The sequence below is a fragment of the Tasmannia lanceolata genome, unplaced genomic scaffold (genome assembly GCF_043159265.1).
Source record: "Tasmannia lanceolata isolate RefF3 unplaced genomic scaffold, GAP_Taslan_0.1 ptg000006l, whole genome shotgun sequence".
Lineage (NCBI taxonomy): Eukaryota > Viridiplantae > Streptophyta > Magnoliopsida > Canellales > Winteraceae > Tasmannia > Tasmannia lanceolata.
The window spans coordinates 42,188,998-42,261,086 of record NW_027518683.1 but is presented as its reverse complement, the minus strand read 5'-3'; the positions used below and the strand labels follow the sequence as shown (position 1 = coordinate 42,261,086).

Sequence of the window (72,089 nt, the reverse complement as noted above, 5' to 3'; positions counted from 1 at the left end):
TGGTGGTCTTTATGCTTAATGGATTCAAGTTGGACATGGGCCTTGTGTTGGGCTTGCATGCGAGCTGACCTTCTCACTTGCTTAGGATGGTTCATCTGGGCTTCAAACTTGTCAACCTCATGGGTTTGGGCTGCATCAAGAGAAGTATAAAATAAGCTTATTCCTCCCACTTTCAAAATATGGGCCTTAGGATATCAGTCCTCTGTGTATATAGACACTTACATACATTTATGTACTATCCTACATATGGGGTTCGAGCTTGATCGAGTTGACGATTCCGATGGGACCATCCTAACCATCTGATCAAGATGTTGGAAATAGATGGTCTAAAAATAAGTATTCTCAGTGAGGGTTGAGCTTCCGGCTCGATTGGGCGAGCATTTGTTATTCAACCTTGAGGTCGGAGGTTAAATCGTAGTTGACCTATAAGAAAAGGTATTTACAATAGTTGACCTTGATTAAGTATCTCAAACAGGGGGAGAAACTCATAACATGGAGGAAACTCTTGAAAATTTGGATATAAATGGCACCGAAGGAGACTCTTGGAAAAAATTCCAAAAGAAAAAAGTGAAAACTTCCTTCCTCTTCTCATAGAAGAGACGAAACATGAAGCTGGTGGCAAATAAAGAAACAGAAAAATATTGTCAAGGAATTTCATCAAAGGAGAAGAAATCGAATCCCATGGCAGTCTCATGTAGAAAATTTAAAGAGACAACAATCTAAGAGTCAGGACAACAGATTCTCAACACTAGTAGACCTTGATGAAGTATCTCAAACTGGAGGAGAAACCCATAACATGGAGGAGACTCTTAAAAAAATGGATATAAACGGTACCAAAGGAGACTCTTGGCAAGATGTCCAAAGGAAAAAAGGAAAACTCAAAACTTCCTTCACCCTTCCCATAGAAGAGACTGGATCACAGTACACATGGCTTCACCTGAGTATGGGGACTAGCTCTAGGGATCACGTGTCTCCCAAGACTCAACAATTGCACAATTCCAGCTCATATTTTTTCCTTTTCCCTTGCCTATTTTGAGTTCGTCTTCAACGGTATCATAACCCTGGTTGTTCCACCCTCTTCCTTAGACATTGCTATAAGGATTGGGTAGTGGTCTTGTTCCTGATACTGTATCATCTTTATTTATTTAATATACTGGTAGGGGCAGCCAAACCCCAGCTTACCCATAAAAAAGAGGTATTTATAGTGTTGCAATCGCCAAAACAATATGGGTGCAACTTGGGTCGGGCTCAACCCGACTTTGGCCCGGGTTGGGTTGGCATTTTCCCAGGTTAGGTTGGGTTAGGGTTGGAGAAAGCCAACACGATTTAATTTCAGGTTGGGTTAGGGTTGAGGCCTTGGCAACCCGACCCGAACCGAACCCGACCTCCATCCCATAATTTTATCATGATTTTCTTATGATTTATATATATATATATAGTCAGGTTAGGGTTGAGGGAATGCTATCTCGGGTTGGCTTAGGGTTGGCCTCAACCCGTCCCAACCCGACCCGAGTTGCACCCCTACAAAACATTGTTGTTTGTATCTTTCGATCAAAGGATTTTTTTTTCTTTTGTATCTACTATATATGGTAAAGGTCCTGATCAATGGTTGTATTTTCAGCTTCAATGATATGGGTATTACATAATATGTTGCACACATATTGCATTGGATATGAGTAGTACAAAATTTTGAGTCCAATAATTGGTTTTGGACTGACAGTCAGTTCTCAAAATCCAAAACAACCAAGGCTTAAGTATCAATGGATCTATCTTACTAAACATCTTAAATTCATATTATTATGTAATTCTATCTTAATAATGGGAATTAGGAGAAACAACGAATTAAAAGGTTAGCAAGGTATTAAAAAGAAAAAATCGAAGTGCTCTGGTTGGAATGTCACTTATCATAAAATTTCAAGATCATACCCTGGAAACAAGTAAATTATAAGGCCATGTTTGGCAGTTAGGAATTTTTTTATGATAAAATCGGTGTCTCCAAGTGGTGTGAGAGGTAGGGTTGTAAATGAGCCGAGCCGAGCCGAGCTTGGCCCAGCTCGGCTCGGCTCGTTAAGCTCAACACCTGAGCTTGGGCGCGGCTCGGTCAGGCTCGCGAGCCTTACCGAGCTCGTTAATGGGCCAATTTGGCCCTAAAATCCTACATATTTTGAGCTTTTTTGGACCTGTCCTGTACAATCAAATGATTCAAATTAAATAATTACATAACCTGTAAGGGATTTAGGTTATATATATATATATATATATATATATATATATATATATATATATATATATATATATATACTAGTGGGGTACCCCGCGCGATGCGCGGTCGAGAAAAAGAACTTAAAAATAAAGATACAATTGTTGTTTTAAAAAAGAAATACATAGAACGATCGAAATTTGGAGGAAATGAGGAATGTAATAGTAAAATAAGGGTAGATAAGTTTTGAAAAAAAAATGAGAATAACATCGAACTCTGTCTTCATCCATATCCGCTGGGGAGAGAGGGAAGAAAGGACAAAAACTATTTACAATTTACGTTTAGGCCCATTAAATGGACGGTCTGGATCATCCTAAGGTGTGGCCAGTATGGTTCTTTTGGGAAAAGAAGGGGATAAAACACGTCATTTTCAATCTGACGGAGCTGGTAAAGTCATGTATTTACAAATCTATCTAATACGGGTCCTCTCTCTCTATCTATCGTCAGAGAAGAGATATTTTATATAGCATACTCTATCTATTTCTTCTGTTTCGTCGTAGTAAACCCTAGCGAATGAACCTAGAGTTCTTTTCACATCACCAATAACTGGCCATTTTTAATGGTTATGTTTTTACGAATTTTGGCCTCGCTTGAACAGGAAGATGGTTTGGTGTGTGATGCTGAGCCTATTGATCTTGGAGACAAATACTTGGGCCATCTTCCTCTTTGCTTTTGAAAAGGTATGCCATTAGTGAAGGGTTTTTGAGTCAGAGAGAAAAAAAATTTAATAACTCTGTTAGGAAAGTTTTTGACGGGAAAATCAAAAAATTAAGAAGGCAGAAACAACAACAAAAATGTAGAGAGCATGGATTAAAAAAATGCATGAAGGTAAGAGTAAAATTAGGGAGCCAGGAACAACGAAAATAACAGAGTCAGACACCAAAAAATTTAATAACTCTGTTAGGAAAGTTTTTGAGGGGAAAATCAAGAAATTAAGAAGGCAGAAATAACAACAAAAATGTAGAGAGCATGGATTAAAAAGAAGTATAAAATTAGAAAGCAAGAAGCAAACAGACCCTTTTTCTCTCTTTCTTTTGATGTTGGGAAAAAGGAGAAGATTAGAAATCAAACATGGAAGTGTACATCTCATAGCATTTTGGAAAAATTCAAAATAATATTTCCTTTTCTATCTGTAGTAGGTGAAAGTGAAAACCGTCATAAGATTTTACCGTCAAATCTAAAGAGGGATAAATTCAAACCTTTTCTCTTCTGCTGATATCTGTAGTAGGTGGGAAAAAGGAGAGGAGAAGATTAGAAATCAAACATGGACGTGTATCTGTAGTAGAATTCCTGAATTGGATAATATCTGTAGTAGGTGGGACGTGTATCTGTAGTAGAATTGGATAATATCTATTCCTGAATTGGATAATATCTGTAGTAGGTGGGAGGTGGGAAAAAGGAGAAGATAAATATCTGTAGTAGGTGAAAACCAATTCAGGAATAGACCATTTTACCCTTGACTGTAGAGATATATAGATGAGATGAACTATAATATTAAAGGGCTAGATGGTAAATAAATCAAACATGGACGTGTAAATCTCACAGCATTTTGGAAATATTCAAAAAATTCTCTAATTTCTCTTCTGCTATATATATACTAGTAAAAAACCCGTGCGATGCACGGCCGACAAAGAACTGTACGGACCATGTCATAGGTTGATCCAAACCGTTCATGTGATGGAACACAACATAAATAGGTTGTGCCCCAAAAATCATTTCCATAGGCCGATCCTAGCCCTCCAATCTATAGATGTTTCCATAATTCCTCTTATCTTAAATCGGATGGTCAAGATCACCCTATAGTTTTTTAATTAAAAAACCATAAATGAGGGGGGTAAGATCTAAATTATATGGCTTTAATGGGTGCCTTTGTTAAAAGCATAAAGGAGGGGGTAGGATTGAAATTATATGATTTAATGGGTGCCTTTGTTAAAAGCATAAAGGGGGGGTAGGATTGAAATTATATGAGTTGAATAGGGGCATTTGTTCAAAAAAGTAAAAAAATGTGACGTGTAATTCTCATGTGATTTTGAAAAAAATTGAATAAACTCACCTCTTTTCATCCCAGCTTATTGTGTGTGTATATATATATATATATATATATCTGTGTGTGTATAATAGATATATTTAAATATATTAAATTCTTAACGAGCCTTAAACGAGCTGAGCCGAGCTGAGCCTGGCCTAGCTCGGGCTCGGCTCATTAAGGATTCGAGCCAAGCTCGAGCCGAGCCCTTACCGAGCCGAGCTTCCAAGCCTGAGCCAAAACTAACACCCTTAGTGAGAGGGGTAGGGCAGGTGATGCAAGCCTCTTCTAGGCTTCTTGGACTAAGGATCGGGAGAGTGACAGACACACACTCAAATGCTCAAGAATTTGGATTCAAGAAAAACAAATTTGTGCAAGTTCGGTAAAATGAGCGTATCTCCCTCGATATAGGTCGGAATGACTTGATTCAAAAGCCAAAATTTTAAGGACTCAAAGATCTACAACTTTACTGACAAAAGTTTGCTCAGAAAAATACTGGAAATGGCTTGAAATGGTGATGGAAGTGGATGAATGCGAATGGACAGGTTTCTGAAAAATAGAGCAGGGCAAAATAGAGAAAGATAACTTCAATGGCTACTCTTCTAGGTTGCCAAGGAAGATAGGTAACATCAATTCTTCTAGATTGATGGTTGCAACTCTTCAAGGATGCAAACAATAGGGGAAAGCTCCTACTCTTCAAGGAAGGAGTGAAACTCTTCTAGGTTTCAAGGAAGAACTCTTCAAGGTTCAAGGGAAAATGCACTAAGCAAATTTTCATTCAAATATTCAACTATCCTCATTACATATGTTTGATACTCTTTAAATAGATAAATACATGAGAAAATTCGTTCAAACTAGTCCACTAACTAGTTTAGGGACTCACTGTAGACACCCCATTTTGACCGGACCCAAGTTCGTGTTGCTGGTGCGAAAACTCGCCAAACCAGTGAGTTAGGGTCTCAAATTACACCCTAAGCTAGGTTAGGGTCCCCCATAGGTCCCTGTAAAATTTCGTCGAAATCCGAGTTGGTTTGCCCTTGAACGGACTGAGTTAGTGTCGTAGTATAAATGCAGAAGGGGGGCAAATTATCCTAGACGGGGGGTGTCTTCTTGAAAAATAGCCGAATATTGTCTTTTGCCTAATGAGACAAAGCGGGAAGGGTGCGATTATTAATTCGCGCGCCTTATCAAGTGGGAGTGCGATTATCAGCGTTTTTTTTTTATATAAAAAAAAAATCAAGCAGAAATGAGGGCACTGTTCATTCTTGTAGAAAAGAGAGAAAAGAGAGAGCGAGAGCAGAGAAGGAAATTTGGGTTTTTCTGTTTATCTTCTTCCTTCGCCGATCGTTTTCTCCGACAGTTCGTCGGAGATCCAACCTCCGATCCGAAGTTGAGAGAGAGAGAGAGAGAGAGAGAGAGAGAGAGAGAGAGAGACAGAGAAATTCTCTCGTCGAGCATCTTCTCAGGCCAAACATATCGGATTCCGGCAATCTTTTCCGATCTCCTCTTCCGATCAGCGCTTGTTAGATTTCGGTCATATTCCGGCTAATCCTGGGTCGGATCTTTCTCCTTGTTCTTGTTATCTTTGTCATTTTTCCTCTATTCCTAATTCTAGCTTTTGAAAGTACTAGATTTGTCTGTAAAGCCTAATATTCTTTCCTACAAACCCTAGTTCAAGATCTAAAAATCCTTTCTCAAATTTCGGCATTAATTCTATAGATTTATCCTATAAATTTTAGCAAGAATCATAAATCTATGCTCTGATCATCCCCATCTTCTCCACCGCTTGGCCATCTCAGATCTGTGTCGTTCCATTTCAAAGCCCTAATTCTAATTGCTGTAGATCTGAATTCGAAAATCTCAGATCTGAGATCCAAATCTCAGATCCGAAGTCCAAATCTCATATCTATGGTTTGAAATTAGAGGAGATTGCAAAAGGAGGGGTTCGATTGAAGGAAGATCTCTGCAAGTTTGAGATAAGTAGCAGATTTTTTTTTCTCAGGTAAGCATCTCATTATTTCAGAATATTTTAGAATTTCTCAATTTCGTGTATTTTCTTCATTTCATAACTAAGATTTTCCATTTCATATTAGAATTATCTCATAAATTCAGTCCAGAGGAGTTTATAATAATTTCCGAAATTAGTTTGGATTGAAAGTGGATTTGTATGAAAATTACTTCATTTCTGTCAACACATGCATGGACTTTCTTCTTGTTCTTCATCTAGGATGTATCAGATGCTTGGTTTGATTTGTTTAGTATTAAAACAAAAAAAAAGTTAATTTCATTAAGATATGTTTGCGCAGTTTTATACATTAATTGTTATTAGAATTTGTAGACCAATTTCCTTATCATATATCTACTCTGTATATGTTGAGAAACCTGTGAAGGGTATGGATATTGTAAATTTCATATCAATGTACTTCACACATTGAGCTGGAATTTACCTTAGCATGAATGAATGGATGTTTTCAAACATGTGTTTATCAAATTGTTATGAGTGGGTGGGATAGATCTTAACTGTCAAAAGTATAAGGGCTGTTGAAGGAGGTCTAGTGATTAGAGAGTAGAAAAGCTACTGTGTGCACGTATGAATATATATATGTGAAAATATTATGTGTTGGTATACGTGTGTTGCAGTGCATCTGTGTGTGTGAACTGAAACGAGCACAGATTTTGTGTATGTGGGGCTGTGTGAGCGCATCTATATATATATATATATATGTGTGTGTGTGTGTGTGTGTGTGTGTGTGTGTGTGTGTGTGTGTGTGTGTACATCTATGGGTATGTATATGCAAATGGTGTGTGGATACATGGATTACTTTGATGTATGATTTCACCTCTGATTTCAGTGTCGTTTGGGTGTCTGGACTTACATATTTTAATTGAATAATGAGGAGTCTGTACCACCACTTTTGTGAGTAACTGAGGGCTGTTATATTTTAGTCTGAGAAAGTATACATTAGTCTTGTCATTTTCAGCTCATTGGTTTGTATTGGTTGCTATTCTAGTATATTTTTCTTTCATATATGTTTCATGGCCCTAAAATGTGAATCTTATAATGGTACTCTTTAGTCATACCTTTGACTTTGACATTACTTGAATTTGATTTTGTCCATCTGGGCAAAATTAACAAGCTAATAGTCAAAGTAGGCCGAATCAAGCTTTATATGGTTGCGCATGAGCTAGAAAATAGATGAATCTATTTGATCACTTGATTAGTTGAGTAGCTATGATATTATTTTCGTATTCTCTTATCAAAGTACTCAGATTTTATGTTCGAGTTAATCAGAGCATTACATTTTCTTATCACATATCGTATTGCAATGATCTTATTTGGAAATTTTAATTGTACTGTGATGAAGTCAGTTTTAAAAGAAACTAGGGTGTCTTAGGAATCACATTCATAACTTCATTATTGTTGCAAAATCTGAAGCAAGGTAGTTTTGAGTTAGGGTTTGAAGGCGGTAATAAATGGTGTTCAGGTGAGATTATCTCAAAGCTTATCATACTCATTAATTTTTATTTTAAATAAATTGTTTAATTGAAGAAGGAAATCAGATGATTTGCACTATTCGATGTCCTTGACACGAATATCGTCTGATTTCAAGGCGGTTTGTAGAAATATTATATGTGTAGGAAATTAGATGATTACTTTGGCATCATTTGATTTCATTGGAGTCCCCGTATTGGGGTTTGTGGTTGGTTTTGAAGTGTTTGATATTGTTTTTACTTCATTAGGCTACCCAGCGGCTGGTCTGGGCTAATTAATTTTTATTTTAAATAAATTGTTTAATTGAAGAAGGAAATCAGATGATTTGCACTATTCGATGTCCTTGACACGAATATCGTCTGATTTCAAGGCGGTTTGTAGAAATATTATATGTGTAGGAAATCAGATGATTACTTTGGCATCATCTGATTTCATTGGAGTCCCCGTATTGGGGTTTGTGGTTGGTTTTGAAGTGTTTGATATTGTTTTTACTTCATTAGGCTGCCTAGCGGCTGGTCTGGGTTAATTAATGTTGTTTATCATGCTATTTGAATTTGAATTTGAGTTTGAGATTGCCTAGTAATTCTTTTCTACTCTCTTGGTGGACTAGCACAGTCTTCTAGATTTCTTTAGATAATAGAACCTGTACTGGGAGACATACTCTGTCTCGTTAGGAAATCCTCCTTTGGAGGCAAGCCTCATTTGTAGAATCCTCTCTGAGATTGCACCTCAGTTTGTTCCTTTGTTAATTAGAGACCAATTTGGTCAATTAGTTGTCTTAGCCCTGCTTCCTCCTTTGAGGGCAATGATAAGGTTACTTGGAGCCCATCTTTGTGTGTGTTTGGGAGACCCACCCGGTCTCATTCTCTCGTTAGTCCTCTTTGTGTGCTTTTTGATTTTGGGAGAACACCCTACTCGGCTTGGCTTCATACCCTTACCCTTATGGGTATTGGGTTGCACATTTGTTGCACCCTAGGGCTAGGTAGCTGTCCGGCCCGGTTGGGTGTTTTACCTTTGCCAAATATGCACAAGGTCTCTTATTCCTTTTTAGACCCGCCCGGTCTCATTCTCTTGCTAAACCTCCTCTTTGTGCGCTGTTTGGTTTTGGAAGAACACCCTACTCGGCTTGGCTTCATACCCTTACCCTTATGGGTATTGGGTTGCACATTTGTTGCACCCTAGGGCTAGGTAGCTGTCCGGCCCGGTTGGGTGTTTTACCTTTGCCAAATATGCATAAGGTCTCTTATTCCTTTTGCTTGTAAGCTTCTCCTTAGTCGTTAGTCCATTCGCATAGGAGTCAGCCTTGATTAGAGAGTCTTTGACTCATTCATCCTTTAGATAGTGTTATTAGAGAGTCTTTGACTCATTTGCCTTTTCGGTGATGTTATAGGAGAGTCTTTGACTCATTTGTCTTTCAGGTGGTGTTATTAAAGAGTTCTGACTCAGTCTTTCTCTTATCGGTTTTTCTAGAGAGTCTTTGACTCATCTATCCTTTAGTTGGTGTTAGTGGAGTCTTTGACTCGTGTTTCCTTCTCTTTTAGAGAGTCTTTGACTCATCTATCTTTTAGTTGGTGTTAGTGGAGTCTTTGATTCGTGTTTCATTCTCTTTTAGAGAGTTTTTGACTCATTTATCCTTTAGTTGGTATTATTGGAGTCTTTGACTCATATTTCCATTTCTTTTAGAGAGTCTTTGACTCACTTCGTTTTCTTAGTTGGTATTATTAGAGAGTCTTTGACTCATTCGTTATTTTGTGGTATTACTAAGGAGTCTTTGACTCGTCGGTTCTTCCGTTGGTGTTATTTGGGAGTCTTTGACTCATTTCTCCTTTAAGTTGTAGTATTAGAGAGCCTATGGCTCATTTGTCTTCTTTGGTACTGTTAGTAAGGAGTTTCTCCTTAGTCTTGTTGTCTTTCCTTCTTCTTTGGAGACTAGCCCAGTCTCATTATAGCTTTGCCTTTTGAGATCGTAGATCTTTTTGTTGTCATCGATAGCTTAGTTTGCCTTGTTTAGGGGTTTCCCCTATTTGCCCTAGGGTTTGGCCCTAAGGTTTTGCTTTGTATTTTCCCTTAGGTCTTTGACCAAAAAGGGTGAAAACTCTTTACTTCAAAAACTTTTGAAAATTTTAAAAATACGAAAAAACATCTGAAAAACCTTAAAAAGCCTAAAGTGTTGAGTGTTTTAGAATTAGTAGTTAGAGAGTTCGTTTCGAACTACGTTGGCTTGATCCTCTTCCACGAGGTACGTAGTGCAGCTTGAGATTCTTATCTCAGGTCCAGCCAAACTTTGTAAATAAATGTTTTAACCATTTTTCTTCAAAACCTTGTTTTCAACAAGATCTTCCCCTAGAGTTAGGAGTTTGTCCTAGATAGAGAGTTTTAGAGTTAGGAGTTTGTCTTTGATTTGTTGTGTGCTTGTTTGTGTTTGTTTTAGAGTTAGGGGTTTGTCCTAGAGTTATAGGAGCGCCTTCGTCCGGTCAGTTGGCGATTCACATCGCCGACTGATGACTAGGTCTTGGATACGTTAGCGAACCTATTGTTTTCCTTAGGTAATACAGCCTAGTTACACATAGGTTGTAGGAACCACCTGCATTAGCTTAGGGCTAACCTGCATTTAGTTAGGACATATAGGGTGTTCTAAAAATCCACAATTCACTGGAATTTAAATAATCGTACAAGAAATTTTAATAACTAGTCCGGTCTTTTAGATCGAGTCTAGGATAGAGGGCTAGGTGTCTTAGGCATCATAGCTTAGAATAGGCGCGAAGAACTACGTTGCCTTGATTCTCGTGGAGGCGGGGATACGTAGGCTTCTTTGGATGAATACCAGACCATCCGAGGACTCGGGCTAATAATTTAGAGTCTTAGGATTTGTTGTGTAGTCATTTTATGTTTTGATGTGTTTTCTTACTTTCTTGTACTGATCATGTACCTTTAGCTATAGCTTGCATGTGTTTGCACATCAGAACTTAGACACCCATTAGGCATGTCACTCATAACCTAGCTATGCTTAGGTGACACATCTTTCATCTCATTTTATGTGTGCTTATTATTTTATCCTCAGGAAATGCATGCTTAGGTAGACGATTCTTGAGGATTGTTCCCATTTCATATGATTTTTACCCAAACTTCTTTGGAGTTAATAATAAATGGCATAAGAGACCAAGTGCTTGCACTCGGACGAATCGGGGGTGCTCTCAGACCTTCCCCATTCGTAACCAGGCACGAACCCATATATATTTCTGGTTATCCATTGCACAGAGGATTTGATTTTAGGGTTCCATGGCATATCCATGGATGGCGACTCTGAGTTTATTTCAGGTATGTCTCGGTTTCGAACATCGGTTCCGGATCGAGACATATCTCTTTCTTTTTATATCGCCACTCGTGCTATGCTATGAGGGTGGCATCCGTTTTGAGAGTTCCTTGGTAGAGCTCTCCTTCACACGTGGATGATCCAGAGGGTGGTAGGGACTCGTTCCCTCACGCTCGCCTATCTCGGATCGGGGTCCACACTCACATACATCATTAATAGTTTTAGGAACTCGAAACCCATTAACTAGTCAAAGCTAGCAAACACAGTCTACCAAAATAGCCATAACGCTTCAACCATTGAGCCAAATTAGGACCATGAATATTTGTTGGAAAGATAATTCAAAGACCTACAACTTCCTAGTTAAACATTTGCTCTGATTCGTCCATCGAGAGGTCCAAAAACGGACTCCAAAAAGTGGTCAGACTCATTAATGCGAGACTCGAGCTCGATAAGCGTGTCCATGGTGGTCTTTATGCTTAATGGATTCAAGTTGGACATGGGCCTTGTGTTGGGCTTGGATGCGAGTTGACCTTCTCACTTGCTTAGGATGGTTCATCTGGGCTTCAAACTTGTCAACCTCATGGGTTTGGGCTGCATCAGCCGGTGGGAGGAGAGATTTGAGAGGGCGTGAATGAGTTGAGGTTGAATAAGTGGCTAAAAAATAAAGAAAAAATCACATTTGGAGTGTATTTTTTTTATTCTTGATTTTTCAGACTTTTGTTGCCCTCTCTTCACTCATTACCTCTCTTATTCCGAAAAACAAATCCCTCCCCCAGCCTCCCTCACCGCATGAAAACGCTAATTTATCATGAAAATAAATTCATGGTATCCGGAAAACAAATCCCTCTCCCAGCCTCTCACCGCATGAAAAAGCTAATTTATCATGAAAATAAATTCATGGTAGCCAAACATACGCTAAAGGAAAATAATATTTCCACCACCTTTTGCATACCATTTCCTAAAAATGGTTGAACTGAACTGAGGATTTAAAAAGGGAAATGTTATCCGCACTACTGTATTTTGATGAGGGCACTCCTTACTTTATTAAAAGTAGTATGGCCCTCACTATAGATCGGAGGGTTAGGATCAACCTATGGAAATCACTTTTGGGGCACAAACTATTTAGGCAGTGGCCCATCTAATGGACAGTTTGGATCATCTTATTGTGCGGGCCATACTGTACTTTTAATAAAGTGAGGAGTGCCCTCATCAAAATACAGCAGTGCTGATAACTTTTATAAATTCCCAAAAATTGTACATTAACTAATGGTTCAAAAAAATATATTAAAGCCTCAATTATAGAAAACTGCATTTATGTAATGAACTAAGTACTGAAAGTTGAATGGGAGACAGCAAGCACTAGAAGCCAAGGATACTATTAGTGAAAGTGGCAAGTTGGGAGACAGCAAGTACTAGAAGCCAAGGATAACATTAGTAAAAGTGGCAAGTTGGGAGACACCAAGTACTAGAAGCCAAGGATAACATTAGTGAAGGAAACATTCGTTGTATGGTCTTTCTTTCTTTCTTTTCACATGTTTGTTTTTTTAGTGAAGGAAACACCGAAAAACATGCACAACCCACTTTCTATCTCCTTGTCCTTATTTTCTTGTACGTAAGCTTCACCCGACAAAGGCAACCCTAATTGGATGTCTTCTGGGTCCCATCTATTGATCGGCCCAGCAAACATGGTGCATGGTGACTCAAGCTTTGTTACGTGGGACCTTACAGTGCATTACACGTATCTCCTTAAAATGGCAATTTGGAATTTTAAATAGGAAAATACCATTCGTTAATGAGGATTGAGGACAGCCCAGAGCTTAATAAAGGGACCCACAATAATTTCCCTTTAACCGGATCTGGGCAGTTGATTTTCAAGCCAAGTTAGGGACTCGAATGCCAAGAGATGTCGAATATTTCGGTCCTGTCCAGTTATTGGTTTGGACTCAATTGATTCTTATAATCCAAATAATTTTGAGTCCAATAATCAGTTTCGGGCTCACATCGGTTCTCAAAGGCCAGAATAAAGAGGGTCTTTGTGGTTTAGTGGTTTATAGGATCTATATGATGCATGGGGGAAATATTAGGTAGAAGCTATGATTTGTGGACATGACATGGAGTGTCGGACACGGCAAACCCCCATAGTTTAGAAACAAGGATGGCTAAAATAGATCGCATATACAATCATAATTGGTCGATATGGATACATATATGTGTTGAGTTTCAACACGAATCTGAATAGTTTGACATGGTAACATCTAAAAATCTTGAAAAGGTGACACGTACACACACAAAATTATTGATTGTTACACAAATATGTGTCCACACGCCCACGTTAATTCTAACACTCCTAGCAATATATGTAAAAGTGTCCAAAGAACTGTCGACACAGTTGGACACGCTTGCCATGTTGGACACGACAGGATACGTGAATTCAAAGTATTGGCTAAATCATAGGGTAGAAGTACAAAAATGGCAGCTACTTGTTCAATTTAAACCATTTAGGTTATGTCCTTCAACATTTTTCACCACACCACTTCTTTGTGATTTTTTGTTGTAGAGAACAAAAAAATATCAAGAAATATGTTCTTCAACATCAACCCATTCCGCCCGTTTCTTTGGACAAAATTTTGTGCGAATTTGCGACAAATTCTTAGACCAACGGGGAGTTGCTCTACCATATTCTCTTCTGCTCATTTCGGCCTCGCTGGAAAAATATGCCTTTAGCTGTTAGACCTTAGCCTCTAGTGTGTAGGAGCTTTTTTTGTTAAAAAATTAGTAGAAATACAAGTGTGGCCTATTTATTCATGATCCGAATCACTTATTTTTTTGGTCTCGCTACGTATAGTGGGGCATCAAAATTTACTCTCAATGGATGATCGTAAGCCTCCAATAGTTGAGCTGTTCTTGATAAATACAGACCGTTACATTTTTATTTTATGTGTCGGGCCACAAATTAGATGGTTGGAATCATCCCATGAGGGTAGATTTTGCTTCATGGGCATCGATAACAATACCAAAGGCCAGGTTTGTTGTAGATTGTGACAACCGATTATGGGCTTGAATAATCGGTTTGTTGGGGCCCGCAACCGGTTGTCACAATCTAAAATGAATAGCGCAGATTGAGTACGACGATGGCAACGAGGGCTCCTACCACTTGATTGAGTATGATGATCATCAACCACTCGATTGAGTATGACGATCCTCAAGGCCCAACCCATCAGGAGGATTGAGTAGATGGCAACTTGACCTATTGAGCTATGAGATGTGATACAGAGATGCATTTTGTTTGTTTGTTTTTTGTATTTTTATTTTTTTGCTATTAACTACAGTAAATTTAATTTTTCAAGTACTAAAGATGTCTTTTTTACATATTTAGCTCATTTAATTGTTTCTTATATTTTTGTACTACTAAAAAAAATTCCCTTGTTGTAGTAGAATGAAAAGTTTCGAAAGAAACACCAAACGAAACACCGAAACATTCCGTTCTAGTCCCCAAATCGAATCGGCTAACGAAACGGAATTGATAACCCGGATATGGATTCAATTTTGTGGTAGTTGATCAATTTTCAAAGTTGGCGCATTTTCCAACTTTTCGTAAGACAATGGACGCATCACATATTCCTTCTTTATATTTCCCATTAGATTGTTCGCTTGCATGGAGTGACAAGTGTTGGGTATATAATATAACCCATGTATGTTCTAATATAAGCCCAATAAGATAATGGACCGGTGTAGTGGGCCTATTTGGACTAGAGCCCACTAACCTATTAAACCCTAGTGTATCTAATATATATAGGGGCTGGAGGCAACAAACTTGGTATTCCAAACTAGATACCTTGGGTGTAATGTTTCAAGCAACCTCTTGCTTGACCTAATTACTCTAACAATCTTGAAGCATCATATGACAAAAACCCTAATTTTTGATCGTCGGCTTCACTCTAACGATTTTGTTCTCCTCCAAATCATATTCAACAGAGGGCGTCTGCCTCAATCTCTCGATTGAATTCTTGTTTTTAGGTGTGAGGGGATCCCTCGATTGTGGCAATCTCACGGCAGTAGTATTCCGGAAAAAAGATTTGAGCGAGCGTTTCTTTGCCTCCCTCCAAGTTGATATCTCTCGTGTGCAAAAGAAAAAGGATGCCGGCCTCTTCTCTCGTGTAAAAAAAAGGGGGGGGGGACGTCAATCTCATCTCTTTTTCATCTTGTTTTTCTTTCTTTTCTAATTTATTGGGGTTTCTTCTACCATGGGTTCTAGAAAGAGGCTCTGAGAAAGAATTTCATTCGGCGGAGGTTTTCCATCAACGTGAGATATAATCTTGGTTTGACCGAGGTTTTGGTGGCTGAAGCATTCATCTGGTGGTGAACAAACAGAGATTGAATCATACCCTCTTGGTTCTCCTTGGAGATTGCTCTCTCACTCACACAGACTTTATTTTGGCAAGGAGGTCTCCACTTGCAATTCTTGCCGAGAATTCCATCTTGATCGGTCTGCAATTAACCTCCGGTGAAGAGGGTGGAGAGAGAAGAAGTGCGTGGAGTGAGGAGCAGAAGGTGCAAAGTCAAAGGACTTGCAAGGCTTTAAATTCTTGGGCTAAATTTTTGTTAGTCAAGTTTTCTGAATTTGCCTTGTTGAATCCAAGCTACTGTTGATACACTCTTTTGGAGGTTGTGTTGTTGGTGGGATCATTGTGTCATAGTCCCTTGTGGCCGCATCCCATGGGGCTGAATATTCAACGGAATAATTTGGTGGAGGAATCGTTGGTCCCGAATTTCTCTTGGATTTGCGGGTGGTTCACACGATTCAGTTCTTGATTCGACTTGGATTGGGTTTTCGCAATTCGCCAATCAGGTGCACTCTTTCCAATTTTTATTTCCTTTTAAATATACAATGGAAAAGAACACTATGCCGTTTGAGATGGTCCAACTTCAATCCTTTGGTGGATCTGAGTTTAATTCCTGGACGAAAGACTCAATTCGGTCTGACATACGTGAATTGTTTTTACACCATTTTGAGTACCTTTGCTGAGACAGATGAAGAAGTTGATGAACCTCAATGGCTTAAAGATGAGGATTTCTGCAAAGACTACTTGTTGAATTGTCTTTCAGACCGTCTTGCAGAAACCGATAGTAAATATAACAGTGCTAAAGACATATGTGACAACTTAGATGCTCAATTCAAGAAAGAGGAGGAATTGTCCAAGACCCATCTTGTGGACAAATTCATGGATTTCAAGTTTCAAGAGGACAAGGAAATCACTCCTCAAGTGACTGATCTAGAGAATTTGAGATCTAAGTTGCATAATGAAAATAGTAGTATGTGACTCATTTCTTGTGGGTGCAATCATATATACGTTACCATCTGCATGGCACCTTTTTTAAAACTGAAATGTATCGAAAAAGGTGCAAGTGGGACTGGATGATCTCAAACGATTCATTTGAATCGAAGATGAGAATCGGGCCAGGAATAACTTGGAGATGGTTAGACAGCAACAGTCTGCTGCTAACGCGGTAACAAATCCCAAGAAATTTCTTTGAAAATCCAAGTCACCTAAAAGTGACAATCCCAAGTTGGAGGTCAAAAAGCCTATCTTCCAGAAAAGAAGGGCACGTGCCACAACTGTGGGAAATGTGATCACTTTGCGGTAGATTGTAGGCTACCTAACAAGTCTAAATCTGACACACCACAGAAGCTAGCTCATATGATGGTGGGTAAGACTAAGCCTAAGAGTTTTGTTGCTATGTTGGGTAACGGTAAGGCCAGTACTTTTTCAGATTGGTGGTTAGATACAGGAGCCACTTGTCATGTTTGCAACTCCAAGAAACTACTAGTTGATGTTGTTGCCGCGAAAGAGACCGTTACAGTGGCCAGTGGAGCAGAGGTAGAGGTGCCTCCCGCTGTACTGCGAACTTGGTCCTTGCTTCAGGACAAATACTAACTTTAAAAATTGTTAAAGTAGTTCTTACTCTTCAAAAGAATTTAATTTCTATTAGTCTTTTAGACTATGCTGGCATATGTACTTCATTTATGTGTGGTAGAGTAACTTTGATTGTTAACTCATACTATTTTGATTGTGCATATTTGATAGATGGTATGTTTGATTTGAGTTTAGATAATGAGACTGTTAGTTAGGCTAGTTCACCGTTTATTGCTCCTAAGTTGTTACACAACCGATTGGGACATGTGCACTATCAAAAAATGGTCTAACTTACTAATACTCATAAGATACCATTATCTATGTCAATTACATTTGACAAGTGTGAGAGTTAGGGGTGATAGAGAAGGAGAAGATACACATTGACAGGGTTCAAGGAATTCTGTGCCTCTCAGGGCGTAATCCTTGAAACTACTGTTTCTCTCTCGCCTCAATCAATTGGCATAGATGAGTGTAAGAATAGGACGTTAACTTCAGTGTTAAACTCCATGTTAATGTTAGCTGGCATGCCTAGTTGCATTTGGGGAGAGGCAGCTTTGACTGTAAATCGCATCCTAAATCTCTATATGCTCCTCAATGTAATAGAGTACCTAAGAATTTGGTGAGGACTTTATGACCTACCAATTGGAGAATGATCCATCATCCTATCAGGACGTGATGAGATCTAGGGACTCTATATTGTGGGCAGAAGCCATTTATGAGGAAATGAGCTCTCTGTTAGAAACTCTAACTTGGCAGCTAGTCGATTTGCCAAAATGGGCTAAGACTATAAGCTGTAAGTAGATATTTGTATGCGATTATACAAAGTTTATTATGGTCTTAATCAAGCACCTAAATTGTGACATCAGAAATTTGGCAAAGTAGTAAAGAGCTTTGGGTTTCTGACATATAACTCGGATAAATGCCTTTACTATCGTTTTGTGTCGAAAAAGTCATGATTATTTGTTTGTATGTAGATGTTGATTCTTCTTTCCAATCTCTTTCTGTGATGAGAAATGTGAAACTACCCTTGGAAAAAGACTTCGACATGAAAAGACCTGGGTGTTGTTAACACCACTCTTGGTATGAAAGTAAGTTTTTGAAAGGCAAGGAATCACCCTTGGCCTAGCCCATTATACGAAACACTTCTTTCCTTTTGAGGATGTAGTGAGTGCAAACCGATTGAGACACTATTTTAATTATACCAAGAAGTTGATCTCTAAGGAAGAGACAGTGTGAGTCAGTTAAATTATTCTAAACTAATTGGTAGCCTCATGTTTGTGTTGCACTAGGCCAGACATAGCCTTTATAGTTGGCATGCTGAGTCGTTTTTACTAGCAATCCTGGCCATGACCATACCTTATGAGGTTGATGAGATACCTTTCGTGTACTCAAGAGTATGCTCAAAACTATGGTGGCCATCCACTTCTCGTGGAAGAATATTCTGATGAATCATGGGGATCAGAATCAGGGGACAACAAATCTACTGCTGTCGTGTGGAAGTCGAATTGGAACTTTATGCTCTAGCTTCAGTTGCAAATGAAAGCAGAGGAGATAAAGATTTTGATTATGGTTATGGACATTCCACTGACCCAGTTAAGGATCAGTTCCTTAAGTGTGTTCTGTGATAATCAAGCTACAATTACGATTGTGAAGAACTTACTCTTTAATGGTAAGAGGAGACATCTTAGGCTGAAACATGCCATGCTGAATTATCTCAAGAACACGAGATTATCACTTTGATTGATACGAAATCGAAGGATAATATAGCCGATGCTCTCATATAGGGGTTGACCAATGATCGAATATTCAAAACTGTGGGGGAGATGGAGATAAAGTCTATATAGACTGGACTTAACCTACATCCATGTTATTTTGAATCTTCGAATCTCCCTTTTGGCCAAGATAAGCACTTGATATGTTTCGACGATGTTTACAGTTGTTGTGTGTCATTCCACATTTGATGACATGTCCTTTTTGGGAAAGGTTGTACATTCCAAACTTGATGATACAACTTAACTCAAATATGGATAAGATGACTGTAACATTCCAAAAAGAAACATGAAATGGTTCTTTGCAAAAGAAACTATTTGGTCTTGTTCTTTAATAAAACTTGACAATTAGGAATGGTTATTTGCAAAAGAAGCTGTTTAGGTCTTGTTCTTTATTGAAACTTGACAATGATGCTTATGGTGAGAGTGATACTGATACTTTTTCAGCCATTTTGAATGGTACTAAGTTCTTCTTCAGGTAGAATTAGATACTTTCGTGAATTATGGAATTGTACTAAGTTCTTCTTCAGGTAGAAATAGATACTTTAGTGTTTTACACAAATGATTGGATTCATTTTCATGAAATCCATATTTGGTAATTCACAGGGATTGGCGAAAAGGAGGAGCTTGTCTTGATTTAGACTTTGATGAAGATGACTTACTTGATGAGTAAATCTTCTAAAGTCATAAAGACTATGCTTACATTTCAGTATGCATAGAGTTCATTTTTTTGTGGAACTTTATTTTGGATCTTGATGAGAATCATACCTCATGAATGAATTCATCTAAGATCAGTGGGGTTCACTTATATGTAAAACTACCTTTTGGTTGAGTTTAGCTTGTTGTATATCTAAAACTCTTGGTTTCTCATAAAAGGATTCATGTTTTCATTTGGATTACAGATCTTTTATGATATAGACCATATGGTGATGTGGATGATTCAATATTTTGTTTTGAACATTACACTATCTATCTATTGGATTGTGCTATATGTAGAACATAGGAAGAGATTGTTTGGTATATAATATAACCCATGTATGTTCTAATATGAGCCCAATAAGATAATGGACTGGTGTAGTGGGCCTATTTGGACTAGAGCCCACTAACCTATTAAACCCTAGTGTATCTAATATATATAGGGGCTGGAGGCAACAAACTTGGTATTCCAAACTAGATACCTTGGGTGTAATGCTTCAAGCAACCTCTTGCTTGACCTAATTACTCTAACAACAAGTTCCAATACTTCAGATCATGATCGAAAGTTTATCAATCACTTCTGCCTAATTCTTTGGACACTTAAAAGTACAAGGATAACTATCCATTAGTAACAAGCAAACTGATGGGCAAATGAAGCAGTGAATCGAAGTCTTGGAAAATTGCTTTGTTATCTTGTTGGAAGCAATCCTATGTGGAATCAAGCATTATATTAAGTTGAATTCAATAGGTCCACAAAAAATCTATGAGAATAACAGACCACTTGAGGTAGTGTTCGCGTCTAATCCTAAAACTGCCATTGATCTTGCTTAATTACCAAACATGAAACATAAGACCATTTGAGGTAGTGTTTGGGTCTAATCCTAAAACTGCCATTGATCTTGCTCAATTACAAAACATGAAAAGTATGCATCGCAATGTGAAAAAGCATGCTACTAATCTTCATGAGCTTCATGTTGGAAGGGTTGTAACCCGCGGGCAAAATTGCTACGCACAGCTGAACTAGAAATCGCATAGAAAAAAAAAATTCTCGTCGATTTCGCCCTTAAACCCAGGATCCTAGGGTCTAGATGATTTGATGGTGATTCAAATAAAATATAAGACATAAAAATACCTTTGTGACTAACTGTAATATCAGCCTCTGATTGATCTACTCCTCGAACGGCCACGAACGATCCGATCGCCGCAGACCCGCAAGTTGAACCAATGGATTCTTTCAAATTGCACGAAGGGAATTAGAATAACTTTTATTCTAATGTCAGTACTAATCACATCAGTACCTTAGGATGTGAAATCGAATTTCGTTTCATGGAGCTTTTGGTGTTTTTTTTTTCTTAAACTAGAACTAGGAATAAAACAAGAGAGGAGAAGAGAGTGAAGCTTTGGCTGTTTTTAGAAGAATAGTTTTTGGGCATGAATTCCAGCCTTCCTAGCTGTAGAAAACGTCTCCTAAAGAGTTAAATAGAGTTTGCTTTCTATTTTAAAAATTTCCTTCAATTTATCCACAAAACTAGTTCAAATAGAAAACTAGTTTTTACACTTTTGAATATAATAGAAACAAACCAATAATAAACACTCATAAAACATGGTTGCACGTTTTATTCTTCTCAAGTTGGGCGTGTTGCTTTGTTTAAAAAGTTTGGTTGCTAATTTTTCTCTAAGAAAATCTTTTCTAAAATCTCCTGTACATTCTCTCTCTTTAAATATTTACTTTTCCTATTTTCTCTCCAAATAAATAGGAAAATAAGACTTGAAATGATAATTAAATATGTAAATACAAGTGGAATATGTGATCTCCTAAAGGGATTCATGTGTTTGAATGTGGGACCCACCCTGATAAGGTGCATTCCCGCTACAAAGTTGCTGACCAATTTCTGACCCCATTATTTGGACTATTAAAAAGTTGTAGCCCTTTAGAATTCTTTGAAACGAGTACTTACGTACTCAATTTGGCCAAGAGATGGGAGAGATATGACTGTTTTAGTAAAACGAGTTTATAAGGTTGTTATTTAATTTTTCAAATTAAATAAACTTATTTCCTCCCATCCAATGGGATAAAAGCTCCATCCATAATATTCTATAATACCCCTAAGTTAACAATTAACTCTTTGGGTATTCCAAATGCGTCCTACGGTGTGTATACACCAAATGAACTACATAAATCTTTCCCTCGTATCAAATGCGACGCATCTAGTCCATCCGTGCAATCGAGTAAACGTGGGACCCTTATCCAAAAAATATAAATGGGTCATTTGAGTTGTAAGTGGGATCATTGCAGGGATCCGACGGTCGATCCTGCAGAACCCAATAATGGGCCCCACTATGATCTTGCTCTGTAGTTAACAACTACAGTCGCATTGGATCAATGGCCTCCATCGAGACGTAACCCTGAAGATGACCGTCAAATCATCATACCCTTAATCACATATGTTCAAGTCCTTTCTTCATTCTTCATCTACTGAGTTGGGTCCTACGGGGGGTGGGCAACTACTACCCCCTGGGCCCACTCGTAGTATACCTTCCAGTCAAGCAGTTAGGGCTCGCAAATGTAATTGCAAAATCATTTCAAAAACATGTTATAATAAAACATTTGATAAACCATTTATCAAATCCGCTTGGCCAAGCTATTTAATAGGCCTACTGCTCTGACCGAAACTACAGATGATATCCCCATAGTTGAGGCGGAGATTTCCATGTCGGGTATCACTATTAGCCTTGTGGGTTTGTCCAAGACTCCAATTCTACCCTCTGGTGATCTCAAGAAGCACCACAGTTAGATAGACCAAGAGTCAAGGCCGGGTCCACTGACCAATATGACCCCTCAGGTCTAAGGACATGTAAAGGGTCATGTCTGGTAGAATAGTCTTAAAAACTCCTGTCCACAGGCTATTCTATTGTGATCATATTCAGTGCGCGATCCTATCGTCTCACCCACTCTTCTTGCTTAGGGTCCACTACCCAAGTGACTGAGATAAGCCACTCCACGACACGTGCATGTAGGCAAGACTGGTGCTAGTTCTATACAGGAGGAGATGTCCAATCTCGACCCCGACCAAGAACCTTTAAGGTCTGCAAAGAACTGGGATACCATATCTCACTGCTCCCTAGGATTTGTGAATCCTTGAGCCTGGTATTCCTACTTTGCTACTGAAGGACGAATATGTGACTAATAACAAGCACATCACACATATTCAATCATATATTACCCATTAGATGTCATGAAATTAAACCTTTATTAATATTAATGTGACAGGATATACGAAATATACTGGCTTTTAGGGCACTAACTCTATCAATTCATTCATTTCTTCGCGATTAGTTAGGGTGTGCCACTGTGAAGTACAAAACTCATGTGGACAAGCATCGCCGGAAGGTAGTTTTTTATGTTGGAGACTTTGATTTGTTCTCACCTAAGTTCATTTCCCAAGTGAATATAACGAGTTAAGTCCTCGAAGGATTGGTCCTTCTAAAAAGCTTGCAATGACAAAAGACAATGCCTACTGACTGAAGCTTCTAACCCATATCCTTACTCACGATATCTAAAATGTCAAGCACCAAAGGATTTAAATGTCGTTTTCGGCTAGCCACAGCCGAAACCGAAAATTTTCAATTTCTGATGAAATTTCGGGCGAAATCATGTAAAAAATTCTATAAACTTCGGTTTTTAATTATTTTTCCACCGAAATTTTAGAATTTCGTTAATTTCTATGGAAATCTACAAAATTTTCATTGAAATTTCATTGATTTTGGTGGAAATCATAAAATTTCAGTGGAATTTTGTAAAAATTAGGTGGACATTTTGTAAAATAGGATAAAAATGAAATTTCGGCGATGAAATTCCAAAATTTCAGCAACGAAATTCCAAAATTTCGATGAAATTTTGCACTTCTCTAGTTCCATATTTTGGCAGAAATTTCAGATTTCGGCCACAATTTTAAAAACTATGCAAGCACCTAGCTTCATACCATGGTAATTGGTCGAAAGAGGAAGACTTGGAACTCGAGCGAGAATCCTCTCTAACCCGAGGAAAATGATATAGATTAGGTAGCATAAGATTGATTATAAGGACTTTTTGGATCATGCCAAAAAACAAACCCATCAAGGGTTTACGGGGAAGCCCATGCTTTACAACTACTGAAGACGAAGCAGATCAATCAATATCCCAATTCATCGATCTAGGGATTTGACATCGTTGATTGAAAGATCTAGCTATCGACCGAGAGATAATGTGGAAAACAGTAATGGAAGCTATTTTTAGCATGTTTTCTTTTCATTTGATTTTTTGGTATAGGGTTATTTGCATGTAAGTGCAGCTATTATGAAAGCACGCACGAATAAGAGTTTTGAGTTTATGATGTTTATGATTGTTGAGTTTAGACTGTACTTTTGAACAAATGTTGATAAAGAAAGACTATCTTCTCTTCTTGAATTATTCCTAGATGCAAGTTCATGTATTTTGTCAGCATAGCATCAAGAGGCGATAAGGGCAACAACACAAACATCAAGATGGACAAGCTGAAAACTTTAAATTTTATTGATAGGGGAATTGCTAGCGTCATAGAAGTAAATGAAAATTGGGGTTGGACCTATAGCTCAATTGGTTGAGGCTTTGAATCTCAAACTTGGGGTCGTAGGTTCAATCCCAGCTTACCCACCAAAATAAATGAAAATTCATGGTGTTCCTCAAGCGAGTAACTATTACATAATCTATTATCTAGAGCTCTATTACAAGTAGCAAGAGTAATTAACTATGAAATCAAGTGAAACCAAACACAATCATTCGTATCAGTGACACAATAGTGTCCGACTGAAAGTCAGAGTGGAAAAAACTTCAACACTGGATCTCTGTTATGAACGTCATAAATCAGGTGCAAATAAAAGATTTTTTATTTTTTATATTTTTTGAAGATAGAGATGAAGAGTTCAAAAGATTTCTCTATTCTTAGTTAAACTTTATTAACAACCATCTGTGCTTATATAAGCACTTACAGATAAGCATGACTAGATAAAGATAAGAAGATAATCCTAAACTATCTCAACAACCCACTCTAATCTAAACTTCTATCTTACCAGATCTGATCCCATATATCCTAACATGCCCCTTCGAACATATGTGGATTGAAAAATCTGCATACGTTTGATTACAATAAAAAATATCCCCAAATAATTACAATAGAATATCCCCAAACAATTAGCATTGATGATCAATGAAAACTCGCCCATTGAATGTTGTTGATGTTGCTGAAGACGATGATTTGTGTATGTTGCCTAATGACTATTGCTACTGCTGAAGACGATGTCGCTTGGAAAATGAGCTTTAATAGGCTCAACGGGACTCTAGCCTCAATGGGTGAGTTTTCATTGATCGATTTTAGATATCGATCTTTAGGGATTGATCGGTTTTAGATACCGATCTTTAAGGAGATGGGTCACAATAGACCAGCCTCAATGGGCAAATCATCACGGTTGGTTTTAGAATACCGATCCTCTGGAATATGAGCTACTATCTCAGGCACGAACCTCAATGAACCGGGGTTAGGCCTGTAAATGGACATTCGAAAATCCGATTACCGTCCGCATCCGAATCCGTTTAAAGCGAATATTATCCGAATCTGTTTCAAGCGGATATTATCCGAATCCGTTTATGAGATATCCAGCTCTTAGCGGATACGAATCTGGTAAATGGTACATCCGATCCGTTTAACATCCGAATCCGAGAAGTACATCCATTTATCCCGAATATCCGGATCTGGATATTCAAATCCGTATCCGCATCCGTATTCGAATATCCTGAATATCCGTATCCGTATATCCGAATCCATATTCGGATATCTGAATCCGTATCCATATCCGTATATCCGAATCCGTATATCCGTATATCCTTATCCATATATCTGAATCCGTATCTGTATCCGAATCCGTATCCGGAATCATTTTTTTATTAATATTTATTATTAATAATATCATCATATAAAATTTACATTTTTGCCGGAGGAACACCTCAAATATAATTAGATTTATATTTCTGCCATCGATATATATATATATATATATATATATATATATATATATATTTACATTTTAATATTTATTTAATATAAATCCCTAATTTGCAAAATAATTGGTAAATAGTCCTTAAGAATCGTAATACCAAGAGTCCAGTTTTTTTAAATGTTACAAATGTTTTTCCTTTCCAAATTCTTCTACAAAATGACAAGTTTTTAACAATCCAAACACGAATCTAACTTTAGATAGAAGCAATTTTCTTTAAAGTAATTCTGATAGAAATAATTTTCCTAGAAATAAATCTAAAATAACTACAATAGAAACAATTTTTGTGAAATTTATTTTCTCTTCACATTCTAGAGGGAAATTAAATGAATATGCCAATATGGTTACTTGGAGCCTTAGAGGGCTAATTATTTAATTTATTTCTATCTTAAAGTTAACTAGCTTGGCCCTGTTTGGATTGTTGTAAACTTGTAAGTGTAACTTTGTGGAAAAGCGTATAAAGAAAATATAAAATGAGATTTTATATGGTGTAAGCCCGTATTTTTCAAAAAGTACTGTACGGACCACATCACAGGATGATCCAAACCTTACATGTGATGGGACACAACATAGATAGGTTGTTCCCCAAAAATTTCTTCCATAGGATGATGCTAGCCCTTTGATCTATGGAGGTTTCCATAATAGAGTGAGCCTTTATAGTCCCGTAAAATATTGGAAGATCGTGTTCCTCCGGCTAGTGTTATATGGTGTAAGACTGTAAGCCTTTATAGAATTATAGTCCCATATTTTTCTATAAGTACTATTCGGACCACAACATAGGATGATCCAAACCGTCTGTGTGATGGGACACAGCGTAAATAGGTTGTTCCCCAAAAATCATCTCCATAGGATGATCCTATAGATTGGCGGGCTAGGATCATCCTATAGAAATATTTTTGTATAGATAATACATGTAACACAATGTAGTTATGTTTACATGTATAAAAATAAAGGAAAAATACACTTAGACCCCCTGTGGTTTCTGACACATTCAACTTAACCCCTAATGTTTAAAAAGTTACACTTAGACCCCCTGTGGTTTCAATTTGTGTAAGGTAGACCCCCTCAGTTAACAGTTCGTCCATAGATTGAAGGATTAGGATGATCCTATGGAGCAGATTTTTTGGGCACACCCTATCTATGTCAGGGCCCATCAAATGAACACTTTGGATCATCCAACTAATGTGGGCCCATTGTGTTTTTGGTAGTGTTTGGATTCGGGTATGGGGTTTGGAGGGGTGTATGGGGTATTCATTACATTGATATTGTTTCAAAAGAGGGGGCCTACCTTATACAAATTGAAACCACAGGCCACAGGGGGTCTACTTGTAACTTTTTAAACATTAGGGGTTAAGTTGATTGTGTCAAAAACCACATGGGGGTCTAAGTGTATTTTTCCCTAAAAATAAAAATTCACATAAAACCAATTAGACCAAACATGTACCTAGAATTTAGGTGTTATCAGCTAGCCGATTTTCTTTGTGGCATCACATGGATGGTCTGGATCATCCTATAGTGTAGCCATACTGCCCATACTCCATACATTACTGTTTAAATAAGGGAGCCGGCTGCCTGGGGAAGAAAAGAGGGCGAAATATATCATTTTAATAAAGGGAGCCAGCTGCCTGGGGAAGAAAAGGGGGCGGAATAAATCATTCATTATTAATATCGACTAGGGCTTTTCTGTTGGGAGACACAATTACACAACCAACAAAAAAGCTTTTTTGTTGGTCTGCTAGGGTTTTCGTTTGCTCCCTCTATCTTCTCGTCGCCGCCAACTTCGCCACCGGCATTCCACCTCATCCCCGCCTCCAATCGGCCCCACCACCAAGCGCGAGAGAAAGAAGGATCAGATCGGAGAAGAAAAGCTCTCTGTTTTCTCTACTTCTAAGTGGGAGAATCATCTTTTTTGGGCTTTTTATTTTTCTTCTTTTTTTTTTTGCTAGGGTGTGATTGTGTGAAGCATGTGGGTATCAAGAGATGAACTACTATGCTCTTATTTGTTTTACTCCACTGTTTCATTATGAATGACATAAAAAAGCAGGCTAAAACCTTTCACAATAAACTGTATAACCTCTCTTCGATTCATGAGAAACGAATTTGCGGAGTGTCAGCACAGTGACCATTAATTTGCTCGTCACAACGATACAAATGTATACAGTGCAGCTTGTAACCAACTTCATGGCCAAATTTTGTATGATCTCTTTCTGGAAATAAAACTTATTTGCACTAAGACGCAAATAACTTTAGTCAACAGAAATAGGTAAGTAAGCATTTCATCTTCCCACCACTCAACGGATTAAGATAAAATGACAGCAAGGGAAGGGCATGTTTTGCATTGCTAAAATTCCTCCATGACAAGGACACTGTTCTGGTGCTTCCTTGCATCTTCGCACAGGCAGGCCAATGTGATCATACTTGTGAGCTTGAAACAAAATCATGTAAGGTCCATCGGTGCTTTCCCAAAATTGCATTGTCCTCTTGCCAGTGAATTTGGTTGTTCCTTTTCGCTTTTCATTTTCATTTTCATTTTGTTCCTTTTTTTTGCTAGGGTGTGATTGTGTGAAACCCACAGTGTGAAACCCACCGTATTTTGTTCCTTGTTCCTTTTCATTTATTTTTTTTGCTATAAGAAAAGGGATCCAATATTCCAATATTTTCAATAATCTCGTTTCCCTTTTTATATTTGAAATTAACCATAGTCATCAATGTGATTTTTGCATGGCCATTTCTAGATTTTTGGGTAAAAATTATCTAATCATAGTCGTCTACACACCATTGATCTGAAGATCAGAATGGGAAGATCAAAACACAGCAAAGGAGAAATCATAATGGGTTACACCCTAGTGAAACCCATTTTTTTCACTAGGGTGTGAAACCCACTTCTTTTCATTTTTAGCTTATTGTTCCTTTTTTTCACTGTTTTCTCTTGTTCACTTTCTATTATGTGGGTTTCCTTTGTTCCTTTTCTATAATATGGATTTTCTTGAAAATAGGATCTGTGCTACCTCCTCCACTGAGCTCCACCATTTCCATAGCTAGGGTTTTTACAAGGAGGATTTATAGAGAAAAGAGAAGGAGAACACCGGCCATTCTCCATTGGCCACCCATCACCTCCGGCTGTGATTTAATCTTCAAGACAAACCCTGTGAGTATGTTCTTCATCTTCTCTTGTTTTAATTTTAGCATTTGGTGAGTTTCTATGGTGAGGGTGTAATTTAGGTTGGGCTAATTTAAGCTTTTGTTGAAAAACAATTGGGAACAAACTGTAATCTAAGATGAATGTTCATGGTCAGATCTATCATTTTGCCTTTTTGGACCGAGGTGGTTTAAATTGAAGGTCTCTGTTTGGATTTTCTCAATTTGCAGTGCTTTCTTGAAGGAGAGACCCACTCTTGGGTATGTTATTTGCTTTCTCAATTTCTTGTTGTTATTATTTTTGCTTGATTTTTTATTTTTCTACTATTTCTCTTTTATTAGCAATTTCTATGATGAGGATCTAAAGCTCTCGGAATCAACGAGGAGGATTATCAAACAACAATTCTGTTAGTGAATCACAAGAGCTGCAAGAGAAGAGAAACCATAGGATTGTGCCTCATCATTGCTTCTACAAAAGTTTCTGTGAGTATGCTATCCTATTTGAATTTACATCCTCTATAATAATGAGGCTTGCTTGAATAACTCAAGGAATACTAGTCTACAGTACTTGCTCCATTGATCCCGAAGGGAATGAGGAGAGGGTGTCATCGTTTACATCCGGTATGAGCTTTGACTATAAATTGAACATGGTTCACCATTTCTTCTGTGAATTTCAACATTGATATTTCATATTTCATTTTGAGAAAAGCGTTCATGCGCAGCTGCGCAAGGAGCTTCCCTGCGCTTAAGTGGCTTAAAAAGCCTCCCATTGGTTCGTATAGCGGGTCCACAAAAAGTGACCAATGGGAGGCTTTATAAGCCCACTTAAGTGCAGGGAGCTCCCTGCACAGCTACGCAGGAACACTTTCCTCTTTCATTTTATGGAATAATATATATGCTCATGCCTAATGATTTCTAGGCAGATGGTTATCATGATTACTATTCTCTCTCTCTCTCTCTCTCTCTCTCTCTCTCTCTCTCTTGTGCACGCACACACACACACACTCACAACTTAGCTGCTCTGTCATTTTTTTTCATTTCATATATAAGTAACTCTATTACTTCTTCATGGCTATTGTGATTTGTCTTCATTCATTGAAAAAGTTCTATTTATTTTACCCATTGATCTCTCTAATGGTGGGATCTGATAATTTTTGCAGTGGAAGAAGAAGCACATGAGGAGGCTCAAGAGGAAGCGCCGAAAGATGAGGGCCATGAGGCAAAGATCCAAGTAGTTTGACATGAGCTTGTTTTGCAACTTTATGTGTTTTGAGAGTGGACCCTTTGAGTTTTGATGGTTGAACACTTGAACTGCTACTTTTTTTTGTTATATTGATTTGATGATTTCCATTGAGGATTACTGGATTAGAATGCAATGTTGTACTAAAGGAAGTGATGGGCGCAGCCGCGCAGGGGTATCTGTAATCTCTTTTTTTTTGTTTTAGAGTGGTTGAATCCTCCTCTTTTATTAATTTCTTCTTGAATTGAATGTTTGTAATTTCTTTTAAATGATTTCAGAGTGGTATATGTAAATACTTGAATTGTATGCTTGTAATTTCTTCTTTATAATAGGTGTTCGGATTCGGATAATATGAATTTGGTTATTCGAATTCGAATTCGGATACAAATTCGGACATTCGGAGATGATTTATCCGGATATGAATTCGGATATGAATTCAGACATTCAGATACGGATTCAGACACTGAATTCGAATTCGGATTTAAATTCGGATATCCGTTTATGAATTCGAATTCGGATTTGAATCCGGATAAACAGATACGTTCGAATTCGGATATCCGTTTATGAATTCGAATTCGGATTTGAATCCGGATAAACAGATACGTTCGAATTCGGATATCCGTTTATGAATTCGAATTCGGATTTGAATCCGGATAAATGGAGACGGATAATATCCGAATTCGAATAATATCCGTCGGATGCGAATTCGGTAACAAATTTTAATCATCCGTCGAATTCGGATACGGATACGGATACTGAATTTTGTAAACGAATTCGAATTCGGATATAGCACTATCCGATTTGAATTCGATCCGTTTACACCCCTAACCGGGGTCTCTCAACTGATTAGAGCGATTATTTCAAGCACGCACCTCAAAGAAGTACCTCAACTGAAATGGATTGATGAAGAAAATAGAAAAAGAAAATCTAGATTTGAAACAAATATAGAAATTGAAAGGAGGAGCAACACGTAGCGTCTTATGAATGGTGGCAACATATTGAAAAAAAATTTGCTAAACAAGACGGGTGCAAATATCAATTTTTGGCGTAGATGAGAGAGGAGCCAATGATGTGAGGTGAGGCGGACATAGATTTTTTTAGGAATGATAGGTAGCTGATAAAATCTAAAACAAAGAAAATGTTATGGAGCTATCAAATTAGGAGTAATCCTCCTAAAAGCTAAAGAAAAGGAGAGTAGAAATTGAAATAAGGGGTGCTAATGGCACTCCTTTCTGACCTTATTAATGTGTTGGAGGCTCGCTGACAACAGCATGATTTTTTTAATGTCTATTTATTGCTTCTTTTTTTTTAAATAGCGATTTGTATTGAATGAAAAGGGAGCACCCAAGAAGGGGCCACCCAGAGAACAAAAACAAGAAAGAAGAAACACGAAATAAGAAGAAAAGAGACAACAAAAATTACAAAATTATACTACGGGGGAAGATGATCAAACCAGAGAATACTCTCCCCCCCCCCCAACTCCTTGCTTGGCTAAAACATCTGCCTTTTCGTTTGCCGACCTCCAAACGTGTTTAAAGACAATAGCCGAACCCACAACAAAATCCTCAATCTCATCAAATAACACCAAAAATCTCCAAGGAGGAGCTACTCCACCCTTCAACCACCGAATGACATTCAATGAATCTCCTTCAACAATAATATGGTCCAAGACTTCCCTACTCAACTTCTTGATCCCAAAATAGGCCGCTTTGACTTCTGCCTCCGAAGAATCACACACACCAATAGGGCCAGAAAAAGCCCAAAGTATCTCACCAAACTCATCACGACAAAGTCCCCGCACCCCCGCTGGACTCGGGTTTCCAAAACAAGCACCATCAAAGTTGATTTTCAACATTCCTAGCATCGGAAGCTCCCATTTTTGGACTGTGTTAATTTTCCTCTCACTACTAGAGCACACTTCCCTCCAACCTTCCCAAAGATCAAAGGCCGATACAAAACGAAAGGATGAAAGACATCTAACCCACGATATGACCAATGCTATAATCTGCATGTACAAATAATAAGGTGATTTGGCCAAACCCTCAAACACCCTAGAGTTTCTTTCCTTCCAAACCACCCAGCAAACACACATTCCACAATAATTTCCCTTTCTTTTTCCCAAGTGATTCCAAACCTCAGAAAGATACATCTCCATATGATCCTGGTGAAAGAACAGTGCATGAACAGATGATCAACAGAATCCCCATCATTAAGACAAAGAGGGCAGTGATCAATTAGCAACATCCCACGGTTTCTCAAGAAGTTAATGGTTTGTATCCTTTGACGACAAACGGCCCAACCGAAGATACTAACCCGAGGTGGGTAATGAAAATTCCATACCTTTGCTAAAAATGCAGGAACAGAAGGAGGCATCAAACAATTATAGAAAGATTTGACAGAGAAAATGCCGGATGATTCCACTGTCCATATTCTTTTGTCTTCACCCCCACTTTTTACATAGCACTTATTAAGGAGCTGCCGCAACTTAGATTCGTCCTCACTTTCCCACTCAAAAAGGATTCTTCTAAAGGCAGGACACCATATCAACTTACCACCACTACAATCAAAACATTCACAAACTAAGTCTTCTTTGTTAACAGCCACCCGATACAGCCTAGGGAACAAGATCCTTAATTGCTCCTCTTCACACCGCACATCGATTCAAAACTTAATTCTATCACCACCATAGACCTGAACCTGACCTTTAGATTAAAGGAACAAGCTAGTTTCAAGATATCTCCATGCAGTCAACCCATATTTCTTATATTTGTCCTTTGATTCCCACCCACCCAGAATATAGCCATACTTACTACAAATTACCTTAGCCCATAAATTAGACAGCTCTTCCTCAAATCTCCACAACCATTTCCCCAATAAGGCATGGTTAAACTCCCTAAACCTCCTAATTCCCAAACCTCCGAACTTTATAGGTACACATACATCCCTCCAGTTTACGAAAGAGATGCCTTTCTTCTCCTCATTCCCACCCCACAAAAATCTACGCTAGATCTTTTCGATACGCAAGGCAACACTAACCGGACACATGAAAAGAGACATAAAATATATAGGCCAATTGGCCAATACTACCTTAATCAATACCAACCTACCTCCCCTAGACATAATATTTCTCTTTCAAGTATCCAACCTTCTCTCAATCTTCTCAATTATCAGTTCCCAAAAAGTTTTATCAGGTTTACTAACTCCTAAAGGTAAACCAAGATAAGAAGCGGGAAGGTAATCAAGATCACACCCTAAAATTCCGACCATCTCTAAAACCTCAGCCGAGGGAATATTTAGGGCATACATTTTAGACTTGTGAAAATTTGATCTTTGACCAGAGATAAGTTCGTAACATCCTAAAGTAGCTTTCAAGTTGAGCACTTATCCTTATTAGGTTCACAAAATAAAAGGATGTCATCCGCAAATTGCAAGTAAGATACCTCTACATTATCACCCTCTATTTTACCATAAACATCTCCAAGCTACTTCCTTTAGCAGGCAATCTACTAAGAATTTCCTCCATAATTACAAACAAGAAAGGGGATACCGGATCCCCTTGCCTAAGACCCCGGGAGGATTTGAGAAAACCTTTGGGAGACCCATTGATTAGAACCGAGAACCACGCCGAGGATAAACACACCATAATCCATTTGCGTCATCTTCCCCCAAACCCCATTCTATCGAGTAACATATCTAAACACTCCCACTCCACCCTATCATATGCTTTTTCCATGTCCAATTTACACAAGATCCCTTTCAACCCAAGCCTACGATAATAATCAATAGCCTCAATCGCAATGAGGGAACAATCCAAAATTTGTCTTTTGGCCACAAAGGCACATTGACTATCAGAGATAATCATAGGGAGAACTCTTTTAAGATGCTCTGCTAACACCTTAGCTAAGATCTTATACAAACATCCCACTAGACTAATAGGTCGAAAATCAGAAATCTTGGAAGCCCCCACACCCTTTGGAACTAGAGTAATAAAAGTAGCCTCAATACCCTTGTCCAACACCATGCCCTGATGGAATTCCCTAAAGAAACCTACTATATCTTCCTTCACATATGGCCAACATGCTTGGAAGAATGCCAAACAAAAACCATCCGACCCTGGAGCCTTATCTCTACCCAAGAAGAAAACCCCTCTCTCAATTTCCTCCTCCTCAAAAGGCTTCTCCAAAACTCTGCATTGATCATCGTCTAAGCGCTTAAAATCCAACTCCTCCAGAGTCGGTCTTAAAGAACCATCAGACGAGTACAATTTCTTATAAAATTCCAAGATCACCCCAGTGATCTCATCCTTATCTGTGATCTTTTCACCCTCAGCCTCCAAGAACTCAATCCTACTACCCCTCCTCCTAACACTAGCCATGGCATGAAAATATGTCGTGTTCTTATCCCCATCCTTTAGCCATTTAACTCACGACTTTTGTCTTCAGGATATTTCCTCATGTAGTAGTAGTATACCATTGTGCTCTTCCTTAATTCTACCCAACTCCTCTCTCAAGTTGATGTTCCCATTCACCTCACCCTCAAGAACATTAATTTCCCCTATCCTATTCTCCAACCATCACTTACGATTTTGATCTAAGGCTCTTTTCTCTTTTACCCATTCCCTCAACTTTTTCTTCACAAATCTGAGCTTACAACCTATTACCACATCTAAAGGCCCCTCGGATTTAACAAAACTCCACCATTCCCCCAACCTTTCCTTCATACTAGGAGCTTGCAACCATGCAATCTCAAATCTAAACGGAGGAGGACCCCAAGATTCAAGCCTAGGATCTAAAAGAATAGGGCAATGATGAATCAGGGATCTTTGATACACATCAGTAACCAGATTCAACCAACCGGGACATATAAAGATCCGATCAATCCTGCTCTGACTCTCCCCTCTATTCCAAGTAAAACGAGCCCTAGCCAAAGGAAGCTCAACTAGCTCATGTTTAGCAATGAAATCATTAGATGCTATCATGTTTCTTGTTGATCTCCTACAACCGCTTCTTTCACATACGAATCTAATCTCATTAAAGTCTCCGTCTATGCACCATCCAAAGACCCACCAGTCCCTAACCACATTTAATTCCTCCCAAAACCTTCTATTTTCCACCCTTAAGGAAGGCCCATAAACCCCAGTGAAAACAACCTTTGATGCATCCTCCACCCGTTGGAGGACAACGAAAAGTGAATAATTTCCTATCAATTCATCCACACTTATCCAACACAGCTCATCCCATGCTACAAGAATACCCCCTGAGGCCCCATTGGAACCCACATACGAGAAACTCCAATCCCCCCTAACCCCTGGACTCTTTAAGGTAAACCTATCTATTACTTCTAGTTTTGTTTCCAAAACGCATATCAGAGTTGGTATTACTTTTCTAACAAGGTCTTTGATTTGGGCCCCTTTTGCCAGGGCCCCCAATCCATTTATGTTCCATGAGAGAATCTTCATAATGAAACAATTTTGAGGAATTTCCTCCCCTTTCTCCCACTCATCTTCTTAGCAGAGTGAGAGACCATCACCTCCACCTCACTCATCTTCCCTTCGTAATTTATCTCGGATTTCAATCTCGCTAACTCCCTAAGCGACTTCTTAGAAGACTCAGCAAAGCTAGACTTCCTAGACCTCATCCCCCTCCACCTCTCTAATTTCTGCCGACTTTATCATCTCACGGTAATTTTCCACCGGGCCTCTATACTTCACTCCTAATTTTTTACTTAGCTCGATAGTATGATCTACCATTCTATCCACCTCTCTAGCCCTCTTTCCTTCAATTAACCCTACACTACTCTCCATCCCTCCCACAGAAGCATCCCTAATCAGGGAACAAGAATAAGGATCCCTTAACGGATGTTCCAAATCAAGTGCTATGCTTCGAGTATAAGCGACATTTAAATCAGAATATGGTAATGGAATTCCTGAATTTAATCTGTCAACACATTCATAAAGGCCTCTATAGCCCAAATCAGTTCTCTGCACATCAACACAAGGAGAAGAAAATTCATTAGCCAAAACCAAATCAAAGGAACTCATACCTTGGACGTGCCTCTTGGGTTACAAACCCCTAACCCCACCTGTGGTCTGATGAATTGATCCCGATAACTCCCACCCTCTTTATCCGATAATACAATATTTTGTCTTGTGACAACCAGGCTCCGTTCCTTGTTTCCTTATTTTTTCCCCAAAAAGTAGCTCCTCTATTGAGTTTCCAGTAATTGCTTCATCGATCTTTCTAAATACCACCTCAGTGGGAACCTCAGGGGACACCTACGAGTGACTGGAACCACCCGAAATGCTTCTCGCCCGCCTCCTATTCATGTAATCCTCCTCTTTCTCCGACGACTGCTGATCGATTAAACCCCTCTCCTCAAGAAGGATGAACGGATCAGCATAATCCAATCCACCATCTCTATGGTTCTCATCGTTGTTTTCCACATCTGATAAGCTCCCAACCGGAGCCAAGTCTATTAAAGGCTGGATAGGAAAGGCAGACCTCATGTTATTTCTTCTCACGAAACCCGGCGATCCAGGCCCACCTCACTAACTCCACTAGACTCTATAATTTCCATAATATTGTCTACCATTTGAGATAAGTGGGCCCTCAGTCCAGTGAGAGACCCACCCATCAAGCCCAAATTATCAGACCCATACCTAATTACACTTTGGCCCCTCGTTTTGTTGCACTTTCCTTTAGTATTATAAATACCGGCTAATCTGGGTGTTTGATAACCTGGAAAACCGGATCTGAGAGAGCCCACAATATTCTCTTCCATTGCTCGACAGTTGTTCTCCATTCGATTATTTTTATTATGGAAATCCCGCCCAAACAGACCTTCCTCTGACACACCACGTGTTCTCCCATTTCGATTTTCAAAATCTCTGCTATCTCCCCGAAGAACTACCATCCTCATACATACTACTATCGTGTGCCTCCTCATCCTCCTTCCCCCTCTCCTATCTGCCATCAAAACTCTGTGAAGAAAACGAGCTATCAATGTCTATTTATTGCTCCATGCATATAATGGCCATCGAGCCTCCACCTTTTTACTTGTTGCAAAGGGCATTGACAAGATATTGAAAATGAAGGAGACTCCACTATTCTTACGAATTTTGCAACCTTTCTGTATCTGCATATCACTATTGCAGCCATGAAAAGGAGTGACACCGTCGTCTGGTTGACTGGTGAAAAATGGATCTATGCCGTCTGGTAAGGCCGTGGAAGAACTGGTTTGAATCTTTGGCGAGGTTTGATGGAGAGGAGATGGATGGATATCTCTTTGTGTTGACGAGCTCTTGACTGGGCGGACACCACGAGCAAGCTCAGATAGCATGGAAAAATAGAAGAGTTTGGGTTCCTCCAGATTTGAAGCGGGAGTGGGTGTTGGGATCAATGGTGGGCCGGGCGAACGGCTAAATCATCTAGCCGTCCGCCGGAAAACACAGTGGGCGTTGTTGCAATCAGGATGCAATCAGGACAAGGTTAGGATCGCCCACTCTGATACCATGAAGAGTTCAAAAGATTTCTCTATTCTCAGTTAAACTTTATTAACAACCATCTATGCTTATATAAGCACTTACAGATAAACATGATTAGATAAAGATATGAAGATAATCCTAAACTATCTTAACAACCCAATCTAATATGAACTTCTATCTTACCAGATCTGATCCCATATATCCTACCAAGAGATTCCCATAATGGACGTCTCTATCGAGGAGCTTCTCCCCTCGCAAATCCTTCATAAACATTGAAACGAAAGGGGAAGTAAAGAAAAAGGAATTGAGAAGTAAATGTGAGACAAATAATACTTTTTTTAGGACTATGAACTACAAAAATATCAGGTGCATGAAAATGACCATATGACGAAGGCATGGAAGCTTAACCAACATGGTTGATGCTGAGAGAGAACCCATCACCTATAGCGAGTTTGGAAACCCATCACCTATAGCGAGTTTGGATGAACCAAAGCACGGAACAAATGAGGATGGTTACCTATATCATCTATATGTGGTGAGTGGCACCTGATTCAATCACCCATGAAGTTTCGAATGGCGTGGCGAGTGAAAGATCTCCCGTATGAAGTGTGAGAGCCAGGGGGGAATAAATCTGGTACTTAGCATTGAAATGATGATAGCAATCTACAACAAAGCAGTTGTGACAACCATAAATCTAACCATGAACATAAAACTGAGTGGATGTCGTGACATGAGAAGATGTGGAGCGCAATGCACGAGGATAAAAAAAAAAGGTGTCCAAATAAGCAGGCAGAGTAGGTAAACATCCTTATTGACAAGCACCTTGCCCAGGCCTAGCCATATGTTCTCTAATCAAGGATCGGGATGGGACTATTGATAGGGTTGTGAGCCTCGAGTAGAATCTATAGCAGATTTTATGGCATGGGAGGCTTTGTAGAAGCCTTGGCTGAGGAGAGCATCCTATCATGTTGTAGAAGGACCCATAGTCTAGAGGAAGTGGGAAACTCTGAATAGGTGAGTATAGATGTGTTGAACAATATTTGTCACCAAGTTTACCGAACTTTGTTCTTTTCATCCAACAACTGCTAGATAGAAGCAAACTGATCAAATATCCCTTTTGGTTTATACCAAAAAACCCAAAGATACTGAGAACCTTTCCAAGATTCTAAAGCTCCATTCGCAACTATATGATGTGAGCGTTGAATTATTGGGAGTAAGAATCATGTAAGGCCTTCTAAATTTGCCTTGATGGGGCGATGTCAAGGACTTGACAGTACCTTTGGGGTAAGTGTAGAGTTCAACCAAGCGATAATGAGTTGATCCTTGGCTATCCATGACTCATACTCAGGATTCTTCTCCCAAAAGCTAGCATGTTCTTCCTCACTAATGGTGGAATCACAGCCTCTCTTCTTAATATACTCCATTTGAGCAAGCGGCAAGCCATTAAGATGGTGTCCATTAAAAAAATGCCCTGAGCACAGAAAAAAGAACTATTTAACCCTTCCAGAGAATGAAGTCATCATTGGATGGTTTAATAGCTAGCAGCTGAAAAAGTAGGGGAAATAGAGTAGAAGAGATGAAAGAGGAGGGCCAAGTATACATGTCTAAAATGGAATGAGAGTCTAGGTGGCAAACAGGGCGTGCCGTGCCGGCACGGCACAAAAATTCTCGGCCAGCGTGGCCAGTGGGCCGTGCCGGCACTACACGATTTGGTCACGGGCCGTGCTGAAAGAGGAGGGCCAAGTATACATGTCTAAAATGGAATGAGAGTCTAGGTGGCAAACAGGGCGTGCCGTGCCGGCACGGCACAAAAATTCTCGGCCAGCGTGGCCAGTGGGCCGTGCCGGCACTACACGATTTGGTCACGGGCCGTGCCGTGCCGGTAGACCTGGCAAAAGCGATCCATGCCCGCGGGTCGACCCGACCCACTTGCAAATTTGCGCGCATGGGTCTGAGTTTTAGTGACCCGTCAAAACTAACCCGCGCATGACCCAACCCGCAAAAACATGGGTCAGGTCAGGTCAACCCGCGGGCACCCGCAAGTCATTTGGCTTTTTTAAGGGTGGGGATTTTGTTATGCTAATCTAGTTGGATGGCTTTTTTTTCTAATGCAAAGGATGATGATTTTGTCATGCTAATCTATTTTGTAAGGGTTTGATGCCTGAATAGGTTATGGCTAGCACCATAGGTTGATCCCAACCCTCCGATTTGAATGTTAGAGGGTTCATCACTTGATCCTAACCCTCTATAGATCGGAGGGTTGGGATCAACCTATTGAAATGATTTTTGGGGCACAACCTATTTAGGCTGTGGGCCATCTAATGGACGGTTTGGATCATCCCACGGTGCCGGCCATACCCTACTTTTAAGTTTTAACATTTTCCTAAATTAAAAAAATCGTTTGAATTTAACCACCGTTTGAATTTGCGGGTGACCCGCGGGTTGACCCGGCCCACCCGCGGGCCGCGCGGGTCACGTAAATTCTGACCCGCAAAAATGCGGGTCATTTCCTGACCCGACCCGTGTGACCCGCACCCACATCACCCGCGGGTTGACCCGGCCCGGCCCACCCGTTTGCCAAGTCTACGTGCCGGCACGCCAAAGGGTGGGGGTTTGGCACGGCACGGCTCGCGGCCCACTTGTGGCGTGCCTTGGCGTGTTGTGCCGTGCCGGCTCATTTCGGCACGTAACGGTTATTTTTTTTCAAACAAGTGCATTCTCGGAATTCCGAGAATATGTTTTTTACTACTGGAATTTTTCTCGGAATTCCGAGAATATGTTTTTTTTCTACTGGAATTTTTCTCGGAACTCCGAGAATTTGGAATTCAGAGAATGCACTTGTTGGAAAAAATTGGAAAAATTTGCAAGTCATTTACGAAAAATTTACACGTCAAATTGCAAGTGATTTAAAAACAAAGATCGATTGTGCCCGGAATATTTATCCAGGAACCCGGGCGGCACCTTAAAATTTTGTTAATATAGAAAATTATTAGAGGAGGACATAGAACCTTACCTCTAACCCACCAACATACAAGAGAAAAAGAAAACAAATGAAGTACAAATACATTGTGAAGTACAAGTAGAAATTAATAACTTAAAAATTTGAATCTTCATATTTCTTCAGGTGACTCGGTTGAGTCATCTTCTCTTCTGTCTTGTGCTCTATCATCTGCATCCAACCAGTCCTTGAGGCATACGCATACCTCTACTGTTTTTGGTGACATTCTCCTTCGTGTGTCATGAAAGACCCTGTTACCTGCATTAAAAGCAGACTCTGATGCTACTGTGGACACCGGGGGGATTAGTAGATCACGTGCCATGGCGGATAGCACTGGATAACTTTTCTCATGTTCTTTCCACCATGTCAAAACATCAAAAGTCTCTCATTCATTAGGATTAAGAAAACTTGAATAATCATTTCCCAAATATAATGATAGCTCATCAGAAGATGTACCAGCACTATTTCTAGGTCTTTTTTTATTTATTAGTGACCAAAGTGGGTTATTTCTAGGTTGGTAGTTTTGTGAAGAACTCGGTCTTCTATGTCCATGTTCTGTCTCATACAATGCATACATAGAATGTAATAAATTTGTAATCTCATCTATACTATGCCCAGATCCAATACCTGCGTTTTCATTGCATGCATCTAAAATGACATCTAAACCTTGTAACTTGACCCTTGGTCTATTATTGTACTTAAAAAATATAGAGGATGAATTTCTTGAAAACATTTTCTAAATTTATCCTCCATTCTATGAAGTAGACTTCCATTTCCCAATCTCAATCTATTGTTTTTAAAACAAATAGTAATTTTATATATTTGACCCAAAATTAATTGTGAAGTGATAGTAAACACCGGAAAGAAGATTAGTTGCATTTAAAAATACTTCTAATAAATCTGCAATAATTTCACAATTGTTCCAATATTCTAGAGATATAGTATGATTGCAAGGTGGAGGCATATGTTCTTGGCAAAATATTGTAATTATAGTTTTGAACTCAAATGATGCATTTAACATTTTATAAGTTGAATTCCACCTAGTTTTAATATCCAAAGGGATTTTTTGTAGTTTTTTCCAAAATTTTTACATAAAGCTTTAAATTCTTGTCTTCTATGCCCTGAAGACTGAATAAATTGATGACTATTCTTAATAATCTCTATCTATGGTGCAATTTTCGATAAACCATCTTGTACAGTTAAATTTAAAATATGGCATGCACATCTAATATGAAATAGTTGTCCATCTAAAATAGGTTTCAATTGAGATTTTAATAACCCTATTAATGCAGTATTATTACTAGCATTGTCGAAGCTATTAGAAAAAAATTTATTTTGAATTTTAAAATCGTGAACAGTAGATAATATAGATTTTGATATAAAATGACCATTGTGCGGGAATTCTAATTGAGTAAAACTAAGTATTCTTTTTTCTAACATCCAATTCGAATTAATATAATGTCTTGTTACACACATATAGCCTTCATTTTGTTTACTAGTCCAAATATTTAAAGTAAGTACAATTTTTCCATTAAAATTTTTAAAACTTGAAATCAGTTGTTTTTTGCTTTCAATAAATAATTTAAAGGAATCTGATTTTATAATATTTCTAGTCACTTTTTTAAAAGCAGGATTTAGAGCTTTTTTAATATATTTTTCAAATCTTTTACATTCGACCATAATAAATGGTTGCTGATCTTGTATGATGTATGATGCTAGTTCTCTCCTATTCCTATCTTGAGAATAAGAAAAAGTTCTTAATGAACTAGAAGTGATACCTAATTGGGTTTGTTTAGGGTCTAATGATCGATGCTTTGCACTACAAACAGCGGAATGCCTTGCCAAATGCTTCCACCTTTACTCTTACAACTAAATTTTTTTTTACATAATTTACAAATAGCCATATCTTGTAAAACTCCCTTTTTTTCATAATTTCACAAGAACTTCCATACATGTGAAATCCTACCTCTAGACATTTTAGTACTAGGAGCTTGACTCCTACTAGTACTACAAGGTTCTTCGGTAGATTCAGGAGCAATTGGATATTCGGATTCTAGAGTATAAGTATCATCATTCCAAGGTTCTACACAAGCCTCCAGTAATTCATCATTTCCTATGATTTCATTTGGTTGAAAATAGTGGTCACTTGAACCGGCTATTTTAAAAAAATTACAAAGATGGGCTATAAGTAAATTTTAAAAAATAAATTCTAAATACCTCAACTTTGCTTGAATCGCCTACGGAGTTGTTAAGCGCCTTTTTTAATACTAATTACCGCAAGTTGTTAAGCACCTCCTTAATTCCTTCTTCTTAATCGCTAATCGAAGTGAGTAACATAGACAAGGATTAGAGAGAGTAATAAGAGATAAGGATTAGAGAATTTGATGTAATAAGAGAATTTGATGTAATTAGAGAGAAGATTAGAGAGAGTAATATGAAAGAGAGAGCAATAAGAGTGAAAGTAATAAGAGAGTAATTGAGGGTGAGAAATGAAGGGAGGGGGAGGGATATTTATAAGACTTGTAATATAATGAGTTACCAAAATACCCCCAAAATATAGTTGTTGGGGGGGTTATTTTGGTAAAAACATGTGTAATCCCTAAAGTACCTCTAAATATAATTGTTGGGGGGGTTATTTGGGTAAAAACAAGTAAAATCACTAATGTACCCCCCAAATATAGTTGGTGGGGGGGTTATTTTGGTAAAAACATGTGTAATCTCTAAAGTACCCCCAAATATAGTTGTTGGGGGGTTATTTTAGTAAAAACATGTGTAATCCCTAAACTACCCCCCAAATATAGTTGTTGGGAAGGGTATTTTTGGAACACAAGAAATTACACATTGTAATTTCCAAAATTACACATTGTAATTTCCAAAATTACCCCCTCACTAGCCGTTTTTTCTAACTTTAAGGGGTATTTTTGAGAAAACACAAAAAATTTCAAAAAAACATAAAAAAACAAAGGCAAAATTGGAAGGGCACAACCCACTCCTTCGTGCCGTGCCGGCACGGCCCACGTCACTGTAGCAATCGTGCCGCGGGCCAGCACGGCCCAATTGCCACCTTGAGATGAGAGTAGTCAAGGAAGACAGTATAGAGGTATTTGAAGTAGGAAGAGAAAAATTGGAGAATTTAGAGTAGCAGAAATGGGTTTAGAAGAGTGTGAAAGGGTTTTTTATTCTATTCGAAGGTAGCATTTAAGATATTTATTTTTCTTTATTCTACTGAATGAAGGGGGAGTCTTAAAAAGAGATTGACTGTCTTGAACAAAGAAGATTTAGGGTTTTAAAGGTGAAGTTAGGTTTCGAAGAGATGACAATGAGAAGGGATCTAGATTTTTTTTTTTTTTCTGAATGATTAGAGATCTAGAATTTTTGAAGAGAAGACAGTAGAAAATAGACAGATCCAAGGTTTTCAATGAGTGTAAAAGAAATGAAATAGATCTATGGTTTTAAAATAGGAGAAAATAGAAAACCAACTTATCTAGGCTTATTGAAGAGGAGGAAACAGAAGAGGAAGTTGACTAAAGAAGTGACTTTGGATGGCTCAATTGTTATTCTTTAACTTGGATCTTGCAAGCTCTGGTACCATGTAAATCTGCTTCAAGCATATGTCCTTCTCATGTGGTAGAAGAAGGTAAGAGAAGAGAGGAGAGTAGAGAGACGAGTGGGAAAGGGAAAGCAAATCTGTCTCCAATAAGTTCAAATGATAGTTTTACAGTATCCTATATACTTAAAGATAAAAGACTGAATTTCCTTTCATGAAGGACAACCACTTACGTGAGGCCTACACAAAGCTATTTAAACAATCATCAGCAGGGTACATTCAAACAATATTAAATAGGAGCTAAAAGGCACACATAAATGCTGCACAGCCTCATACAACAAATAGGTACACAAGGCGAGCATGCACATCAAGAAGAGAAAAACTGCCCATGAATTCCAAAACCACATGGTATCCAAGGAATGGAATGTGCAATGTTGGAAAACAAAGAGTATTTTGCATCCAACAAAACGGTTACAATTTTATTTATTTTTTTAATGGAAAGAAAATGATTACAATTAAAACCCGTATAACCAACATGGCTGATTATATTCACCAGGAATACATCATACCTTTGTTAGTCTTTGGCTGCATCTTCATGCACCATCACTGTGTGAGTGACTTCAAGAACATCTTCAACAAACAAACCATATGTGCTCACCTGAAAGTTATTTTACATAAACTAGTTACATTAAAATTCTGATATGGATGCCTTTCACCAACGTATATGGATAAAAGGATTAATCAACCAACCAAGCTAGCTGGAATAATGGATATCCCGAATGTGTCGAGCTCGAGTAGTTCCACAGAACCTGAGTTAATGTTAAAAGTATAACCTCGCACCTTAAAAAATAGTCGAAGAAAGAAAAACAGGTTAACATATACATAGATCAATGTGCAAGCTTTCATGGATATGCATATGTTGCTGTAACAAGATTGCAGACTCACCTTCCCAACATTGTGTCGTCCCAGAGTTACCACATTGTATCCTACATAACAAATGCACACCACAAGTTTCTGGAGAAAGGTGAATAAATTAAAATAGATAGGAAATATGCTTTCCTTTTCTTCCTTTCTTTTTTTTTTTTTTTTTTTTTTTTTTTGAGATAATGACAATGCAAATTAATAGTCAGATTAGATAGGGTAATGATAATGTTGTTTGCATGCGATCATCATATAATGATAATATTATTAGCAGATTGTTAAGAGATGCCAGATCTCTACTTTGGATATTACAAGATCCTTAGGCCAAGATTGGGCATGATTCATTTCTATCCTTGGCTCAAATCTCTGCCATGATCCATTTCCATCTTTAGCTAACGATTGCTGGCAAATTCTTTCCATCTATATTGTAATTGACAGCCAAGATATTTGCTGTAATTTATTCTGTATATTTGACTTTCTTTTGTAGTATTCTAATCCTGAGATTTCTTTACAATCTTGGGATCCTAATTTATTCTTGTAATTGTATATATATACCTCTAATGTAATGAAGAAAAATATATAGCATTCTTCTATTCTAAAATCCCATTCTTAGCATTCTATTATGAAATTCTGTTTTCAACATGGTATCAAAGCAATGAACGATCTTTAGGCCTATCTTCTTCAACTCCATTTTACCTTCTCACAAGCTTTCGTTCTCAACTCGTTTCCCTTACCGTTTGTGTCATTGTTGAAGCTACTATTCATATTATTTGTGTTGTTCTTTAACCACAGATCCTTTTAACCATGTCTTCAAATGACCATGTCACATCTGCCAATGACAATACGTCAAAGATTACAGACTCCAATGACTTTCCCGATCAAGGTACGAACGAGGAAAATGTCTCTACCAACAATCCTTATTTTCTCCATCACTCTGACAATCCAGGGACTGTTTTTGTTTCTCATTCTCTCACCGCAGAGAATTATGCTACTTGGTCTCGTGCCATGACCATGGCACTCACTGCAAAAAATAAGTGGGCTTTCGTTGATGGCTCCCTTCCACAACCTAAACCTGATTCACCAATGTTTTCATCTTGGGTTCGAGCCAATACCATGGTCTCTTCCTGGATTGTTAATGCCTGTGAAAAAGACCTTACTGATAGTGTTGTCTATTTACCTTCAGCCCATGTTGTTTGGAATGACCTTTGTGAAAGATTTTCTCGCAAAAATGCCCCTCGTATTTTTCAGTTAAAAAAGCTCATCCCCAATCTTCACCAAGATCAACTTTACTATCTTCTTATTACACCAAACTCAAGCATTTGTGGGATGAATTAGCCTCTTACTCTACCTTCGTTTGTGATACATCCTCCAACTTTAATGAATACCAAGAACAAGAACGACTCATGCACTTTCTTGCGGGGTTGAACCAGTCTTATGCCATTGTCCGCAGTCACATTTTACTTATGGATCCTCTGCCATCCGTTTCTCGTGCCTACTCCGTTCTTCTCCAAGAGGAGACCCAACGTGGCCTCTATATCTCTCCACAAACTAATGAAAATACAGCCTTTTCTACTCGGCTCAATGTCCAGCCAACTGTTGAAAGAAATGGACAGCATGCTCCAGTCCGATACCCCCAACTGATTTTTGCGTATATTGCAAGAAGCATGGTCATTCCAAGGATCAATGCTACAAGCTTCATGGCTTCCCAAAGAGTCACCCTCGTTATAACTCTACTCCACGTGGAAAACAGCCCTCTTTTGGCAATAACAAGCGTGCAACAGTCCCTACTACCCACAACTATACTCTCTCTGCCAACACCTCAGCTGCACCCGGGGCATATTCCAATGCAACAGCCCTTCAATTCACACCCGAACAGCACCAACAACTATTAAACATGATGCAGGCAGGTACTTCAAGTTCCATTGCGAACCTTGCAGGTAATTCTCTCTGCTCTAATCTTTCTTTATCGCACAACTCTTGGATTATTGACAGTGGTGCTACCGATCACATTGTTTGCTCCCCATCTCTTCTGTCTTCCGTCTCACCCGCCACCTCTGCTTCAGTTAAATTGCCCAATGGCAACCTTGCTCCTGTTTTACATGTTGGAACTGTCATTTTATCAAATGACCTTGTCCTCAACCAAGTGTTATGTGTTCCTTCATTTTCCTATAATTTGCTTTCTGTCAAAAAACTTACTCATGATAGCAATTGTTTTGTAACTTTCTTCCCTGATCATTGCTTATTTCAGGACCGGTCAACGAAAATGATGATTGGAGCGGGTAAAGAAACTTGTGGATTACTAAAGTAGAGAGTTCCTTCATCATCCTCTTTAAGGTAGTGTGTAGATAAGTTATCTACACACTACCTTTAAGTAGAGCTTTTTGAGTTACGAAGAAGTCCACCAATTGAGGCTAAGGAATTCGCCAAAGAAGCATCACAGTTGAGTTTGATACACCATGGCGGTGGACGCTCCCACCTACAGCTCCTGGCGGGCTTTTTAGTGTTGAACAGGGGAAGATCAAAAGCCTTCGAGAAGGCTAAATCTCTGCAACTATTATGGCTATCAAGCCCAAGGAAAATGCACCTGCTTCTGATGATATGCTGGATATTATTGAGAATCACTTGCTTATGCATACTGGCACCTCCATATATCCTGTTATTTCTCTCTAGCCAAATATGATAAATTGAGGAAGTAAAAGCTACTCGGATAGCAGTTGAGAGTTGATTTGAACCAGGGTGAGTGGTTCTCATCCATTCCTCTTCAACCAGGAGCTTTCTTTTTGGGTTTCTTCTGTGATTGAATTGCCTCAGCACATTTCTCCATATCCAGGCTGAGAAAGAACAGTTGAAGAACAAATGATCAATACTTTCAGGTTCAGCAGAACACAATGGGCATCTGGTTGCTCTAGCTGGGCCAAGGAAGGATAGCCTATCACGAGTGCTGAGTTTTTTATGGAGGGCTAACCAAGATATAAAACTCATTTTGGGGATGTGCCCCTTGAACCAGATGGAAGAGGTCCAAACTAATTTAGTTCGGTGCTCTCTAATGCCATTCCAGGCACTTTTCAAAGAGAAAGAACCATCAGAGGTATCTTTCCAAATGGGTTCATCTTCAATATTTGGAATAATCAGGGCTTTCTCGAGGATCCGGTTGATGGAGGGGAGCCTATGCAACATGATAGGATCCCAGGTTCCTTTGTGGAGAACTTGATGAACTGAAGTCCGAGGATGAATAGCGTTTAGCTCTATTCCTTCAGGGTACTGATCTAAGATAGGTCCATCTGGGTGCCAGGGCTGAGTCCAGAAATCGATACCCTGTCCTTCGCCAATGATATAACAGATGGACTTCTTTGCTGCCTCTCTGCAATTAAAAACTATCCGAGCTCCCCAAGACATTTTGCTGGGATAGTTAATTGTCCAGAAATTCCTGTTCTTTACATACTTATGATGGAACCAAGAAACCCAGAGGGAATTCTTCTTCTTGATTAAGCTCCATATCTGCTTCATATTGGCAGCTTGATTTAGGTCCTTTAACTTGCGTAACCCCAATCCTCCTTCAGCCTTTGGGGAGCAGATTGTTTCCCAAGCAATTGGGTGATATGATTTCTGAAGGGAAGGACCAGCCCATATGAAATTTCTAAAAAAATTTTCAATCTTCTCCAGAATACCAGCAGGAAGGTGAAAAGATGCTTCTCCAGAATTCCTCACCTTACAAATCACACAAATGACATTAAGAGGAAGACACATCCACAGGTTGCGACCCGTCTCCCAAAAGTGCCTAACCCACCAACACTCCAAGAGATCTTTAAAGGATTGGGGGAAAGACATTTGAATATCAAAAAACTTACTTTTGAGGAACTGAACCCATGCGCTGACAAAATCACATTGGATGCAAATATGGTTGGATGTATCATCACACCTCGCACATAGGCAATATTGATTTGCCAATTTGAAATTCTCCCTTTTCAATCAAGGTTGTTGATTTTCCTTGAAAATTGGGCAGCATAAGAGGTTTCTAATTTTTCATCCACCTGAAAGAAAGTGGCTCCACTTCCACCAAACAATGGAACAAGGAGCAAACTGTGAATGATTTATTATGATCCGGGCTCCAAATCCTCTAAAGCATCACCGTCACACTGTTTTACACCCCCAACGACCGACCCCCCCCAATCCACACACGCACACCCAAAGAAAAAAAAAACCACCACCACCACAACAACAACAACAAAAGTTACGAAAGACTCAATTTCAGTCAGCTCCAATAGTCACTTATGTAATGAACTGTCGGTAAAGCCTATAGCTATGACTTATGATCTCTTAGGCTGAACTTTCAGTGTAGAATTCCCTCCAAAGCTGACCATTACTGGAAATTTGTTTTCCAATTCAAGGAGTAGCTTATCTCGGCATTAACAATAGTAGATTTTAAGGTGTGAAGCTCCTTGTCTGTCACTCTCCACCCCTAAGTACTATCCTTTCAACTCAGTAGGAAAGACTTGCCTTTGTTTTAGACCTTTCCACGAACAAATTCAAGGCAGAATTCTGTCCTATTCAAGGGATGATGTAGTTACCAGATCAACTTAAGTACAATTCTAAATTCTCAAAGAAATTTAAAGAATAGCCTGTTGATCCTTCAGATCAGTTAACAAGGAAGGACATCTACCATGCCTTTAAAAAAACAGAAGAACAACTACCAATTTGAAGGAGGGAACTGTTAGCCAATTTGGAACGGTTCAGCCACAAAACATTAAAATGTCACTGTGAGATAACCTTACCACGGATCTGGACTGTGCTTTCATCCAGTTCAGTCCTGACCTATAGTGCTACCAACATTCAGATGTTCATACACTTCCTTTGAGATTCAAAACAGAACTACAGTCCTTTATTCAATTACTTCAACTAAAATGGAAGGACAAAGAAAATTTACAGGAGCTTCAATCAATTGTGAGTATCATTGATGTATATTCTATTGAATTCAACAACATTCAAGGATAGAATAGAAATTCAGTTTTCTACTCCAATCGTGGGGACAAAGGGAGCTTACAGAATTTTACAAGAATACTTGAAATCCCTGCATGAAACAAGCAACAATACTCTCAGGTGAAGAACGCCAGTTTCCTTCAGATCTGCCTTATAAACTTAGATGAATCCCTAGGGTAGAAAACCTTCCTCTCTTGTTAGAGAAAGGAGCTAAAATGAATTCTCCAAATTCCTTCTTGTTCAAAAATCCCCAAAAGTCCCCCTGAATGAAATGAAACCCCTATTTATACTAGCTAGCTAAGTAACATAAAGGACAAGAATGCCCCTTGTATGGGTTATTATACACATCACACTACAAACCCCTCAACACAAAATGAAACAAAATTCCATTCATATTCTTTGGCCGGGACCCGCTCTATGTCACATGCCCCCAAACCTCTATAAGCTCTTAACATCCCCCCAACCCCCAATCCCATATTGCCCTTTTATAATCCTCCACAAAGCATCTTTCTCCTCCCGAAACCTCCACAACCATTTATCAAGCTGAGAGAAGTTGTGCAATCAAATGTTACCAATCCCAAGCCCCCTTTTATCATCGGCTTACAACCATCTCTCATTTTAGCAATGCATCAATCTCTTGCCCTCCTCGTTCCATCCCACAAAAAATCCACACCCCCGGTGCGGCACTTGCGTTGCCTCACGACAAGCAAGTGAGCCTAGCAAAGTTATGAGAATCAAACCTACAAAACAAACACAAATGGAGTGCTAAGTTTACAAACACAAACAAAGCAATAGGGCACGCGAGTAGGCAAATGTTAAGCTTTATTGATGATTCTAGAACAAGTTACAATAGGATTATGACAAAAAGGTCTACAACGCCTAAGGGTGATCACCCGTTGACTAGAATGGAATCCCTGCTAGGATATGCACTAGCAATGCACCACTCGATGGCCAACCAAGATCTCAGGGTAAAGAGCTTTAGCAACCAACCCACTTAGTGGTGAGTGACGACCAAAGGTGCTATAAATGACAACTTCCCAAGACGCAACGAGACGAGGTACGTTTGGATTTTAATACCAACTACGTCCTCACTACAACATGTACATAGGCATGACTCTTACATATTACATTGATAGACCAAGTCACGGGCCATAGGCCATGCGAACAGCGCTGGATGAAATGGCCACATGACACTCCCCCACCCAATCATGTCGACGCCCTCGTCGACATTGCGTCCGTGTAGGTACGTATTTCATCTTCAGTGAGGTGGAGCTTTTCCCTTGGTTCCCAGCTGGCTTCTGAGTCTGGTAGGCCTTTCCACTTGATGATGTATTCTAGAGTAGGTCTTCGAGAAGTTCCTCGCAGCATGGTGCGATCAGCCATGATACCCTCAACTTCAGGTGTGAAGGAAGTTGCATGCGGTTCCTCTCGAACTGATATGTTTCTGGTGTTGTCTTCCTTATCGGCTCGACAGGGCTTCAAACAACTGGCATGAAAGACAGGATGGATTCTGAGCCATGAAGGGAGTTGGACCCGGAAGGAGACTTTACCAACACGCTCAAGGATGGGAAGGGGCCCTTCATATTTTCGAACCAACCCTTTATGCACTTTGCGGGTAAACTTGAGCTGGCTCTAGTTCAATTGACTAACACCGAGTCACCAACTTTGAAGTCATCTGGTCTTCTATCCTGATCCGCCCACTTCTTCATCCTCCTTGAAGCTTTCTCCAAATACGCTCTTGCGATGTCTACATTTGTGTGCCACTCTTTTGTCATATGATAAGCAGGGGGGCTATTGCCGATATAACCAGCAGTGATGGAATGGGGGGTGGAAGGTTGCCGGCCAGTCGCTAGCTCGAAGGGCCTTTGATTAGATGCATAACTCTTTTGTAAGTTGTAACAAAACGCGCTACATCGAGCAGGTGAACCCAATTTCGTTGGTTGGCACTAACAAAGTGCCTCAAGTACTCTTCAAGTAGGGCATTGACCCTTTCTGTATGTCCGTCGGCTTGGGGATGTAGGCTAGAGGAGAAGTTTAACTTTGTACCCAACAGCTTAAACACTTCGGTCCACAAGCGGCCTGTGAATCTTGGGTCCCTGTCACTGACAATATTTTGGGGAACGCCCCAATACTTCACAACATGGCGGAAGAATAGTCTACCTGCCTCCTCTGCACTGCAATATAATGGCGTTGGTATGAAGGTTGCATACTTTGAAAACCTGTCCACGACCACTATGATAGAGCCAAACTCCCCAACTTTGGGTAACCTCACAATAAAGTCAAGGGAGATACTCTCCCAAGGTCCCTTCGGCACTGGCAACGGGTCTAAGAGTCCCAAGGGCTTGTCCCTTTCCACCTTATCTTGCTGGCAAGTGAGGCACGTTCGAACATACTCTTCCACATCATCGCTCATTCGGGGCCAATAGTAACTATGTTCTACCAAGGCGAGAGTGCGATGAATCCCAGGGTGCCCTGCCCACAGAGTATCATGGCACTCTCTCAAAAGTTCCTTCCTTAGGTCACCTGATCGCGGGATGTATATTCGACTCCGCTTGGTCAGTAGGAGACCGTTTTAGGTCCAAAAAAGTCGTGATTTCCTCCCTTTCACAAGCTCCATGTTAGTTTGGGCGAAGGGATCTTTCTCAAACCCTTCACGAATACGGTCTTGTAGGTTGCTCTTTATTTGACACATGGAGGCATGTTCATCCAATTTCAAGGTGGCCAACTCAGCCTTTCGACTGAGTGCGTCGGCTACTTGGTTCGATCGGCCCGGCTTCTATTCTAGAACCATGTCAAATTCTGCAAGAAAATCTTGCCATCGAGCTTGTTTTGGGGACAACTTCCTCTGGGTTTGGAAATAGCTTGTGGCTACATTATCGGTCTTGACAACAAACTTGGAGCCAAAAAGGTAATGTCTCCAAACTCGCAAGCAGTGTACTATTGCGATCATCTCCTTTTCTTGCACGGTGTACTTTCATTAAGTGTCATTGAGTTTGCGGCTCTCATAAGCAATCAGGTGCCCTTCTTGCATGAGCACACTGCCAATAGCATAGTCTGAGGCATCAGTCTAAACTTCAAACGACAGCGAATGGTTTGGCAGCTGTAGCACTGGCTCCGTCATAACAACATCCTTGAGATTCTAGAAGGCGGTATTACATTTTTTGGACCATAACCACGAGCGATCTTTCTTCAACAAGTCCTTCAAAGGAGCCGCTTGATTTGAGTATCCTGATATGAACCGCCGATAGTAGTTAACAAGCCCGAGGAATGACCGGAGTTCTCCCACCTTGGTTGGAATTTGCCACTCTTGGATGGCACGGACCTTCTCATTGTCCATACGAATTTTCCTCCACCCACTTCGTGACCCAAGAACATAATATGTTCCTGAGCAAATGAGCACTTCTCTAGCTTCACATAGAGTTGGTTATTTCTGAGTACCCCAAGGACCTTCTTTAAATGATCGCCGTGTTCTTCGAGAGTGTTGCTATATACTACAATGTCATTGAGGTACACCACTACAAGCTTGTCTAGAAAATCATGAAACAACCCATTCATCAAAGTACAAAAGGTTGCAGGGGCATTAGTAAGGCCAAATGGCATCACCAAGAATTCAAAGGCACCATTACCTTGTTACACAGGTTGTCTTGGCCTCATCTCCTTCTACAATTCGGACCTGGTAATAGCCGGATCGCAGATCTTGCTTGGAGAAGTATCCGGCTCCTCCTAGTTGGTCAAACAAGTAAGCAATTAAGGGGATATGATACTTATTCTTCACAATCAGCTTGTTAAGGGCCCTGTAGTCAATACACAATCGTAGACTCCCATCATGCTTCTTTTGGAATAGAACTGGGGCACCAAGGGGGCCTTTGAAGGCCTAAGAAATCCTGCTTCTAGTAGCTCATTGAGTTGACTCCTAAGCTCTGCTAGCTCTGGAGGGGCCATTCTGTAGGGGGCACGTGCTGGGGGGATGCTGCCAGGCTCTGGCTCGATTTTATGGTCCACTGCCCTCCTTGGCGGCAGCTTCTTGGGTAGCTTCTCAGGCATGACATCTTTAAACTCTTCTATAACATCTTTGATGCTTGGGGGAATGAGGATCTCCCCCACCAGTGCCTCTCCCATCTTTAAGGTAGCCACGAAGGTGGGTTCCCCTTTCTTTAAACCCTTCTTCAGCTGAAGGGCTATTAAGTGTTCGACATTTTTCCTTATGGCAAGAATCATATATGGTGTTTTTTCTCCAAACATACATAAGGAGTTTAAGTAGGGCATTGGAACTGCTTTGGCCTGGTTCAAGAATTCTATCCCCAAGATGACATGAAAATCATCTAAGGGTGCTGCCATGAGATTAGTTGTTGCAGACTATGCCCCAATCTTGATTGGTACACTCCTTGCTTTCCCAGTGATGGGGCGGGCCTCTGAGTTTACTGCCTTCATTTTCCAGTCATCTTTTTCGAGCTTCAACGCCAAACGTTTTGCCTCTTGTTCCGAGACAAAGTTGTGTGTAGCACCTGCATCGATCATAGCCCGAGCCATCTTTCCATTGATGCATGCTTCAATGTACATCAAGCCCTTGGATGGGACTCTTTTAGAAAGAATTTTCTTGGCACCTTGTCACTTGATAGCAGTGCACGGGCTTAGAGCTGTCATCTTTGGTTCCTCCTCATCTTCTTCCTCTTCGCTTTGAGCGTGGGGTGAGGAAGTTGAAGCTAGCAAAGCATTGACAGTCCCCTTTTTTGGGCAAAACCGAGTATAATGCGGACCGGTACATATGAAGCACGGCCCCTGTGACGCAAAAGTTGGTGCCTCATTGTATTGTCTGGACCCTTCACTGGGATAGGTTCTCCTATCGCCCCCTGAACCCTGGATTCTTCCTTTTGTGCTACTAAAGACCGATTAGAGGTATTCATGTTGCTGGGAGGCCTGTTGAAGCTGCTGGATGGCTTGTTGTTGAAGTCTTTCTTCCTGTTTGTTGCGTCATCCCCCACATGATCAAATAACTTTTCTGCTTCGGTCATTGCCGTGGTAAGGTTCTGAACTCCTCTTCTTCAGAGCTCTGTCTGGGACCAAGGCTTTAGTCCCTCCATAAATTGGAATAGCTTGTCCTCCTCTTACATGCTCTTTATATCAAGCATGAGAGTAGAAAATTTCTTCACATATTCTCGAATCGACCCGGTTTGTTGAAGGCGCCGTAGGTTCTTTCGAGCAATGAACTCCACATTCTCAGGCATGAATTGTGCCTTAAGTTCTCGCTTCATGTCTTTCCAACTGTTAATAATACATCGTCCCACTTCAATCTCTTCATAACAGGTTCGCCACCACAATTTGGCATCACCACTGAGGTACATGCTGACCGTAGTGACTTTGGCCTCCTCATCAAGATGTGTTGCACGGAAAAATTGTTCTATATCAAACAGGAAGTTTTGTAACTCCTTAGCATCACGGGCACCGGCGTAGCATCGTGGTTCAGGCACTCGCACCCTACTACCTTGTCCATCACCGTGACCACCTCTGCCATTACCGATGGTCCTCATGAGTAAATTCACCTGGCCAGTGAGGGTCTCAACTTGCTTTCGAAGATCCTCCATCGCGGCCTGATTCAATAGCTCAGCAAGAGCATGGACTCGCTCTTCTACCTCTTCTATCATGCCCTTGGTCTCCACACCAAGGCCTTCTGTCAACTCGGCAAGATTAAACTGTTGTTGCTCTACCGTTGTCACCCTTTCCTCAACACTAGCAATCCGTTCTCTTGTACTTCGAGCCGGTGCTGGTTCATTGACTGGTTCTTGATCATCACAGACCTGACTGGACTCCGCAGGGAGTAGTTGGGCAGTATTCTTCTTCGCCATTTCTGAATGTAGGTAGGAACTTCGGCTTTGATACCAACTGTCACGGATCTTTGGTTTGGGATTGAGGTCCGTGTGGCACTTGCGTTGCCTCACGACAAGCAAGTGAGCCTAGCAAAGTTATGAGAATCAAACCTACAAAACAAACACAAATGGAGTGCTAAGTTTCCAAACACACACAAAGCAATAGGGCACGCGAGTAGGCAAATGTTAAGCTTTATTGATGATTCTAGAACAAGTTACAATAGGATTATGCCAAAAAGGTCTACAACTCCTAAGGGTCCCCGATCACCCGTTGACTAGAATGGAATCCCTGCTAGGATATGCACTAGCAATGCACCACTCGATGGCCAACCAAGATCTTAGGGTAAAGAGCTTTAGTAACCAACCCACTTAGCGGCGAGTGGCAACCAAAGGTGCTATAAATGACAACTTCCCAAGACGCAGTGAGACGAGGTACATTTGGATTTTAATACCAACTACGTCCTCACTACAACATGTACATAGGCATGACTCTTACATATTACATTGATAGACCAAGTCACGGGCCATAGGCCATGCGAACAGCGCTGGACGAAATGGCCACGTGACACAAGTCTCAATCAAGTCAAACTGATCTACGAGTTTCTGAGAACTGGTCAAGTTATTAAACACTGTTTCACCCATGCATCAACATGAAGATGTCATTCAGGACCCCATAATTGTTTCGGGCTTGTCACTGTATGTTAAAATTGCAAAATGCAAGTTGCAATGTCAAAATGACAGAGACTTAAACAAATGGACAGCAAGAACAAATTTTTTCGGAAGAAGTATAACACAGCAACTCACTGATCTGATGTCAACCCAAAGCTGTGAGACAACACCCAAGTTAAGTGCAGATTGCATACTAATCACTTGCTTTGCTAGCATATTTGATCTTCTTAACATCTTATGCCTTCTCCATTTCAAAAAAAAACATCTTATGCCATCTTTTTCTCAAATCTGACCTTCCAACAAATCCCCCGACCACCTCGGATTTTGAATAAGTCCCTTGAGAACCAAATCATCATCCTCCAGAGCTGTGAAACTCTTCCAGTTCTCTTTCAAGAAAATCAAAAGTCCAAGAGACTGATGAATCACTGCAGGTACTTTCTTCCTTTTCCCATCACCAAAATCCATTCCATTAATAGCCAACTTCCTATCGAAAATCTTTTCATTCATCTCCTGAACTGTCATTGAGTCCACACAAATGTTCTCCACCTCGTGTTTATTACCAAACTTTTCTTACTCCAAAGCTTTTTCGTCTTTCTCTGTAACAACTTCGTCAAATAAATAGTAAATCTGATTCACCTTCCCGCAACTTAACATATGTAATTCATCTCCATTTCTCCCTAAACTACCTCCAGTGAACTGAATTTCCCTGTTATTATACCTTGTCCGTTTGGAATTGCAAAAATCCAATGATTTTGGAAAATTACTGATCTCAGTCTTTCCTAACAGGTCATTCCCATATCTTCTTTGCTTCAAATTACGCCTATCAACATAATTCTAAGGCCTGAACTGACCCAAGTTTTGATTTTCCATTGTACAATTCAATTTCAACCCATCTCTTTCACCTCTGTTCCTCTCATAACCACCTATAACAAACTGAACTCCGTCATTCTTATGACCTATCCTAACTGAATTAAGGAAATTATATGATTTTAGAAATTCTCCACCATATTGGCCTTAAACAGCTCATTTCCGCAGATCCTTGACTTTAATTTCAGGTGACATCTAAAACACTCCAATGTTCGTGTTCTAGTGCTGAATTGATATAGATATGAGTAGTTTTCAGTGAATTCATTGAAGAACAAGCTAAAAGGGCACAATTTTTAAGAGATGGAGTACTCACATGATCGAGATGAAACTTATAATTCGTGGGCTTTGCAGCTTGCGAATTCGAACGGTTTTTTGGACCTTTTAGGGGCCGTTTGGATACGCAGATTTTTAGAATCCAGGTTTTTAGTTTTAAAACAGTGTAAAAGAGTGTTCACGATCAAGCTGTTGTATGCTGTCCTGACAGCATTTCTTGGATTTTAAGTGAGAAATTCAGGTTTTAAAAATCTCTCCTGCATCCTGCGATTTCTAAAACCTGGAAATATGGGAGGATCTGTTACTCTCTCGCTGACGGAAAGAAGGGTGAGAAGTCAAAAACAAGTAAAAAACGGCAGCTGGTCCTCTTCTTCTCTTGACAGGTCCTCTTCTTCTCTTGTCTCCTAGCTACAATTTTGAAGAAATTTCCGATTCTACAATCCGCATATCCAAGGATACGCAGATTTTAGAATCTAGGTTTTTAGTTTGAAAACAGTGTAAAAGAGGGTTAGAGACAAGAGAAGAAGAGGACCAGCCGTCGTTTTTGACTCATTTTTTACTTCTCTCCCTTCTTTCCAACAGCAAGAGAGTAGCAGATCCTCCCATATTTCCAGGTTTTAGAAATCATAGGATGTAGGAGAGATTTTTAAAACTTGATTTTCTTGCTTAAAATCCAAGAAACGCTGCCAGGACAGCATCCAACAGCTTGATTCATACCCTCTTTTACAGTGTTTTAAAACTAAAAACCTGGATTCTAAAATCCGAGTATCCAAACGGCCTCTTAGGGTTCTGGTCGTAGGAAATGAACCAGGGTTTTGAGGGAGAAATGAATGAGAAGCTCTCTTAACGGTCTTTTAGCTTCTCTCCATTATCATTATCGCCCGAGTCTAATCTTGGGATAGGTTGAAAAGCTACATGAGATATGGGCGACCGGTTTTTTAAATTGGATGCTAATGACATTTTACTTTGGAAATGATACTTTACACATGTTTTGATATAAATTGTATTTTTATCTAAAACATGTGTAAAATGAGAGAAATGGTAGAATGAAAGGCGCCCTTGTTCAAGGGCGCACCTACTGGTTAATTTCTACAAAGTGGTACTTAAAAAGTGGAAACGGTGTTGCCTTAGCATATGACAACCAATAAGGGCATCATTGAAGCTGATTTTTGCAAGGCCGCCCTTCATTATATCATTCCTCATAAAATGAATGTAAAATAACTTTTCAAGTGCATCCACTCATGAGCAACACCAAAAGAAAAATAACACTTGTAAGATACAACAGAGAGAGAGAGAGAGAGAGAGAGCAGAGCTGCTCATAAAAAGCTAATAAAAAATAGGAAAAATCAAAAGATAGATTGTGATGGGACACAAATACGGCGTTGCCCTCAGATCTCGCCACGTGTCGTCCATGCACAAATAAAGCCTAACCATCATGAAGAAAGGTGTTGGGAAACGGCAGGACCATACGATCATGACACGTGTCGCCCTCTTGTCGTCCAGGCATCATCATCACAAGTTATGGAAGGAAATATCCGGCAAAGCCACGCGCGCCGGCGGAGCAGGGGAACAGCCCAATCCTGCAAAGGAAGGTTTTCTCTCCATAATGATGAAAGGCCCGTGCACCTCCCTTTAAAAGGGAGGGAAGGGAAGAAGAGAGGGATCCATGGCTTTGGAAAGACATCATTTTCTCAGCTCCCACAGAACAACTAGAAAAAGAGGCGAGGCAACAACAGAGGAGACTAAGAACTCAATCCTACTCTCCCTGTTAGTCCCCTCCGACCCACTCATCCGCACACCCAGAAAAGAACCCACGTTTTGGTCCTGGTAACCCTGATCAAACCCCCTCCTCTTCTTTCTGTCCTTTATATTAATTGGTCGAAGGATCTGACTTGGGTGTCGAAGTGGTCGTCTGGGACCCACCCCGGACCCCCTGACCCCCTTTGTTTGTGATTGCAGACCCCACGGAGGCCCTCTATCGACCACGCGATCACAGACCCGGATTCAGACGCCATCATATTGGCGCCATCCGTGGGACTCGTCGGGTACTGAACGCCTTATGGCGATGAGAAACCACACCCAACAGCAAGAAATAGGGGTAATGACCAGGAGCCCGGCTCAACGCGCACAAACCCACACCTCAAGCTCCCGGGAGCCCAACTCACCGCTCTCGGGCCGACACCAGCCCTCCTCCAGCACACCGCAGATGGTCCCCACCATGGAAATGTTCAACGAACTCCGCCGAGAACTACTCCAATGCTTGCCTCCGCCGGAACCTTCCGCCCCGGGGAGGCCCTTGACAACACAGGACCAGACGGAAACCTACGACGAAGGTGACAAGGAACGGGCAGGGGAGCGTCATCCCCGGCGAAGACGAGCACCGGCCCGCCGGACGCCGTCCCCATCGGCAAATAGCCCTTTGCCCCCCACAGCTAGGGGACACCAGGAAGACGACGGGAAGCAAGCTACGCTAAGCCGCGCTCCCCCTGCCCGGGCTGCTCGTTTCCAGGGACCGCCCCCAGCTCGGGCGGAAGAGGTAGCAACCTCAGTGCAACCCCCCAGTATGGATCCGATAGCCGACCTACAAAGGCAAATCCGAGAAGTAAAACTGGAAATGAAAAAGCCCTACGCCCACGGCATCCTCGACGAATGGGAGAGGGAAACGGCATCCCCGTTCACCTTGGAGGTCTTAAAAACCCCAGCAGAAGCGGGAATAGACCTCTCCCGTTTTGGTCTGTACGATGGAAGCACAGACCCCCTCGAGTTCCTCCAAACTTTCAAAAGGGGAATGACGTTCTGGGGCGCGACGGACGGATTTATGTGCAGAACCTTTGTCTCCCTGTTAAGAAAGACAGCTAACGACTGGTACATGATATTGGAGCCCGACTCCATCGCATCCTTCCATGAATTCGGAAGGAAGTTCAGCGCAAGGTTCGCCAACAACCGCCTCCGCCACGATCCAGCGGACGCCCTCTTAGCCCTCCGACAAAGAAGAAACGAGACCCTAAGAGACTTCATGTTAAAATTCAACGCCGAATTGGCCCAGCTTTCTAACATGGATGTCCAAATAGCGGTCACAACACTAAAGTATGCCACCACCGACCCGAATCTCAAGCTGCATCTTACACTCAAGCCACCACGGGACCTGCAGGAACTTGAATCAAAGGCTGACAAGTTCGTATGAGCAGAAGAAGCCTGCGCCCGAGAACAGGGCCGGGCCGGCCCCGATGAAAGAAAAAGCAACGACAGCCGAAGGGCCATGAGGCCACGGGCCGAGGAAAAACAGGCGAGCCGGAACCCCGTCCCCGTCTTCGAACGACTGGGAAGCGCCCCACTGAAGGTTCCCCTCTCCCATGTCCTGCTAGCTATCAGAGATCAGGGTCTCCTGACCCCCCCAAGAGAATGGCCACGGACCCAAAGAAGCGGTCCGCAAAAAAGTTCTGCGAATTTCACGGGGACCACGGCCACGAAACTGACCATTGTTTCCACCTCTGCCTCCAGCTGGAAAAGCTGGCCGAGGAAGGGCACCTAAATCAATATCTCAGGAGCCCTGGCGAAAACTCGCGCGAGACCCAACACCCGCCCGACGAACCCAGAGGCAAGCATCAGCCACACAGTAGGCACTGGTCCAACAGCCGCCGCCGATCCACAAGCCGACCCCGATCCCCGAGTAGGCATCGCTCCCGAAGCAGACACCGATCCCGCATCAGACACGACGCACACCGCCACCAGCGACCCAAGAAAGAAGAGCCCCGCGAACAGCCGCAGACCCGCGAACAACCGCCTACCATTATCGGAAAAATCAATATCATCACGGGCGGGCCGGCGGAGGGAGGACCGACAACAGCTGGGCGGCGGGCATACGCAGAGCGGGTGTTTTCCATGGAAATGCCTTCCAAAAAGGCCCGGACGGATCCGCCCCATGAAAATCAGGTTATCACTTTCTCCCATGAAGACCTTGACGGACTACAAGTCCCGCATGACGATGCACTGGTCGTCAGGCTAGTCGTCGCCAACTTCGACATAGGAAAAATCCTGGTTGACACGGGAAGCTCCGTCAATGTGTTACACCTCGGAACCTTCGAAGAGATGAAACTGGGCAAAGAGAGGCTGGGACCCGTGGAGTATTCCATCTACGAGTTCTCTGGGGCGTCCGTACGGGTCAATGGCAAAATCGACTTACCCGTGACCTTTGGGACGTACCCCTTCCAAAAGACCCTCCTGACCACCTTCATGGTCGTAGACATACCTTTCACCTACAACGGCATCATAGGGCACCCCGCTCTAAGAGACTTGGGAGCGGTAGTCTCCACCCCCCCACCTCAAGATGAAATTCCCCACTCTAACCGGAGTAGGGGAAGTCCGGGGGCAGCAGATGATAGCACGCCAGTGCTACGTGGCAAGCCTAAGAGGAACCAACGCCCCGGCCGAAAACTTCACGATCGGTAGTGAAGATCCCCGGCTGCGGGCCAGCACGATCAGAGGAGAGCCCGCCGAGGAGCTAGACTCCATCCCCATAGCCCAAGATCAGCCAGAGAGACAAGTCCAGATCAGTTCCCTGCTGAAAGGCGCCCTGCGAGACCAGCCAACAAAGACATGTTCGCATGGTCCGCTAAGGACATGCCCGGGATACCCAAAGAGTTGGCCGTTCGCAGATTAAACATGAATCCAACCCTCAAACCCGTCCTGCAGAAAAAGAGGAACTTCGCAGTAGAACGCCAAACTCACATAAAAGCCGAAGTGGAGAAACTGCTACAAGCCGGATTTATCAGAGAGATCCAGTACCCCGAGTGGCTGTCAAATGTGGTCATGGTCAAAAAAGCCAGTGGGGGATGGCGGGCCTGTATAGACTTCACAGACCTAAACTGGGCTTGTCCGAAGGACCCCTACCCCCTCCCGCACATAGACCAACTCATCGACGCCACTTCCTGGCACGAGCTCCTCACCTTCTTAGACGCCTTCTCGGGTTACAATCAGGTAAAAATGCACGAACTAGACATCCCGAAAACAGCATTCATTACCGATCAGGGCGTCTACTGTTACACCGTATGCCCTTTGGGTTAAAAAACGCAAGCGTCACCTACCAGCGGCTCGCAAACAAGCTATTTCGGGCGCAAATCGGAAGGAATGTGGAGGTGTATGTTGATGACATGCTGGTAAAAAGCTTAGACGCCTCCAAACACATCTCCGACCTTCAAGAAACCTTTGACACCCTGCGACGGGCCCGGATGAAGCTGAACCCCGCAAAATCCGCCTTCGGGGTGACTTCCGGAAAGTTCTTAGGGTTCATGGTTAGCCTGAGGGGCATCGAGGCTAACCCTGAAAAAATACAAGCCATCCTGGATATGGAGCCCCCGACAACAGCCGTAGAGGTGCAGAGGCTCGCAGGGCGAATCACCGCCCTCGGTCGTTTCATGCCCAAATCGGCGGAGAAATGTCAGCCGTTCTTCAAGCAGCTAAAAAACATACGGGAATTCGAATGGACCCCGGCCAGCCAAGAAGCCTTCGACGCCTTGAAGCAATACCTTCAGACACCACCCGTACTAGCCAAACCTGGGCCGGGGGAAGAACTATTTTTATATCTAGCCATCAGCCCGACGGCGGTAAGTGCAGTATTGGCCAAGCAAAGCGACAAGAAGGAACACCCGGTGTACTATGTGAGCAAGACTCTCCACGGTGCGGAGGTCCGGTACTTAAACATAGAAAAATTCGCCCTCGCAGTCGTCAGCGCCGCCTGTAAACTCTGCCCCTACTTCCAGGCCCACTCCATAGTGCTTCTAACTGACCAGCCCCTGAGGAGAATTCTCCAAAAACCGGAGACCTCGGGCAGGATGGTAAGCTGGGCCATCGAGCTGGGAGAGTTCGACATACAGGTCCGAGCGAGACCAGCCATTAAATCCCAGGCCCTCGCCGACTTTATAGTGGAGTCCACAGCCCCTGCCACGGAACCAGCAATGTTGGAAAATGCCAGGGGCCCCACCGAACAGACGGCTCGCGAGGACATAAGGCCAGACTCGACGGAACAAAGCAGCGAGATTCACTGGACCCTGCACGTTGATGGCTCAGCGGGTAAAACGGGGCGCAGGGCGGGAGTGGTCCTCCACGGCCCCGAAGGATTCACATTAGAATACGCCCTCCGGCTAGATTTCAAAGCCTCCAACAACGAGGCTGAATACGAGGCCTTGTTGGCAGGTTTAAGACTTGCCACAGAACTCGGCGCAGGAAAGTTAAAAGTCTACAGCGATTCCCAGCTCGTCGTCAATCAAGTGAACAGGGCATACGAGGCCAAGGGCCTCAGAATGAAGAAATACCTCCAGAAGGTAAAAGAAAAGCTGCAGAGAATGGGAGAAGTCGAGATCCTCCAGGTACCGCGAGACATGAACAATCTAGCGGATGCATTGTCAAAAATGGCCGCCGAAGAGACCCATGACTTCGGCACCGTACTCACAGAGATACTGTCCCACCCTAGCATCGATGAGGTACAAGTCTTGGAAATTCCACCAGGACCCAACTAGATGGATCCCATTATGCGATACTTGAAAGACGGGGTATTGCCCGAAGACAAGCTAGAAGCCGTCCTAACCGCAAGAGCCACCCACTACGTGGTCCACGGACCCCGGCTGTACAAGCGGTCATACACATGGCCGTACCTCCGTTGCCTGGTACCCTCCGAATCGGAATACGCACTACGGGAGGTACACGAAGGAATCTGCGAAGACCACGGAGGCAGCAGGATCCTAGCTCAGAAAATCATAAGGCACGGCTACTTTTGGCCTACGATCCTCAGGGATTCCAAGGAGTTCGTCAAGAAATGCAGCCCATGCCAGAGGTACGCAACCACCCCCCGTCAACCGGCCACACCATACACCGCGATGGCAGGGCCCCTGCCTTTCGCCATGTGGGGCATGGACCTTCTCGGACCATTACCAAAAGCCTCCGGGGGGCATACTATGTTGTACGTCGCCATCGACTACTTCACCAAGTGGGTCGAAGTTAAAGCCGTGGCAAAGCCCAATTCAAAAGCAAAGGAGAAGTTTTTCTATCATGACGTGGTCTGCCGCTTCGGCATTCCAAGGATACTTGTAACGGACAACGAACCCCAGTTCGCAAGTGCTGAATTCAGCAGATTCTGGGATAAATTAAGCATCGAACACCGTTTCGCCTCCGTAGCACACCCACAGGCCAACGGGCAGGTGGAGGTAACTAACAGGATCTTGCTCCAGAGCCTCAAGAAGCGATTGGGGGAAGCTGGGAAAAACTGGGTAGAAGCACTCCCTAATGTCCTCTGAGCCAATCGAACGACGCCACAGACCGCAACATGGGAGTCCTTTTAGTTTAACTTTCGGGGCCGAAGCAGTCATCCCGTTAGAAATCGGCCTCTCCAGCTTCCGCACGGAGAATTATGACGAACAAGGAAATTCCGAGCTCCTCCAGAACACTCTCGATCTCGTGCTCGAGAAAAGAGAGCAGGCCCTCCTCCGAACCGCCTCCTATCAGCAAAGGGTGGCACGATACTACAACGCCCTAGTAAGAAGGCGCACAGTAAAGCCCGGCGACCTAGTACTGCGATGGGTGGAGGCATCCGACCCCCGCAACACCGGGAAACTCGCGCTAAAATGGGAAGGACCCTACAGGGTCGTTCGAGCACTCCGCCCCGGGGCCTATCAGTTAGAGTGCCTCGACGGGACCCCAGTCCCTCGAAGTTGGAGCATGGATAACCTCCGAGAATTTTACCAGTGAAAAGGTAGGGTAAGGCCCGTGTTTTTTCTTTTAAGATATGACGTATGTTTTGCTTGTTCTCCTTTTGTCATTTTCAGAAACAAAGACATGTATTCCCCGCGACGAATCAATGGAATGGCATTTCTATCTGAGCCATGTGTGTATCTCAACTTTCCGGCCCACGATAAATAAAGGGCCGGAAAAAGACAGGGAGTGGGACAGAGGTAGCATCTGGGCTGATCCCCCCGAAAATACCCTAAAACGCTCCCCATGAAAAAAAAGACCTCCCCCTTAAAGGGCAGGCAGGACCCATTAACCCCGAACTAATCACTCGAGGGGAAGATAGTCCTTCCACAAATAAGACGCCCCACGGGGTGCACTAGGAGTACTCTCGCCAACCAAGATTACAACTTAATGGCCCAAAGAGCAATACCGAAAGCTCAAAGAGCCCACGGCGCATCATATAAAAAAGAAGAGAAAAAAAAATACATAGTTCAAATATCATTACAGACCAAGCATACCATAAAAAAGAAGCAAATCCCCAAGGCATCCGAGCCTCACTGAGCCCCCACAGAGGTCTCAATAACTACAGGAACTTCCGAGGCAACCACCTGATCCTCGACCAGCTCCGGTGTTTCCGCTGGTGCCAACAAAAGATCCCCCGGAACGCCTTCTCAGCCTCGTGCATCAACTTCTCAAGAGGAAAGGAAGCATCGACCTCACGAACACGCCGTCGGCATTCAACAAAAGCATCTATCTCTATATCCACGCTGAACGCGGCTGCAGCCATAAGAAACTCCTCAGAATCACGCCACTCCTCCCGCACCTTCGCCAGCTCCGCAGCGTGCTTCTGTCGAGCCACCGCCAATTTTTCCTCTGCACGGCTTCTCCCATCCACGGTTGTTCGGAGGTCCGCCCGAAGTTGAGAAACAGTGTCCTCAAGCGCCACCGTTTCCGCTTGGGCCTTCTCCAAGTCCTCGCTCAGCTTTCGGACTCGCTACTCGAAAGCACCTATCTCAGACTCATCCTCGAGCAGATACTGCGCCATCTTCCTGGCATAACTTTGAGACTGCAAAAAGCAAACCATTAGGAAATCTCCACTTGCGGTCTCAAAGGCAACAAAAAGGGAAAGCACAAACCGAAAGGCCGGCCACCCAGTACTTACGCAAGCTGTCGAATGAAAATACTAAGCCCCCAGGGCCCTGCGGTCGAAGCCTTCTTGTAATAACCGGTAAAAAATATATATATATATACAAATAAATAAAAAATGGCCTCATAGGTGGGTAATCATCGGCCATTACTCATTTTTCTCCGAGTTAATCGGGCATGAGGACATCTGGCATAATGGGGCATACGCGATTCGAACCCAACGCTGAGCGAGGATTGAACAGCTTCCTACCACTAAACCACCGTCCTAGATGTCAACTAAAAATGAGTAGATACTTACACATATTAAAAATTACCAATAGTCACTATTCATAATTACTATTCACAATAGTCACTATGCAAGATTACTATGCAGAAATACTACGTAAGATTACTATGCAGAAATACTATGCAAGTTCACTATTGAGATAAACTATTCAAAATTACTATTCACAGTAGGACCCACCGAGTACTATACACAAGCGGGTCCCACATCAGCGGGCTCCACACAAGCGGGTCCCACATCAATGGGACCCACAACAAGCAGGACCCACAAATAGCGGGACCCAACGCCAGCGGGACCCATCACTAGTGGGAACCACTACCAGAAGGACACACCGCAACCACTTTCATTAACTCATTGGTTAAGCGGGCCACTCCACAACCACTATCATTAATGAGTAGTTGCGCTTCACCGCCGAAAATAATAATTAAATAATATTAATCATCCTGTTACTATTCAAGCAGCCTTTACTATTCATTTATTTATACCTTTACTATTCCTATATTTTTAAAAGCATTTAAGAGGGTAGTTGTGAATTTAATAATGTAGTATCTATAAATAGCGGCTCTCATTTTGTTATTTCGACAAACCCTAGTAGAGCTAAAAATTGAGAGAAGAAAGAGTAAGAGAGAGAGGGAAAAAGAGAGAGAAGAGAAGGAAAAGGAAATCCACTTCATCACTACCAAGGTAAGTCTTTCATATAGATAGTTAAAGTATTTATTATGGGTAATATGGTTGGTTCTACCACCTATGTAAATATTAGGATAAAGCATGCATAAGAGGCGATAACTCGCTATAGATTATGCAAGTTTTACCATCTTATTTGAACGGTGAAATGCTAGCATAGTAACCGTAAAGTAAACTTTAATCGAAGAAAGGCGAACTGCTGAGCATAGTAGCCAAGAAATAAACTAAATCAAAGACTGGTGAACTACTAAGCATAGTAACCTGTGGGGTCCACATGAATAGTAACATGTGGGGTCCACATGAATAGTGCATGCTGGGCCCCATGATTTTAAAAATTTAATAGAAAGAACACTGAACACAAGGAACATTATTTTGGACATAGATGGACATTACCTGGACAGAAAGGACACTGCCTTAAAACCTGAATTTGATAAAATTAGAATATATTTACAGGTTATCCACTCCAAGGTGTAAGCTCAAACAAACCTGTGATCGGAAAGCTATATGTAAGGGTTCCCTATTTTTTTGATTCTCTTTTGCTATATGTAAGGGTTTTCTTCCATTGATGGTTTTCTTCCATTGATTCTCTTTTGCTATATGTAAGGGTTTTCTTCCATTGATTCTCTTTTGCTATATGTAAGGGTTTTCTTCCATTGATTTTCTTTTGATATATGTAAGAGTTTTCTCCATTGATTCTCTTTTGATATACTGGATGTGAATATTTCATATTCTTTGATTCTCTTTATACGCAATTGCTTTAAGAGTTTCTATCCTTCTAAGATCTACAACTGATGAGAATCCAAGGGGGATCCTTTCTTTCAGACCCCATTCCTTTCAGATAAATGATTTTACTGATAAAGCTATAATTCTATTTTGTATCCTCGAAACTTGTTTCCGTGAAATATGTTTATGTTTAGGATTTATCTTGTGATACCCTAATTCTGAATATGGACTGAGTTATGATATGATGACGGGTGGACGCGTTATAGTCCTCCATGTGCACGTGGGTAAAGACGACTCTAGAGAGTGTAAATCTAGATAATTATGAGCCGAGGTATGGCTATGAATGGGCCGAGATATGGCTATGAATGAAAGCATCTATGCTTAATGAAGTCTAAATATTCTTGATATCAAGTTCTGTAAGTTTTCTCTATACGTTTGGAAAGTATGTTGTGCTTATTCTTTCTTTCCATGTTTATAATGTGAGATGTCCTATCTGCAAAATATCATGTTCTTATGAGCTTGACAATTCTACATCACTTGTTGTTTATACCCTACTGGGCTATTTGAGCTCACCCATTTCTTTTCTTGTTTTATTGTTCCAACCCCCGGGTGAAGTATAGATGAGAGATGAGGAATGCTAGAGTTAAATGCAGAACTGTTCTAAAGGAGAAATATGTTTTAAATATGTATCAATTATGTCTTGAATTAAGATGTAATAAGTTAGACCTAATTTCTGTAAACCCTCTAAACGTAGTTGTTGTATTTGAGATCTTGGGAATAATGAAAGTTTTTGAGAAAGATGATGTAATATTCTTCTACGCACCGAGTTGGTATTTCCAAAAATCCGGGGCGTTACACTTCTAACTCAGCCTCATCGCCAGGAAGGGCGGTTGTCACCCCTAGCTCCACCCCGACCCGGGGATTCGCAAGGACACCATCCTCGGCACCAATCTTCCAATCGGGTTTAAACAGCTCTCCCCGCGCCTGAAAACACTGCGAAGGAAGCTCCATCCGCTCCAGAAGCAGTTTGGTCATAACCGCTCTTTCCAGCTGTGGACCCCGATCCGTGATAGGCGGGAGGGAACTAGTCCCTAGCACCCTCTGGATCGTCCACGTGTGTGGAGAGCTCTACCAAAAAACTCTCAAAACGGATGCCACCCTCATAACATAGCACGAGTGGCGATATAAAAAGAAAGAGATATGTCTTGATCCGGAACCGAGGTTCGAAACCGAGACATACCTAAAATAAACTCAGAGTCGCCATCCATGGATATGCCATGGAACCCTAAAATCAAATCCTCTGTGCAATGGATAACCAGAAATATATATGGGTTCGTTCCTGGTTACGAATGGGGAAGGTCTGAGCACCCCCAATTCGTCAGAGTGCAAGCACTTGGTCTCTTATGCCATTTATTATTAACTCCAAAGAAGTTTGGGTAAAAATCATGTGAAATGGGAACAATCCTCAGGAGTCGTCTACCTAAGCATGCATTTTCTGAGGATAAAAATAATAAACACATATAAAATAAAATGAAAGATGTGTCACCTAAGCATAGCTAGGTTATGAGTGACATGCCTAATAGGTGTCTAAGTTCTGATGTGCGAACACAAGCAAGATATAGCTAAAGGTATAGGATCAGTACAAGAAAGTAAGAAAACATATCAAATCATATAATAACTACACAACAAATCCTAAGACTCTAAATTATTAGCCCGAGTCCTCAGATGGTCTGGTATTCATCCAAAGAAGCCTACGTATCCCCGCCTCCACGAGAATCAAGGCAACGTAGTTCTTCGCGCCTATTCTAAGCTAGGATGCCTAAGACACCTAGACCTCTATCCTAGACTCGATCTAAAAGACCGAACCGGTTATTAAGGTTTCTTGTACGATTATTTAAATTTCAGTGAATTGTGGATTTTAGGACACCCTATATGCCCTAACTAAATGCAGATTAGCCCTAAGCTAATGCAGGTGATTCCTACAACCTATGTGTAACTAGGCTGTATTTCCTAAGGAAAATAAAGGGTAGACTAGCGTATCCTATTCTAGTCATCACTCGGCGATGTGGATCACCGACTGACCGGACGGAGGCGCTCCTATAACTCTAGGACAGACCCCTAACTCTAAAACAAGCACACAACAAACAAACAAACAAACAACCTATCAAAAGAAACACCTAACTCTAAAACTCTCTATCTAGGAGAAACTCCTAACTCTAGAGGGAGATCTTTTCAAAACAAGGTTTTAAAGGTTTTTGAAGAAAGTTTAAAATATTATTTATAAAAAGTTTGGCTGGACCTGGGATGTGGATCCCAAGCTGCACTACGTACCTCGTGAAAGAGAATCAAGCCAACGTAGTTCGGAACGAACTTTCCTAAACTACACCAAAACACAACACATTACACTTTAGGCTTTTTAAGGTTTTTCAAATATTTTTGATATTTTTAAAGTTTTCAAATGTTTTTGACGTTTTAAATTTCTAATGTTTTTGAGTTTTCAAATATTCCAATACCTTTGAACTTTAAAATGTTTTCACTCTTAAAGGGAACACGCAAGCAACACCACAAACTAGGGCAAAGCCCTAAATCTAAAGGGGAAACCCCGAACAAACAACAAGCAATTAGCGTCTCAAAGAGACGGACCACAACAAGAAAAATAGTGTCCCAAGAACAGAGAAAACAATCTAAGATCCTAAGCAGGGAAGGCTCTATATGACTGAGTTAGTCTCTAATGGAAAAACTCCAAACTAATAACACTAAGGAAGGAGTACAAATGAGTCAGAGACTCTCTAATAACACTACCAAGTCTAAGACTCGCTCTAAAAGAGGAGGCCACTCTAACATGAGGCTAGGTAAGCCTCCTAAAGAGGAAACTCTCTACATGAGACAAGGCTTGTCTCCGAGACACAAATGACGCAAACAAGGGCTCTGATGAGACTGGGCAAGTCTCCTATATACAAAGGAGGAGACCGCTACTTAGACTGAGCCAGTCCCCTAATGATGGGCTTGGGCTAGCGCCTTCATCGCCCTTGTTAAAATGAAACTTATTTCCTATAATTTCAATGAAAGCACATTACTTGCATCAATAATCTCAAAGTCCAACACAAGAACCACCAAAGAGAAAGTCAAGCCCTATAACATTTTCATTCACACATAAGCATCTTTGGAGTATCCACAATAGAAACTATCAGCTCAAAATAGAAACAAGTACAGATCAATCAACAGAGTCCATCAAAATCAATACAAGCACCAAAGAAAAGAAATCATTGTAGTATCTATCCATGAATGCCCCAAGAAAAGAATAAAAGAAAACTAAAGACAAAAAAGGACAAAACTGAATAATAAAATCAACTTACCTTTTCTTTTGCTCTCCTTCAATTACCTGAGACAATGCATCGCGCTCTGTTCTTCTTCTCCTCTGACAATAACTCCTTTTCTTTCTCTTGTAGCAAGTGGCAAAAACTCCTTCCTCATCTGTGTCCGGTTCAGCCTTCAATTCTACGTTCATTATACGGCAAAGTATCTTTGACAGGAGATAACAGGCATCTGCTGGTCTGCAATCTGATTCGTGGACGCCTCAACCTGTTCTATATGCCCTTGTGGAAAGAAGAAAATTCTCTCACTTACTCGAGGAACTGTCACGAGCGGTCCGGCACAAGCGTGCCAGAGCTCTGTATAGAGAGAGTCCTCAGAATCTTTTCCGGTAGCCGGAGAAGCTGAAATCCGGCATGGTGGCTCCAGAACGGCCTTCCTTGCGATTCCGCCATCGTTTGGCTCGCTACAACCGGAAGAGAAACTCTCTCCTCTTCCACTACTACAATTCCCCTTCACAGAAACCTGGGAAGAAGCCACAACTTACAAAATCCTCAACAGATCTCACATCTGCACCTCCTCCTTTCGATTTTTCCTAATCCGAAACCTTACCAGCTCAAACAGTAGAAAAACAGATATAAAACGACAGAATACTGATACTCCACCACAGAAGATCGCACCGGAGATGATCGCACCGGAGA

At 41.1% G+C, this 72,089-nt stretch overlaps 2 protein-coding genes and 1 long non-coding RNA gene across 7 annotated transcripts; all 3 read right to left on the bottom strand.

The window, feature by feature from the left end:
* Positions 1–34,492: 34,492 nt before the first annotated feature.
* LOC143879008 (uncharacterized) lies at positions 34,493–35,377 on the bottom strand. Its single transcript, XM_077381214.1, has one exon. The coding sequence runs from the start codon at positions 35,375–35,377 to the stop codon at positions 34,493–34,495; it is 885 nt and encodes a 294-aa protein (XP_077237329.1).
* A 5,043-nt stretch (positions 35,378–40,420) lies between these two features.
* On the bottom strand, positions 40,421–50,263 carry LOC143880316 (uncharacterized). Of its 5 annotated transcripts, none has more exons than XR_013251632.1 (4): positions 44,893–47,161; positions 44,698–44,787; positions 44,517–44,605; positions 40,421–40,658 (listed from the first exon to the last, which is right to left on the bottom strand). It is a non-coding gene; the product is annotated as an uncharacterized LOC143880316 (long non-coding RNA). The 5 variants fall into 5 exon arrangements; XR_013251629.1 differs by lacking the exon at positions 40,421–40,658 and adding an exon at positions 49,910–50,263 and having other exon boundaries at positions 44,323–44,605; positions 44,893–44,961; XR_013251631.1 differs by lacking the exon at positions 40,421–40,658 and adding an exon at positions 49,910–50,263 and having other exon boundaries at positions 44,323–44,605; positions 44,893–44,933.
* A 3,359-nt stretch (positions 50,264–53,622) lies between these two features.
* On the bottom strand, positions 53,623–54,375 carry LOC143879007 (uncharacterized). The gene is made up of 2 exons (XM_077381213.1): positions 54,226–54,375; positions 53,623–54,126 (listed from the first exon to the last, which is right to left on the bottom strand). The coding sequence occupies exons 1-2, from the start codon at positions 54,373–54,375 to the stop codon at positions 53,623–53,625; spliced, it is 654 nt and encodes a 217-aa protein (XP_077237328.1).
* Positions 54,376–72,089: the final 17,714 nt, after the last annotated feature.

Excerpts from the sequence above, each read along its gene's own strand:
- LOC143879008 (XM_077381214.1), bottom strand. The coding sequence starts at position 35,377 with ATGAAGATTCTCTCATGGAACATAAATGGATTGGGGGCCCTGGCAAAA.
- LOC143879007 (XM_077381213.1), bottom strand. The coding sequence starts at position 54,375 with ATGGCTCGGGCTATGATCGATGCAGGTGCTACACACAACTTTGTCTCG. Across the intron at positions 54,127-54,225 it reads TCACTGGGAAAGCAAGGAGT|GCCAAAGCAGTTCCAATGCC; the intron begins GTACCAATCAAG and ends TTCTTGAACCAG.